This window comes from Lithobates pipiens, unplaced genomic scaffold (genome assembly GCF_037356315.1).
Source record: "Lithobates pipiens isolate NorthernLeopardFrog02 unplaced genomic scaffold, aLitPip1_a1.2 Scaffold_54, whole genome shotgun sequence".
In the NCBI taxonomy this organism is placed as follows: Eukaryota; Metazoa; Chordata; class Amphibia; order Anura; family Ranidae; genus Lithobates; species Lithobates pipiens.
Window position 1 is genome coordinate 238,390 of NW_027507876.1, and position 72,089 is coordinate 310,478.

A 72,089-nucleotide genomic window follows, 5' to 3' on the forward strand; every position below is an offset into this window, starting at 1 on the left:
GTAAAAAAATAGAACATATTTCAGGCATTGGGGGCTGGGGACCTAGAGGGAGGGAGGGCACAAGGACTAATCAGTAGCTTTCAATAACTTGAGATCGCGGTTGCTATGCTTCAGCACAGACAATGTAAATATTGAATGCAGTGGCTCACAGCAAACCATAAGGAAAATATGCAAAGAGGCTAAGCTTTTGGTTAATGTTAGGCTAGCGCTGTTCTGTAGTGGGGGAGCACATCTGCCCTTTAGATTGTTGAGGCCTGGTCAGGTGATCCACATGGCACACTGGAGTCACCTAGTTTGGGCCTCCTAGAGTTCTCAAGGCTCCACCTGGCAAGGGACATACGGTGGGAGCACCACCCAGCCTGGAATGACCAGGACCCCAGTACCTTATTCAATGCCACTACTGAACTTTCCCTCAACAGACCCCACAGAGCCCTAGTGAATAGAGCCGTTTCCAGGAAAGAAAATGAAAATATGACGGGTACATGTCAGGCTCTGTGCTATCACCCTTATGCGAGGCTATCATTCCCAACAGTCCTTAGCAAGATGGTAGCAGAATACCGAGATCAGAGATAACAGAGAGCAGAGACAAAATGAAAGGCCTGTACCTTCATGAGGGGTGTACAGAGTTGGGCATCCCCCTGTGGGCGGGTCCACCAAACCCATGCACATGCGGGGGTACCTCTCCTCATTTCTTGTTGTATGTTGCAATTAGAAGAAACATTGCTAAGCTCATGCCCTCTCCACCAGTCCAGTATACCTCTGCACCCTCACTCGCAGTGACAGAATGGGGTCCTGCCATGCACATAGTGTGGACCTCATGCATGAACTTACTTAACTCCATTCCATTACTTAACTTCCATTCTCCTGTACCATGCAGCCTGGTACATGAGGTTTCCGTACTGCGGGTTTGGTCCCAGATGTTTTGGGGGAACTGACTGCTAGGAAGGTAACCAGAACACTGACCCCTTGCTACTGGAGGACCTTATACCTATGCCAGATACCAAGCTTTTCATACATTCTCACAAATCTATGGTTACCTGTGGCAACTACTCTCCTGCTCCGACTCTTCTGCGTTAACCTTAATTCTTTCTGTACCCCATGAGTATTTTACAGGCCCTGTTCTTCTGTCCTTCTTCCTATGAGCCACCATGCACCCCTTTGAATAACTGCAGACCAGGCCAGTGAACAGTTCAAGAAAATTTACTGTATTCTTCTGAGACATTACAGGTCATAAGGCAGATTCAGTCCTCCTCATTAACTAAGCTATGGCATCCCAGGCATACATGTCCAGGTGTAAGTCACTGACTGGCAACATTAATTGGTAGAGAATCCTCTTAGGATGGAAGACGGGTGAGACTCCAGGCCACATCTTTCCTGTGATTTAGACTTTCGTGTTTCACAAACGGTCCTGCTCGCTCCCTAAGCTTGGTTTTCCACCTATTTATATATAGACCAGAGTGGAGGACAGAACCCAAAAAGTCTGGGAAACCGGCAGACCCAAAGCTTAACCCTTCTCTAGCCTGGGCAACTTAGACTTACTTGCTAATAGCACCCTAGTAGGCACCTACCTACACCCCCTAAGGGAATACAAGTAGTCCCAATACATAAAAGTCTTAAATTTATCTCCACATCCCTTCCATAGGTGAAAGCTAATGATATAGGCTCCCTTCCTACATTCTGCATCTTTGTAAACAGTAATCACTTTCCTTGTGGCAATTAACTAACCTAAAGGCTCCCCACCTTCCTAATATATCATTGGAAAGGATACCTCTTTCTTAGTAGGGCAGGGTTGGAACTTAACCAGGATGGCTCCCAAAACCAAAGCTCATGCTCAAGTTGTAGGGGCATCTAGTGGCCAAACAGTAAACACTACAACAGGCCAAATATGTACTCTATTTTAGAGTTCTTAACCAATGAATCACTTATTGTGCATCCTAGGAGGGTCCTAAGGACAAGAAGTGTGTGCTTTTTTGTTCACTACTCAGTTCAGTTCTATTGAATAATCCCCTTTCCTAACCCACTCTGTTAGTGGCAGCAGTAGATCATGGCTTCATTTTTGCAGAACTGCTACAAGAAGAAGAGATGTCATCGTAATATTAAGGTATAGAATGAATAATCTTGCTTTTCTTCTTCTTCATATCTCCAGGCACCAGGATCTGTACCTGCTTGTACCTACCATTCATGATTTGCATCTCAAGCATTCAGTAGGCAGTTGATAGAAACCTACATCTCTCCCAGATGGGTTTTAAGTAATGCATTGTAGAAAGGCAAGGAATGAGTCACATGCTTCCCCATACTTGGAAATGCTAGTTGCACAGATCAGAGCAGTGGTATGGGCATAGGTGTGCACAGCCTATTGCATTAGAGCGTGCACCCCAAAGCTCAAACACACATGGGTGTGAGTGTGTCTACATACTGTACAGTATATATGGTCCAGGCACATTGATCTCCCTGCAGGCACAGTGAAAGAGAAGATCGTAAGCACTTCTCTTATGGCAGAGCTGTTAAGCCCTTGTACACACGGTCGGACATTCCGATGAAAAATGTCCGATCGGACCACGTTGTCAGATAATCCGACTGTGTGTGGGCTCCATCAGACTGTTTCCATCGGAATATCCGACGGACAAAGTTTTAGAGCTGGGCTATAAAACTTTCCGACAAAATGATCCGATTGGACTTTGTCCGATTGTGTGTAGGGAATTCCAATCGGACATAGCGGCACGCATGCTCAGATCAAATTCCTAGAGCAAAGCTATTGGCTACTAGCCTGAACGTAGTCCCGTCGTAACGAAATCACTTTATCACGTTCAGAACGATCGGATTTTCTGACAACTTTGTCCAACCGTGTGTATGCAACACCGGTTTCGGACAAAATCCAATGGATTTTGTTGTCGGTATGTCTGACCGTGTGTACAAGGGCTAAGAGGGAAACTGTTCCCATCCCCACTGCTAAAAAAGAGCTATAATGCTAATGCACACTGATTAGGGTGTGCCCAGGCACACCTGTCACACCATGTGCGCACGCCTATGGATAAGGATAATTATAGTCAACGAAGGGTGCCCAGCACAGAATGGAGGGGTAGGATTAATATGTTTATCCCAACAAATGCGGCTCCTGGCTTGTTTACTTGGGTATTGTTATCAAAAGCTGTCTTTTGCATTTGAATGCAATACACCTTAAAAGCAAAAGCCTGCGTTTACCTGCTTTGCTCAGGGCACACACAAATCTCAATTTGGAAATACCGTATCCAGGGAAAGAAATCACAATGAAATAAATGGGATTCTGTTGAACTGAATTTGATGTGCGATTCAGACATATATCATTGCAAGTAAACAATGCCCATGCACACAAACTTAAAGTATAACTAAAGGCAAAACTTTTTTTTTTAGTTTTGGAGAGGGATTAGAACACCTATCGCTGTCTGTACCTCCATTAGGGAGATTCACCCTTTCTTTTTGTCCTGTTTACCATTATCATTGAAAGTAAAAGAAAATCTAAAATTTTGGGTGGTCCCTAGAAAAGTAATAGAGGTGACATCTTCCAATGAGGACACTAGTTCTGTTGACCTGGGGGTCCCCAAGGAATTCACTTAATTTGCAGACAATTCCTCTACACTTTCTTTTTTGCTATTTGTAGGGAAGTGAAGGGAAATCTCCGAAATGGGACACAGATGACAAAAAAAACAAAAAATCTGACAGGGGTTATAACCTCCCTCCCCCCACCCCCACTCTATACAAAATGGAAAAACAAAGTTTTGCCCATAGTTCTACTTTAACCACTTGCCGACCATTGCACGCAGATATACGTCGGCACAATGGCAGCAGTGGGCAAATGAGCGTACCTCTAAGTCCCCTTTAATTGGCGGGGCTAGCAGGTACAGTGTGACTGTGCCTGCGGGACCTGCGGACTTGATGTCCACCAGTGTCCCAGCGATCGTGTCACGGAACCGCAGAACGGGGAGATGCCTATGTAAACAAGGCATTTCCCTGTTCTACCTAGTGACATGACAGAGATCGGGAGCAGTGATCACTGTCATGTCAGTGGTAGCCCATCACCCCAAAGTTAGAATCACTCCCTAGGACACACTTGACCCCTTGATCGCTCCCTAGTGTTTAACTCCTTCACTGCCCGTGTTATTTACACAGTATATCAGTACATTGTTATAGCACTGATCGTTGTATAAATGACAATGGTCCCAAAATAGTGTCAAAAGTGTCCAATGTGTCCGCCATAATGTCGCAGTCACAATCAAAATTGCACATCGCTGCCATTACTAATAAAAGAAAAATGAACAAATAAAAATGGCATAAAACTATCCCCTTTTTTGTAAACGCTATAGCTTTTGCACAAACCAATAAATTTACGCTTATTGTGATTTTTTTTTTTTTTTTACCAAAAATATGTAGAAGAATACATATAGGCCTAAACTGAGGAAAAAAATATATATTTTTTTGTATATTTTTTGGGGATATTTATTATAGCAAAAAGTAAAAAATATTGCTTTTTTTTTTTTTCAAAATTGTTGCTCTTTTTTTGTTTATAGCCCAAAAAAATAAAAACCACAGAGGTGATCAAATACCACCAAAAGAAAGCTCTATTTGTGGGGAAAAAAGGACGTAAATTTTGTTTTGGTGTAACGTCGCACAACCGCACAATTGTCAGTTAAATTGACGCAGTGCCGAATCGCAAAAAGTGCTCTGGTCAGGAAGGGGGTAAAATCTTCTGGGGCTGAAGCAGTTACGGTAAAGCATGAAAATAACTCAAAATATGTGCTCTACGAAAATATAGTAAATTATGTAAGGTACGCTTCTAAGCAAGTGTGAAGGAAGGTGACCCCCTCACACATTGCTTTCTGGAATTGATTGTGCTTCCCCACACTCATATGACAGGAAAAGATTAATGCTTAATAAATCCCATTCTGAGCTAATGTCCGATAAGAAACAGATGCTGGGATTTCCAGTCAAGAAGTAATCATATAACATTGCCCCTACGCAGGTTCTGATCAATTCCAGGTAAAATTACAGTCTGGATCCAAACAGCTGTATAGTACAGACCAGCTTTTTTCAACCAGAATTCTGTGGAATCGACTTATGAGCTGAAGGGGTCCTCAAATGTGGCCCCTGACATAGCCAAAGAGCCACACGTACCGCGTCTTGAAAAAGTATTCATACCCCTTGATTTTTTTATTTTTATTGATATTTTGTCATGTTACAACCAAAAACGTAAATATATTTTATTGGGATTTTACGTGATAGACCAACACAGCGTGGCACATAAATGTGACGTGGAAGGAAAATGATAAATGGTTTTCAAAGTATTTTACAAATAAATATCTGAATTTGCATTTGTATTCAGCCTCCTTTACTTTGATATCCCTAACTAAAATCTAGTGGAACCAATTGCCTTCACAAGTCACCTAATTAGTAAATAAAATCCCCCTGTGTATAATTTAATCTCAGTATAAATACAGCTGTTCTGTGAAGCCCTCAGAGGTTTGTGTCAGGGCTGGCTTAGCCCTTCCTTCTCTGGACTGGCTGCTCAGCTGTCAGCTAATTTCCGGCTCTCATGTCTCTCCACAGTTACCAGCTGATCCTGCTTGTCTACCTGCCTACTTAAGGCTGCCCAGCTCACTTCATCTCTGCCTTCGCCTTGGTCACATCACAAGAAACCATCTCCTGCGTTCCTGTTTAAAGACTGGCTTGCTGACATCCCTTCTGGCTTCTTATCCTGCTTGCTGTTTCTCCACTTGGATCCCTGACTTCTGGCCTGGCTGATTACCCAATTTGGTTACTGAACTCTGGCTTGGCTGGACTCTGACTATGCTTTGATTACGCTTACTCTATTTACCTTTTTATTTTTTATTAATAAACAAGTGTGATTTAATTGTACTTCTGTCTCGGTCTGGTTCATGGTTTCTAACAGTTTGTTAGAGAACCTTAGTGAACAACAGCATCATGAAGGCCAAAGAATACACAAGACAGGTCAAAGATAAAGTTGTGGAGAAGTTTAACGCAGGGTTAGGTTAAAAAAAAAAAACCCAGCTTTGAACATGTCACGAATCACTGTTCAATCCATCATCCGAAAATGGAAAGAGTGTGGCACAACCGAAAACCTATCAAGACATGGCCATCCACCTAAACTGACAGGCCGGGCAAGGAGAGCATTAATCAGAGAAGTAGCCAAGAGGTAACTCTGGAGGAGCTGCAGAGATTTTTTTGTTCTAGCATTTCTTATGTAGTTTCTTTTCTGGCTGCCATTATTATTTCTTAAATTTTTTTTTTCATTAAAGCATTTTGGTGTTTGACACTAATAATACTCTAGGACTTGTTTTACTCTAATACTCTAGGTCTATATCTAAATTATTTGCTATGCATATATAATAATCATCCACACAAGCGCCATCATTTTTCACCATAATTTCCATAAAGCTACATTCAGACAGCCAAATACACTATATTACCAAAAGTATTGGGACCCTTGCCTTTACACGCACATGAACTTTAATGGCATCCCAGTCTTAGTCCTTAGGGTTCAATATTGAGTTGGCCCACCCTTTGATAGCAGCTTCAACTTTTCTGGGAAGGTTGTCCACAAAGTTTAGTAGTGTGTCTATGGAAATGTTTGACCATTCTTCCATATGTGCATTTGTGAGGTCAGGCTTTGATGTTGGAGAGAAGGCCTGGCTTGCAGTCTCTGCTCAAGTTCATCCCAAAAGTGTTCCATTGGGTTGAAGTCAGGACTCACCCATGTCTTTATGGACCTTGCTTTGTGCACTGGTCCAAACCAATTGGGTTATGGTGTGGGGTTGTTTTTCAGAGGTTGGGCTTAACCCCTTGGTTCCAGTGAAGGGAACTCTTAAAGCGGGAGTCCGCCGGGAGTCTGCCGTTTTTTTTTTTTTTTTAAAAAGCCAGCAGCTACAAATACTGCAGCTGCTGACTTTTAAAATAGTGACACTTACCCGCCCAGCGCGCCCGCGATGTCGGCACCCGAAGCCGATCCCTCGATCGTCTCTCGGGTGCTGCCGCCGCCATCTTGGGTATGGGAATCAGGAAGTGGAGCCTTTCGGCTTCATTTCCCGGTTCCCTACTGCGCATGCACGAGTCACGCCGCGCAATAAGGATGGTCCCCACTGTCTCTGGGATACGTGTGTTTCCCAGCAGGCAGCGGGGGACTTTCGGAAAGGGGCGTAGATTCTGCGGAAAGGGGCGTACCTTCTGCAGAATCTACGCCGGAAATGGGTGCAGATACCTGTACTGTACAGGTACCTGCACCCCCCTCCCCCCTGAAAGGTGCCAATTGTGGCGCCGGAGGGGGGGAGGATTCCAATGAGCGGAAGGTCCACTTTAGGGTGGACCTCCGCTTTAAGGCATCAGCATACCAAGACATTTTAGACAATTGCATGCTCCCGACTTTGAAGGAACAGTTTAGGGATGGGTCCTTCCTGTTCTAACATGACTGCGCATCAGTGCACAAAGCAAAGTCCATAAAGACTTTGACTGGCCTACACAGAGTCCAGACCTCAACTAGTCCAGGACCTCAACCAGATAGAACACCTTTGGGATGAATTAGAGTGGAGACCTTCATGTCCACATCAGTGCTTGACCTCACAAATGCGCTTCTCGAAGAATGGTCACACATTCCCATAGACACACTCCTAAACCTTGTGGACAGCCTTCTCAGGAGAGTTGAAGCTGTTATAGCTGCAAAGTGTGGGCCAACTCAATATTGAACCCTACAGACTAAGACTGGGATGCCATTTAGTTCATGTGCGTGTAAAAGCAGATGTCCCAATACTTTTAGTAATATCGTGTAGGGGTAACACGCCGGCTGCATCCACGGTCAGTATTCGCATGTAACCATTGGGATGAAGTGGCGTCTACCATCACTTTGCAAATCTGACAGTCACTACCGACAGCTGCTGCTGGTCGCACACAGTGTGTGCAGGCAGTGTTTACAACGTCGGCAAAAATCTACTTAGCATTGATGCTGAGTTTTGGTCACATACAAACTGGATGCAGGTAATTGGCCAGTTTGTATGTGGCAAGATTTTGTTGCATCCAAAGGTAGACTTTAGCTACCTCTGAAAACAGCAAAAATTCCACATAATTGCCACTAGATGGACCTGACAAGCCTAGAAAATACATGTATTAAGCAAATTATATCAAAGATTTGTGACACCTGTGTGAACGATCGACATATTTGCACAGCAAATTTCTTACTGATCCCTAGGTTTGCCATTATTGTTATTCTTTTTATTTGTTTTTAGATATCTAACTTGCTGACACTGATAACATACTGTGAGCTGTAGATCTAATTTTCCTAAGACTTGGAAATTAAGTCAAGGGTTCCTCTGGGGTAAAATGGTTGAAAAGGCTGGTATAGATATATCAGTAATCAGTGAGTAATTCTGGCAGCCCTGGCGCTGACTATAAGATGCACAATGGGTACCTGACGCCAGCTGATGTATGAAATTGAATGCGTAGTTCATTAGATACAATTTTATGGTTTTCCACAGCACACTGATGTGTTATCCATGACTTTAACATCTTGATCAATATTTAATCCTAGATGGGAACACTTTCTACCGTTTCCCTCTAATGAAGTTCCATCTAAACAAGCCTGTATAATAAGATACAGTGCAATCTGCAGAGTGCAGCAGCCAATCGTTTTTCATTGCTCCTGCTTTCTGTACTAAGCACGCCATCGCTGATGTTTTCATTGCCTTGGGCAATATCATAACAACGTCTTTCATGGCAATGATTTTGACAATGACCTTGTAAAACCTAAGAAGATAAGGGCACTCTTATAGTACTTAAGTTAACCACTTGCTTACTGGGCACCTAAACCCCCCTCCTGCCCAGACCAATATTCAGCTTTTAGTGCTGTCACTCTTTGAACGACAATTGTGTGGTCATACAACACTGTACACAAATTACATTTTTATATATTTTTTCCTACAAATAGAGCTTTCGTTTGGTGGTATTTGATCACCTCTGGGTTTTTTATTTTTTGTTAAAAAAATTAAAAAAATATAGATTTTTTTTAAAGAAAAATACAAAACCATTTTATATTTTGTTAATAAATTTTGAAAACAGGTAATTTTTCTCCTTTATTGATGTACGCTGATGAGGCTACACTGATGGGCACTAATAGGCTACACTGATGGGCACTGATAGGCTGCACTGATGGGCACTAATAGGCAGCACTGGTGGTATTGTTGGGCACTGATGGGTGGCACTGGTGGGCGGCACTGAAGGGCATTGATAGGTGGTACTGAATGTCACTAATAGGTGGCACTGATAGCAGGCACTGATGGGTGGCAGTGATGGGCACTGATCGGCACTAGTAGGTAACACTGATAGGCAGCACTGTTAGGTGGCACTGATGAGGTACCAATTGGCACCACTGGTGGGCATTGATAGCACTTGTGGGCACTGATAGGTGGCACTGATTGCTGGCACTTTCTACTATGGGCACTGATTTGTGGCACTGGCAGGTGGCACTGGAAGGCGGTATTGGTGGGCACATATGAGGCAGCTTTGCCTGTTTGAATTGCCGATTGCCAATCGGCTTCTCAGCGTGAGAAAAAAAAGATTACCGATCTTCTGTTTATATCACTTGATCAGCTGATCACGTGGTAAGGGGCCGGGACTCGGATCTGTGATCACCCCAGTCTCATTGACTCTGGTGATCACGGCTCAGGCCACGTGCCCCCTAAGGGGAGGCCATCTATTGCCGGCCTCTTGGCAAAGCAGATCCACGCTGTAGCTGTTACTCGGCTATAGCGCGGATCTGAAGAAGTTAAAGGAGTTGTAAAGGCAGAAGGTTTTTTTTTTCCTTATGCATTAGAATTAAAAACCTGTGTGTAGCAGCCCCAGCACCCCCCTAATTACTACCTGAGCCCCTTCTCCCTCCAGCAATGTCCATGATCCCCACAGTCATCCAGGACACTTACTTTGGGGAACAGTTAGAAGAATGCTTCTTACACTGGTGGTCAGTAATGTCCCTTACATTGGTGGTCAGTGGGAAGGAGGAAGAGGACACACCTAAGGAGCTCTCTGAGAACTAGCCTTTTTTCAAGCCTGGGCCTTGCCTGCTACCTTGGCCCAGGAATAATGCCTAATCCTGGGGGAGGCCCTAGGAGGTATCCCCCTGATGACACGGGCATAGTTGGCAACATTGTAAAAAAAAAATTCGGGACACTTTTTTGGCAGTAGGCAGTGTTGTGTTATAATTAGAGGGCGGGGCATGCAGTTATCGGTGTGGCATAGGAAAGGGATAAAATGCGGCGTGCGGGTGTGGTTAGTGTCTGAGATGAATGCGGGATGGAGAGGGAAAGGGAAAGGGGGGGGGATGGAGGGACAGCAGCCCCCCAATCCTACACCACAATAGCAATATGTGTTTTCCAGAGTTTGACAATCAGCAGATAAAGATACTCCAAATACCTGGTGTTAGCGCTTCAATCATCCCGGCGCCATGATTGTTATGGTGTCAGGATGATTGAAGCGCATTATTTCTATTATTACATTGTAATATTAAATTAAATCATTCAACTCACCATAATGCAGAATCAGTGGGAGCCCTGAGCGCGTCACTAGCCGCGTTGCCTGCCACCAGATGCCATCAGATGCCCTCAGCAGAGTCCCTCCTTACATCAGGTGCCCCATCAGAGCAGCCTTCCTTACATCTGGTGTCCATCAGAACAGCCTTCCTCACATCTGGTGTCCATCAGAGCAGCCTTCCTCACATCTGGTGTTCATCAGCGGAGCCCCTCCTAACATCTGGTGCCCCTCTGACATCCAGACTCTGACTGTGCCCCCTCTGACATCCACAGACTGGCTCCCTCTGTCATCCACAGACTGGCTCCCTCTGACATCCACAGACTGGCTCCCTCTGACATCCACAGACTGGCTCCCTCTGACATCCACAGACTGGCTCCCTCTGACATCCACAGACTGGCTCCCTCTGACATCCACAGACTGGCTCCCTCTGAAATCCCATCCACAGACTGGCCCCCTCTGACATCCCATCCACAGACTGGCCCCCTCTGACATCCCATCCACAGACTGGCCCCCTCTGACATGACATCCTATCCACAGACTGGCTCCCTCTGACATGACATCCTATCCACAGACTGGCCCCCTCTGACATGACATCCCATCCACAGACTGCCCCCCTCTGACAGATCCCATCCACAGACTGCCCCCCTCTGACAGATCCCATCCACAGACTGCCCCCCTCTGACAGATCCCATCCACAGACTGGCCCCCTCTGACATGACATCCTATCCACAGACTGGCCCCCTCTGACATGACATCCTATCCACAGACTGGCTCCCTCTGACATGACATCCCCTCCACAGACTGGCTCCCTCTGACATGACATCCCATCCACAGACTGGCCCCCTCTGACATGACATCCCATCCACAGACTGCCCCCCTCTGACAGATCCCATCCACAGACTGCCCCCCTCTGACAGATCCCATCCACAGACTGGCCCCCTCTGACAGATCCCATCCACAGACTGGCCCCCTCTGACAGATCCCATCCACAGACTGCCCCCCTCTGACAGATCCCATCCACAGACTGCCCCCCTCTGACAGATCCCATCCACAGACTGGCCCCCTCTGACAGATCCCATCCACAGACTGGCCCCCTCTGACAGATCCCATCCACAGACTGGCCCCCTCTGACAGATCCCATCCACAGACTGGCCCCCTCTGACAGATCCCATCCACAGACTGGCCCCCTCTGACAGATCCCATCCACAGACTGGCCCCTGACATACCGTTGTTGCCGCGCGGCAGTGGGGGTGGGCGGCACCACAGGTTCTCTATTGAAGACCAGCTTCTGGTCTTCTTAAAAATGGTGGCCGGCGGAGACATTGTCTCTAGCGGCTGGCGGCGAAAAACAGGAAATTTGAATTTCCTGGGACAAACCGAATTTCTTGGGACATTTCCCGGGACAAAATTAATTTGGGACAAATGTCCTAATCCCGGGAATGTCCTGGGAAATTCGGGACCATTGGCAACTATGCACGGGGCCTAGTGAGGAGGAGGTGGAGGATCTGACTGTAGGTCCAGGCCCTGGTGAGGATGTGAATATCTTCAATCAGAAGATTATCGATCGTTTTAGGGCGATTGGAAGCGCTGAAGAGGAACTTAACCACTTCAAGACCAGGCACTTAAACACCTTCCTGCCCAGACCAATTTTGAGCTTTCAGCACTGTCGCACTTTGAATGACAATTGCGCGGTCATGCTACACTGTACCCAAATGAAATTTTTATAATTTTTTCCCCACAAATAGAGTTTTCTTTTGGTGGTATTTGATCACCTCTACAGTTTTTATTTTTTGCGCTACAAATAAAAAAATACCGAAAATTTTGAAAAAAAAAATGTTTTTTTTGTTTCAGTTTCAAAACTTTGTAAATAAGTACGTTTTCTCCTTCACTGATGGGCACTGATGGGGCTACACTGATGGGCACTGATAAGGCGGCACTGATGGGCACCAATGATGTGGCACCAGTGAAGTGGTACTGATGAGGTGGCATTGATGGACACTGACAGGCGGCACTGACAGGCGGCACTGATACGACACGGATGGGCGACACGGATGGACACTGATAGGTGGCACAAATTGGCACTGATAGCTGGCACGGATTGGCATGGATGGGCGGCACAGATGGGCATGGATAGGCGGCACAGATGGGCATGGGTGGGCACTGATAGGCGGCACAGGTGGGCACTGATAGGCGGCACAGGTGGGCACTGATAGGCAGCACAGGTGGGCACTGATAGGCGGCACAGGTGGGCACTCATAGGCAGCATTGGTGTTATACTGTACTAATGGATGCCAATCAGTGCCAAACAATAATGCATGCCAATCAGTGATGCCCATTGTGGGCACTGATTGGCATCAATTATGGGCACTGATTGGCATCCATTGTGCTGACTGGCATCCCTGGTGGTCTAGGGAGGATTACCTTTTGCTTGGCATCCCTGGTGGTCTGGTGGTGTCCCTGGTGGTCCAGTGTGGGCATCCTCGGGGGGGCTGTGCTGATAATCGATCAGCACAGACCCCCGCCTGTCAGAGGAGCAGCCGATCGGCTCTCCTCTACTTGCGTCTGACAGACGCGAGTGAGGAAAAGCCGATCACCGGCTCTTCCTATTTGCACTGTGATCAGCCATGATTGGACACGGCTGATCACGTGGTAAAGAGTCTCCGTCTGAGACTCTTTACCGAGATCGTAGTTGCGGGGTGTCAGACTGACACCCCGCAACAACGATCGTCGCGATGCGCGCCCCCGGGGGCACGCAGCGGCTCATAATCCTGAGGACGTCATATGACATCCGATCAGGATTATGAAACCACTTTGCCACCGTCAATTTGTAATAGGGCGGGCGGCAAGTGGTTAAAGTTTTGAAGGCTGAACATAAAAACTTCAGAGCCAAACACTTCCAGGCCTGGAGTAAAAATCGCACAGCCATGAAGCCTGAGTTACAAGAATTGGATGAAAAAGTAAAGCAGCAAACTTTATTGTTGGAGAAGTTGAAAGCCAGATTAGCCAGATTTGCCAGCTAGTCATCAGCGAGTTCCATGGTTCAGCAGCCTCAGCTAATGGATGACCTAGGTCCATCTGCCTCTGCACCTCTCCCACCATGTAAGGCCTTGGAATCGCCAGTGGAAACCAGCCAGGGGGTTGAGAGTGAGCATGGCAACCTGACCTTCATCCAGCAGATGGAGTCACCCCTGAGAGCAGACAGTTTTGCCATTTCTGATGATCCATCAGAAGTCCCTGAGGATGAGCAGAAAAATAAACCAGGGAATGAAGATGGACCTGCACCAAACACTCTGAACATGGATGTTTCTGCTCCTGCATTTACCAAGTTTGCTGCATGTGTTTTACATAGTATGGCTGACACCAGCAAAGAGATTGCCTCACCTGAGCCTCCCTGTGTTCCAGCAGAGCTGATTGATGCTGGTGGGGGAGGGGATCAGCATATTGCACCTTGTGTAATGGAAGCCATGGAGGTTTCACCTGTTGCAGTATCAGACCATTCCTCTCCCTGCTCAGCAGAGGAAAGACTCATCGATTGTGCAGACCAAATCTGTACAATCGATTTCTGCTAGAAATGTGTCAGATGGTCCAAAACACACAAATGTTTTTTTCTGTTGGGAGGAATGTGGGGCGTTACGTGTCAGTTTTGGGTAGTCGCACCAAGGATGGAGGAGGGAATTTTGTAAATACTAGTAGTCACAATTTGGGGTTTGGTGGTGAGATGGTTGGTGAGTACAGGAGGAATGTGGTTCAGTTGAAGTGGGAGGGGGAGGGGACCCCACCAGTAATGGGGAGGGTAGCTGAGTTGGTTTTGGAAATGGGGTTTAAAGCCTTGGATATATTTGCTTTGATTTGCCCAGTGGGGAGTTATGAATTTGATTTGTCCTTTGTAAAGCCCGAGGGTTTGGATTTATTTTGGGAGCGATATAGGAGGTGCAGGGGCCTTCCGCAGTGGAGTGGTTTGGTGCCAAAGGTGATTTCGAGGCAGCCTCTGATAAAATCAATGAGGATCCTGGTGCGTAACGAATCCACACCAGAGGCTGATTTGATAGTATGGCTACGCCCATATGGTGAGGTCCTTGCTCCACTGCGGAAGGTCCTGGATGAACATGGGATATGGACAGGGGCCTGGACAGTATCACTAAAATTGGGGTTGCTGGGCAATGTAGTTCAACACCTTCCCTGTTCAGCTTTTCTGGGGAGGGATAGGCTGACCATTTTTTTACCAGGATCAGCCTAAAGTTAGTAATAAATGTGGTCACAAAGGCCATTTTGCATCTACCTGTACCTGTAACAAATGCTCACTATGCCAGGATCTGCACCATATGGCTAAGGATTGTACTGAGGCATTACATAACTTGCCAGAATTGGAGGCTGAGTTGCAGAGGCTTGATAAGGAGGCCGCTAAAACTGTTGATGCCCCTCCTGTTTTTTCAGATTCTGTTTCCCCTATTGATGTGGTCCCCAAGTCTGTCCCTACTTTGTCTGTTACATCTGTTGTTTCGGATTCTGTTTCCCCTAGTGATATGGTCCCTGAGTCTGTCCCTCCTGTGCTAGTCCCTAATCTTTCTGTACATAGATCCTCCAGACTAGCAGTCCCTGTCCCTCAACAGCGCAAACGTGGTCAGGGGAATGTGGGGGTGCTGGATGGGGGTGGGGCTGATGGAAGCGTGTCTATATCCCATGTCTCACCCTCTGTTGGGGTGGATACGGATAATGAGGGGTGGGAGAAGTTTAGGAGGAAGAAAAAGATGGGGAAGACAAGTAAAGTGGTAATTTCTTCCTCACATTCGAACCCAGGAGGGGTTCCTCTTGGCAACACTTTTTCAGTTTTGTCAGGTGATGAGATGTCTGATATATCTTTCTCTTTATCATCCATGGATGAGGGGGAGTCACATAGTTTGAAGAGAACTGTTTCTGGTGATGAGAGTGTGGTAAACAACTACCCCAATCATCCTGATGGCAGTTCTCACTCCGATAAAGGTGATGACCATTAATGTCGCAAGAACTTGTGATATTGCCTTATTTTTGCTCAGCGAGTTTGATGCCAAGATTTTATTCTTGCAAGAGACCTGGCTCAATACTTTGGCCGATGTCCCTCTAGCAAAATGGGACTGGAGATGCGGTCCCTCTTTTTGGTCTCTTGTGGCTAAACTCTGCAGTAGAGTTGAGGTCCTTTTTAAAACCGATATTGTAACGTGCCAGCGAGTAATTGCGGTAGAAATGGAGAGGTGCATGTTCTTGGATGTCTCTGTTAGGGGCAGGGCCTGCGCCTGACCAATATCAATGGACCGCAGTCAAAATGGGGCAGGAAATGCCTCCTCACAGAGATCAAGCCCTTCCTTTTACGCCCCAGCAGGTTGTCTTTGGAGGTGACTTTAACACCATAATTAGGCCTGAGGACAGGAGAGGCTCCATAGACGGGCAGGGTTATGATAGTGTTTTTCTTAGAGATATGGTGGGACAAACAGGCCTGGTAGATGTGCACATTAAGCACTGCCCTGGCAGCACGGGATTCACATTTCGGAGAGGGGATAGTCAGAGTAGTATAGATAGGTTTTTTTTTTTTTTAAAGGAGAACTCTGCTTTCTCAGCTCCTGAGTTGTAGGCGGTGGAGTTCTCTGATCACTGTATGCTGTCTGTGACTCTGAATGTCTCGGACACTCCACCCAGGGGAAGGGGTACCCGGAAACTGAATCCAGCTCTCCTGGAAGGTGTAGAGGTAAGACAACCCTGTGAGGATTTTTTTCAGGTACAGGTTACTATTCTGGACTTTTGCAGCAGTAAGTCAGAGTGGTGGGAGCTTGTGAAACAAAGGGCATAAGTAAGAAGAAGCAGCTTGGTATGTACATTGCCTACCGGCATTTGCGGGGGAAGTTTGATCGTCTTGTCTCGTATAGAGGAGATTCAGGGGAGATCTCTGACGTGAAGTTTCTTCTTAGGAAGTGTCAATACGACCGGCATGCCTCTTTGGTTCTGGAGAGGGGTTATGGAAAATCCTGCAGTGTCCCTTTAACATAGAGGTGTATAAAAGGGTGGGGAGGGCTCCAGGCATCCCCTTTTTCTATCGCATGAGTTATGCGGAGTGGGCATTCCCGACTCGCTGGGATTTTGATTTGGATACACTTTTTCTAGTTAGTATAGTTGTCTGTTACTTCACATGGAATGCACGATGCCAGATTACCCTGCGCAAGAACGTCCTCTCTGTTGAGGTGGTGGTGCATGATATTCTGAGTGAGGTTGGGAAAATTCGGGGTCTTGAGAAGGGCAGGGAGCCTCGTGCGGTCTGGAAAAGGGCGTTGAGGAATATCAGACCTGCCATTGGTGAATTACCCATCTCTGGGTGAGGAGCTCTTTTCTTTTTCTGTTTCATTCACTCCCTTAGCTTTTGTTGTTTAGCATCTTCTTTTTGAAGAAAGGGTGCATGCATAATGGATGCAGGTTTGTTTCTTGACCTCACAGGTTTGTCTGGTGTAGTGGTGTGAGTTGTAGTGAGATTTATCTTCCCCAGTAATGACATGATTATTTGAGATTTTTTTCTTTTGCTGTAAAGTCTTTCTTTGTTTGAAAGTACATTTTCTATATTTATTTTCATGTAAATACTTATGTATATTTTATTGTTTTTATGCTTATTGATTGCAAAACTTTTAATAAAGAAAAATTGGGAAGACTGCTGCTTACATTTTAGTATTTTTGGTCATTGAGTCATTTTGGTCATTTGGTCTTTGGAAGGACCCGCCCCTTACAAATACACGTTGTAGCTAAAAATACTGATGTCATTGTTTGCCTATTTGAGAACCTCAGATAGGCAAAGAACCTTTAGCAACCTCTGGAGGAACTTGAGGGTTCCATGGAATTCTGCTTAAGAAAGACTGGGCTAACTAAGCACCGGACACGTGTCAATACCTGGAGCCTTATCAACCAGGCATTAGCTCTGGTCTTCTTATCCTTTGCTTGCCCTAAAGCCGCGTACACACGGGCGGACTGTCTGGCCAACTTAGTCCGTCAGACAATCCGACGGACAGTCCGTCCTACTTTCGAATGAACGGACTTGACCACACACGGATGCACAAACAGTCCGTCGAAAGCTTGCGCGATGACGTGTACAGCACGTACGACGGGACTAGAAATAGGAAGTCCAATACACAGCAATGCAACCTTTCGCCGTGTAAATCCTTTCTGAGCATGCGCCATACTTAGTCCGTCCAACTAGCCTACTCACGAGCGGATTGTCCGCTAAAACCAAAGTCTGACGGACAGTATTACGGAAATTCAGAAATACTTAGTCCGCCAGACTGCACGCTGAAAAAGTCAGCTGAAGCCCACACACGAGCGGACTGTCCGCTGAAATGTGTTTCGACGGACTAAGTTGGCCAGACAGTCCGCCCGTGTGTACGCGGCTTTAGAACACACATTAGAAATGCAAAGAGCTTAAAAAATTTTTAAAAAATGGGAAAAATGAGTTACAACATTTATATAAAAATATTTATTGAGCAATAGATGAAAATCTTTTACATAAGAACATGTTTAAAACGGCAAGCTGATTTCTAAATATTACTGTGTACAGTCAACATAGTATTCAGTATTTGTACATATACAAATTCCACTATTCCAAGTTTTTCACAAAACATAATGATGGGTACATCTTTTATCTCAATGCGTTTTGTGACAATGACCTCACTTCTTCCCTACGTAGATGGCCATTGTAAAATCTGCAAACCCACAAACACATTGGATTGGGGAGGTTGGGTCTGTGACATACTCCACCAGCAGTGGCCTTAAGTGCAGCCCCTAAAATCACCAAAAGGGCTGCACATAGTATTCAGTATCCTCAGTATATTTTGCTGCATGTATGCCTGGTAATACACACAAATAAGTAGACATGTGCAATTAGTTTCGTTCTGAATTGTATTTAATTAATTTTTACAAATTTGTTAATTTTTCAATTTCCGAATATTTCAATTTTCAAAATTCCGAATTTCTGATTTTCGAATTTCTGAAATTTCAGAATTTCGTAAATTTGAAATTCAAAATTCGTAAATTGGAAAATTTCGTAAATTCTAAATTTCGGAAGATTGGAAATTCTAAATTTCAGAAATTCAAAAATTCTAAATTAGGAAATTGTAAAATTCTAAAATTTGGAAATGTGAAAATCCAAAAATAAGAATGAAAATCTGAACATTCAAAAGAATGAAAATCTGCAAATTTGAAAATTCAAAAATCTGAAATAATAACTAACTAATCAATATTAAATTATAGGTATTGGTATATCCTTTAAAATTTGACTGTTAAGGCCCGTACACACGGTCGGACTTTTTGACAACAAACATGCAAATTAGCTGTTTTGGAGCAACATCCGACTGTGTGTACGCTCCATCGGACAAACTTTTTCCGTTTTCATCGGACTTTTGTTGGCTGTGCGAACGGACAAACTTTCTGGCAACAAAAGTCCGATGGAGCAAAGTCCGACCGTGTGTATGCAAAAGCATCGGACTTTTGTACAAGGTACAAACACGCATGCTCAGCACCAATGCAAACGATCGAACTACAATACAGAAGTTGACCAAAGGTGGCGCTGGAGTCATTGAACGTCCTCTTTTGAAGTGGCGTCAGTACGTTGTGATGTCACTACGTTCGTGTTTGTTGTCAAAAAGTCCGATCGTGTGTATGCAATACAAACTTGTGGACCACGCCCTTTGTACAAAAGTCCACGGGAAAGTTTGTACAAAGTCCGATCGTGTGTATGAGGCTTTAGTGAACGTAATGAGAACGAATTGATCTGAAGTCACGAATCATCCAAAAAACGGAATGCCGTATATAAACCAAAGGAATGCAACGCTCTAGTAATAATAAATTACAATAATAATAAGAAGAAGAAAACCTTTTTATTATTATTATTATTCACTTGTTCCATTCCATTTGTTTAGACTTGAGATAAATTTGTATTCGTTGCGTTCACTAACAGTCAAATTTGAAAGGAAGTTCCAATGCCTATAATTAAATAGTTATTATTAGTTAGTTATTATTTAGAATTTTCGGATTTTCGCATTTCTGAATTTCCGAACTTCCGCATTCCGAAAATTCGGAAATTAAGAATTAAAAAATGTGGAAATTCAGAATGCAAAAAATGTGGAAATTTGGAAATTCTAAAATTCAGAAATTTAAAATTTGGGAAATTTCAAAATGTATTTGGAAATTTGGAAATTCAGAAGTTCGGAAAAGTCAGAAATTCGGTAAAGATGCAGAAAATCGGAAATTTGAAAATTTGGGAATTTCCGAATTCTGCATTTTCAAAATTTTTGAATTTCCAAAAAAAAAGCAAAATGAACAATGCACATGTCTACAAATAAGTGTGAATGGGCCCATGTAACTTACCTAACAACAAGTGTTAAACTGCAGTGCAAAGATGTAAACCATATAGGGAAAGAATGGGATTTTACTTAAAATTTAATTCCTGTGCAAAAATGCATATGTTCCAGCGCATGATAATGGACAAGCAGGACTAGGACCTAAGATGCTGTTCACACCTACGCATTGTAACACTCATCAAAACGCTGGATACTTGCTATTGCCATTGTTTTCAATAGATCTGGCTCACATATATGCATTGTGTTGTGGCATACCATGGAAAACAGATAAGAATTTTTTATTTTATTTTTATCCATCAATGGGCTTCAGGGGCGCCCATAGATGTCAATAGGAGCGCATTACATTGCATGCAACAGGCATGAGCTTTTGGCTTAGTTTAGGTGTTTGAAAAATGGCAGGCTCTTCTAACACCTTCCTAGATCCTGAGCACCTAATTTGAGAAACTCATTAAAAACTCATGAAAAAAAGATTCCATGAGGTTTAAAACCAGCTTTGGGGTCTACTGACCAGGGAAAGGATTGAAAATCTTTGGCTCGGGGCACAAACTGAGCCAACCAACCCTTTCATCAGGACACCAGGATCTCCACTAACCACTTGAGCCCTGAAAGATTTGGCTGCTGAATGACCTGGCCATTTTTTGTGATTCGGCACTGCGACGCTTTAACTTACAATTGCGCAGTCGTGCTTATAGAGCTTTCTTTTGGTGGTATTTGATCGCCTATGTGTTGTTGTTTTTTTGCGATATAAACAAAAAAAGAGCGACAATTTAGAAAAAAACACAATATTTTGTACTTTTTGCTATAATAAATATCCCTATTTTTTTTTTAAACCGCCTCACGCCGATATATGTCAGCAGAAGGGCAGGCAGAATCACGTACCTGTACGTTGCCCTTTAAGAGGCGGCGGGGCGCACCCACAGGAAGCTCCGTGAGTCAGGTTGCGGGTTCTGCGGGCTTGATCGCCTCACAGAGAGGAAGAACAGGGAGAGGGTAAAGTAAACAAGTGTTTCCCTGTTCTGCCTAGCAACAGTGACACTGATCTCTGCTCCCTGTGATTGGAGCAAAGATCGGTGATGTGTAAAACACAGCCACGCCCCCCCCACACTTAGCAACATGCCCCTAGGACACACTTAACCCCTACACTGCCACCTAGTGGTTAAGTGTGTCCTAGGGGCGTGTTGCATTTGTATAGCACTGATTGCTTTATAAATGACAATGGTCCCAAAAATGTATCAAAATGTCTGATGTGTCCACCATAATGTCGCAGTCACGATAAAAAAACGATGAACGCCGCCATTTAAAAAAAAAAAAATTCATAAAAATGCCATAAAACTATCCCCTATTTTGTAAACGCTATAACTTTTGCGCAAACCAATCAATAATCGCTTATTGCGATTTTTTTACCAAAAATATGTAGAAAAATAGGTATCCACCTAAACTGAGGAAAAAAAATAGTTTTTTAGGGGTATTTATTACAGCAAAAAGTAAAAAATATTGAATTTTTTTCAAAACTGTCGCTCTTTTTTTGTTTATAGCGCAAAAAATACCGCAGAGGTGATCAAATACCACCAAAAGAAAGCTCTATTTGTGGGAAAAAAAGGAAGTCAGTTTTGTTTGGGAGCAACATCGCACGACCGGGCGATTGTCAATTAAAGCAACGCAGTGCCGAATCGCAAAAAGTGCTATGGTCAGGAAGGGGGTAAATTCTTCTGGGGCTGAAGTGGTTGAAAAAAGCAAATTTTTTTCTCAGTTTAGGCCGATATGTATTCTTCTACATATTTTTGGTAAAAAAAATTGCAATAAGCGTATACTGATTGGTTTGCACAAAAGTTATAGCGTCTACAAAATAGCAGATAGATTTATGTCATTTTTATTATTATTATTTTTTTACTAGTAATGGTGGTGATCAGTGATTTTTATTGGGACTGCGACATTATGGTGGATATATCAGACACTTTTACATATTTTTGGGACCCTTGACATTTATACAGTGATCAGTGCTATAAAAATGCACTGGTTATTGTAAAAATGTCACTGGCAGGGAAGGGGTTAACACTAGGGGGGCGATCAAGAGGTTAACTGTGTTCCCTGTGTGTTTCTAACTGTAGGGGGAGGGGACTGACTAGAGGAAATGACAGATTGTAATTCCTAGCTATTAGGAACTCACAATCTGTCTCTCCTCACAGAACAGAACAGGAATTTGTGTGTTTACACACACGTCCCTGTTCTGCCTCTCGTGCCCGTGATTGCCTGTGGCCGGCGGTCATCACGACAAGCGGGCATGAGTATCTGCACACCCACAGTGCAGCGGGCGCATGCATATAGCTAGGACAGTTCATGGGATCGTGCCGACCTACCGCAATAAAATGACAGCGGCTGGTCGGCAAGTGGCTACACATCAATCTCGGCACTGTTATGTCTCCTGAGGAGAATGTCCCACAGGAGTCCATTTAAGAAGCCCTACTATTGTGCCCAAACCCTGATGAAGGGGGGTTGTCCCCCGAAATGTGTTGGCTTCCGTTTCACTTCTTGTTGTCATATCGTTATCAACAATAAAGGATTATGGACTCTTTAGATGACTATTTTGGAACTTTCATCATAGGGACAGATTTCTGTGGACTAGGGAAGGCGTACCATGGCACCACACTGACCGGGCATGGGGAAATATGTGTGTTTATAAAGTAAAGGACATTCTTTAGTCAGATGCCTATTCACATTCCCAACATCAACTTCCTTTGTCACACTTGGAGGCCAGTCACAAGACATCTCAGGGTCACAAAGAAAGTTTGTGCCTGAAGACACCTGCGATCACAATATCTGACAGATATTGTGATCGCAGGTCTAAGGTTGGCCATACACACTGCAATCTGATTGCACAATCACTGTACAATATCAGTTACATTTATCAAAATGATGTAATATGGGGAAAGACCTTTATATTCCAATCAACTTCTATCCAATTGTACAGGTCCTTACATTACATGTACATTGTTAGTAATATATAATCAATGACAAGTCACTAACTGGAGATTCTGATGTCTAAATGGCCACCAGGCCACCAGCCCAGCATGTGGTATTAATACTGGCCTTGTATTAGTATTGCCCTCCTGCCCAGTCTTCCTTTTATTAACAGCACTTTACTGCATGAAAAGTAGGGATCCCATTGTTTCCTATGTGGGATGGTACATGTCTAAGTATGAGCCCATTCACACCTATGCTGTGTGTTAATGCAGCAATGTACACTGAATAGTTTGACTCCAGCTTAAATATGTACTGCAATACAAATGCATGTAAATACACAAAAAAAAGGTAAACGCACATCTTTTCAATCACAGCCCTGTGACTATACACTAGTACTCAAACCACGCTCTATTTTCTGGTACTATACCATGTCATGCTGCCATCTGCTGGTGGTTCTGGACTAACGTCTCTGGGTCCTGTTTTAAGAAATGATCTGATTTTTTTTTTTTCTCTCTGGTTCCTTCATTTTTTTCAATCAATAAATGTGGGCAAGACGGGTCTGGGTCAGAAACTGGCTGAAATTTGCATAGTGTATTATCAGCTGCTGTCTTCCTGCAGCTGGTGTCATTAGACTGTCTTCCTGCATTCGGTGTCTTTGGGTTGTCTTCCTGCAGCCGGTGTCATTAGACTGTCTTCCTGCAACCGGGGTCTTTGGACTGTCTTCCTGCAGCTGGTGTTGTTGGACTGTCTTCCTGCAGCCGGTGTTGTTGGACTGTCTTCCTGCAGGAGGGGTCTTTGGACTGTCTTCCTGCAGCCGGGGTCTTTGGACTGTCTTCCTGCAGCCGGTGTTGTTGGACTGTCTTCCTGCAGCTGCTGTCTTTGGACTGTCTTCCTGCAGCCGCTGTCTTTGGACTATCTTCCTGCAGCTGGTGTTGTTGGACTGTCTTCCTGCAGCCGGTGTCTTTGGACTGTCTTACTGCAGCCGGTGTCATTGGACTGTCTTCCTGCAGCCAGTGTCATTGGACTGTCTTCCTGCAGCCAGTGTCATTGGACTGTCTTCCTGCAACCAGTGTCATTAGACTGTCTTCCTGCAACCGGTGTCTTTGGGTTGTCTTCCTGTAGCCGGTGTCATTGGACTGTCTTCCTGTAGCCGGTGTCATTGGACTGTCTTCCTGCAGCCGGTGTCATTGGACTGTCTTCCTGCAACTGGTGTCTTTATGCTGTCTTCCTGCAGCCGGTGTCATTGGACTGTCTTCCTGCAGCCGGTGTCATTGGACTGTCTTCCTGCAGCCGGTGTCATTGGACTGTCTTCCTGCAGCCTCTGTCATTGGACTGTCTTCCTGCAGCCTCTGTCATTGGACTGTCTTCTTGCAGCCTCTGTCATTGGACTGTCTTCTGCCAGCCAGTGTCTTTGGGCTGTCTTCCTGCAGCCGTTGTCATTGGACTGTCTTCCTGCAGCCATTGTCATCGGACTTTCTTCCTGCAGCCGGTGTCTTTGGACTGTCTTCCTGCAGCCAGTGTCTTTGGGCTGTCTTCCTGCAGCCGGTGTCTTTGGGCTGTCTTCCTGCAGCCGGTGTCATTGGACTGTCTTCCTGCAGCCAGTGTCTTTGGGCTGTCTTCCTGCAGCCGGTGTCATTGGACTGTCTTCCTGCAGCCGGTGTCTTTGGGCTGTCTTCTTGCAGCCTGTGTCATTGGACTGTCTTCCTGCAGCCGGTGTCTTTGGGCTGTCTTCCTGCAGCCAGTGTCTTTGGGCTGTCTTCCTGCAGCCGGTGTCATTGGGCTTTCTTCCTGCAGCCAGTGTCTTTGGGCTGTCTTCCTATAGCTGGTGTCATTAGGCTATCTTCCTGCAGCCGGTATCTTTTGACTGTCTTCCTGCAGCCGATGTCTTTGGGTTGTCCTTGTGTAGCCTGTGTCATTGGGCTGCCTTCCTGCAGCAGATGTCTTCTGGCTGTCTTCCTGTGGCCGGTGTCTTTGAGGTGCCTTCCTACAGTCAGTATTCCTTACCACTGCGGGTCCCGGCACTGCCATCTTATGGGATGAGGCCATGGCTTCCAGAGGAACCACAGCTGACTCCCCACTGCACTTGCATAGCACTTTGTGAATGGTGATGCAGACTCCTTGGACCTGTGACATGTCCCAGGAGGCTGTGGGAGGGGGGGAGCAGGGCAAGGGACATGCAGAATTAGAGCAGAGAAAAGAAAACATGTATGGCTGCATACCAATGCTGAGATCCAAACGTCTTTATTCATGTAAAATCAAGTGTAGGCCAAAAGGAGCACAACATGTACAAGCAGGGGGGGAGGAGTGATTAACACATGAACTGTGCTTGATTTTACTGTGAAGAACTGTGGGAGAGAGGGTTAAGGCCAGGACACCCTTAAGTAGATGCAATGACAATTGTCAGACTCCGAGACTTCTGTAGGTAGACAGCTATACATTGGAAGGCCTCCAGCCGTACACCACTTCTGTATAGGTAGGACCGCTGTCTCCTATGGCAACAAATCTTGTATCAGTCACTAACGGTAGTTGTATTTAACTATTGGTAACACAATAGTTCTCCTCGCACTCTACAGTCTCTCACTGTAGGTCTTCACTGACCAAGCTCTCAGTCTCTCACTATACTCTAAGACCCAAACTTCCATAACTTGGTATCTTCTTCAAGAGTCACCCCCACTTCCCTGTTGGGTCCCTGGCTTGGCACTTGCTGAAGATTTCACACTACTTCACCGTCCCCATCTGGTGAGAAGACTGCTCTGGTACTGGCTCCAACTTACTCACAGTGGTCTCCAGTAAGAAGGTGGTTGGTTCATTAGTTGAGACAGCTTCCACCCTACATCTGACCACAACTGGTTCCCTGTCCAGCTGAACCGTTACTCTCGGTTGGACTCCAATCCTGCAGTCCCAATCCTGTGCTGCTTCTCCTGCTTTTGGATAGGCCCCCAGACAGCCTAGCAGCCAGATGTCCCCGGGATAGGCATCGGGCTTCCGGCCTAGCAGCCCGGGGCAGCAGAACACACGTCCACCCAGACAGCCATCGAGGTGGCACAGAACCCAGATCACCTGACTCCACCCAAATAAATAGGCTCTCCCAGCAGGCCAAGGGGCTAAAGAAACCCCCGCCAATTGGCTGAGACACCCCATCCATTGATAACCTGACCTTGCTAAGCCCTTGTTTATCTAATGTCACAAGCATAATGCCACCTAGCGACCGAGAAGGTGCAGCAAGTCCAGAACTAGAGAGGAATCAGTGGATCTACTAACAATTAACCAGGGCAACTACCACCAGGCAAACTAAATTTACTAGCAACCCTGCCTATGCACCAGGGTGCTACTGCTACATATATAATTATGGGCACTCTGCAGGGGGGAGGAGCCAGGCCCGCCAGCGGGGGGACCCAAAAAGAAGAGAATAGGAACTGCTCTGTGCAAATCTATTGCATGGAGCCGATAAGTATTAGATGTTTGTTATTGTTTTTTTATTTTTTATTTCAACCTTTGGAAATTAGAGTTTGTTCAATTTAAACACGCCCTCAACCCTTTCCCAAGCAGAATTGTGGGTTTTTAATTTTTGTCTATCTATTTTTTTTTTTTATCGTGCTCCCCACCTCCATTCTGGCCTAGTTCACACTGACGTTTTCCTGCAGCCTTCCGGAGTACTTACATCACATTTTCCCAGAAGCTGCATGGTCAGGCCTGGCACTTCAACGGTAGATGTCTGCCTGTACCCAGAAAGGGCAGCCAGCTGAAAAGGACCAAGATGGCAGCATGGGACCTGTTGTAGGTCACCCAAAGAGCATATTGCTTTGGGACAACACTGGATTCCCTGTGCGGGTGAATATGTATTTTAAAGTGGACGCAACACTACGGGTAAAAGAGGGAAAAAAAACAACAACTTGGGGATAGTTGAGTACCGCTTCAGAAAAGACCTACTGGACTTGGAACCTGTGTAGTATTCTTGTTCTTTCACTTTACTTACTACTGACATTATGCTGTTCCAACCAAGCCTGGTGACATGTTTCCCTGAAAATAAGACCTAGCGTGATTGTCGGGGATGGCTGCAATATAAGCCCTACCCACCAAATAAGCCCTACCCTGAAAATAAGACGTACAAGGACGTTAACTAGGGCTTATTTGGGGGTAGGGCTTATATTGCAGCCATCACCGACAATCACGCTAGGTCTTATTTTTGGGGAAACAGGGTAGTAAATTTTGAAAACTACTCCTCTAGTCTTGAGAGGGACTCCCTCAACTACAGTCCAGAGCTCCACTATCACCTCTATGTTAGTAAGAAACTTCCTGTCCTAAAATGACAATAAACACCCAGAAGCAGTGGTCATCCTAGGGCATGAAATGTGGTAGGACTACAGAACGTCTCCATGAAAAGGTCTTTCATAGAGGAGAGCTGGGCAAGGCTGACGATGCTTGAGTTACCACTGCAGAGTGCACAGGAACTTGTAAGCTCCCTGGTCTTCTGGCAGAATCAACAGTTTTTTGGATCATAACCACTTGCTGACCATATAACCTACTTATACGGTGGCAAAGCGACTCTTCTGTACTGGCTCAAGTACTTAGTACGTGATTCCAGGTAGGAGGCGAGTGTGTCTGCCCACCCGGCTGTGCAGTGATACGTTACAGCACAAGCTGATCAACGGGTCCTGGCCAATTGACTGCTGGGCCCCCCTAATTGGCTCATTGATTCGCGAATAGAGCTCTGTGATGGTAGACATCACAGAGCTCTGTAGAGTGACAGGCCATATTGTTGCTTGCAAACCAGGAAAAAAAACCAACAAGATCCCTTAGTAAAATCAGCACATTACACACATTAACACTTCCTAGGGACATAGTTAACGTTTTAATTGCCCCAGATGTTAACCCCTTCCTACCCAGTGTCATTAGTACAGTGACAGTGTATATTATTAGCACTGATCACTGTATTAGTGTCACTAGTGATGTCAGTGGCAGTTAGTCAGTTTCCACTCGGTGTCTCGCTATAACGTCCAAAGACATGCTGGTAGGTTAATTGGCTTCTGTTCAAAATTGGCCCTAGTATATGAATGTGAGTTGGGGACCTTGGATTGTGGGCTCCTTGGGTGTGGGGACCAATGTGTGTGTGTGTGGTGCATTGCCTGAATTGACAGCGATACATGGGTACCTTAAAAAAATAATATGTAATGGAGGAACATCTTAATGAGACGCAATGTACAGGGATAGGGAGAATTGTGGACACTCACTCAGGTTGAACTGGATGGATTGGTGTCTTTATTTAACCTTAATAACTATGTATCTATGTTCACGCAAACCAATTACTATACACTTATTGTGTTTTTTTTGACAAAGACATGGAGCAGAATACAATTTGGCCCAAATTTATAGACATTTTTTTTTTTTTCAATTTTTTTATTGGATATGTTTTCTCCAAAATATTCAGTCTTTATTCATTTTTATAATAATAAAAAAAAAAAAAAAAAAAACAGGGGTGATCAAATACTACCAAAAGAAAGCTCTATTTGCGTGGGAAAAAATTGTATATAAATTTAAATTGGGTAGTGTTGCATGATCACGCAATTGTCAATTAAATTAGTGCAATGCCGCATAGCAAAAAATGGCCTGGTCATGAAGTGGGGGTAAATCCTCTGGAGGGCAAATGGTTAATATTTATAACAAAACAAATTTGATTATATTTTTACCAGACCAATAGAGAGAAAATAAAAGAACACCATTGTTAAGGTTTACTTATACTTTATTGATGTTGGAGACGGGGTTTATCGTGACCTTTGAAAAATACATTATATCCTTTAAACTGACAAACCAAGGATAATGTCTACTTTATTCCTTCTTGCTTTAGAGCAGGAGTCTCTAAATTACATGCCATAGTTCGCATTCGGCCCTCTACGAGATTTAATCTGGCCCACAGTTAGGGTCAATGGCATGTACTCAGACTCTGAGCACAGATTGAGGGCTCAAATCAGTTGGGCTCCACTTCTGATGGGGACGCTGATGTAAGGGGGAGGACTCTGAATGGCAACCTGACAGAGTCCAATATATATGGTTGGTCAGGGGCGCTATCTCAAGGACATAGGAACATGTACAATCCAAATAGTCTATGTTTCCAATGGCCTGCAGCTTCCAATTCAGATCCCAGGTAGATCCATTAGAGGCTCAAAAGATACAAAGACAGGAGCACGATCCCAATAACCCCATAACCACTTGCTGACCACATAACTTATACGGTAAGTATCAAAGGCTTCCGAAAGACAGCCGAGACCAGGAGAGTAGACAGCAGCGACTGTACAGGATCTTTCAGCAGCCCCACTTTGGAAACAGATGACATTTATGGATCAGAACGGGAGGAGATTAGCAGTCTTTGTCAAGCAAGACGTGGGGCAGACGTGGGGCAGGTTTGACAAAGTTGTTTTTTTCCTTCAAAACGACCCTGCCCCACGTTACACGTTACCGCCCCCTTACTCTTGCGTAGACAATGGCACTAGACTTCACAGTGGTGGGGTATGCTGCGGTCATTGGCGGACATTACTTGTCACTGTGCCAGCTGAAGGATCCTGTACAGCCACCACTGTGTACTCTTCTGTCATCCGGAAGTCTTTGATGTAGATGGGCTTTGTTTTTATTGCATCAATAAAGTCTACAGTGTTTCTTATTGGGATCACGCTCTTGTCTTTTTATCTTTTGGTATTATGGTGTGAAGGGAAGACTTCTGATGTGATGGGTGGACTCCTGAAGTTTTTTCTTGGAGAGAGTTTTTTCATTCACTATAATGTTATTTAATATGTTTTTTTTTTTAAATTGGCCCTTAAATATTTGCAAAAATATACAATGTGGCCCTCATACTGAAAGGTTTGGAGAAGCCTGCTTTATAGCATGTTGGAGGTTTACTATAGAGTTTGGGCTAAGAAATATTAAGATTTTGTGGCTGGATCAAGTGCTATATGTGGCCAAGCTATTGGTGGCATTGAACTTTACATTTAAATTTGCCCACAGTAAAGTCACCATCAGATCTCTTATAACTTAAAGCTCTCCAATTAAGGACATTTCCAGCTATCCCTTTCTTATCATGAAAGTCTACAATTTCTTGCGAGGTCAGCACTCTATCCCAAACATGGACATCTGTCACTTCCCCCACCTCTAACTTTGGTTTACCACCTAAGAAAATCTGACCAGGGCCTAAAAAAATATTTGGATTCCTATAGGATATGACTAATTGTGGGAATTTTCTTCTCTCTGAGATCTTTCCGTTGACCCACAGACTCATCTCGCCATTCTGGGAGTCCCAACTCAAGCAGATGTTTCGTTGTTTTCTTTTGTCATCGGTAGGGAAGTAGACATCCATCTTTTGTCCTTGAACCCAGACCAGACCGGCGTTGGAGTCAGGACCGCTTCCAAGAATGAAGAATAGAAAGTTAAACTGGAAACCACTGATAAGGCTTAACATAACGCTCTCCGTCAGGTTTGAGCAGGATCTCAGGCAAACGGTGAGCTGGAAGCTAGGCCCATCTCCATCATATAAGAGTTGTACAGGCAAGCTGTAATTCTTTGCAAATATGAAAGACTTGCGAGCCATATCTGTAAAGGAAAAATTGATTATGGTGAGTTGTATGTGAGATATTACTCGTGGGTTAAAGGTGGTAAAGCTCTGTGACCATATGAAGGTAGGTAGCTACATATACTATATGGGAGCTGTTTTAGTTACCAACCTCTGCACCCTCTCTTGCTCACTCCTGAGATGGACTATTGGATTTGTAGTGGGCATAAATCAGCGCACATGACCACAACTAACACGCACTGCTTGTTCCAAACAAATGGATGTGGGGGGGGGGGGGGTCGTTAGCTCATGGAGGATATTACAGAGATGCAGAAAAACACTGGAAGAAACGATTTAATGAAGAATAGATTACAGAGACATTAAAGTGGTTGTAAACCTCAGAAATGAAATATGAACAAAGCATACCCCGCTATAGTGTGTCCTTGTCTCAATCCAGAGCACTAAATTGCATTTCTGTCCGCTGCTTCGTTCCTCTGCTATCAGCATGAATCACTTCTGACAAGTTTTCCTGACACCAAGAGAAAAATGGTGACAGGGAAGGGAGCTCCAGAATATTGACAGCCTCAGCTCTGTTCCTGTGTGAAAAGGGGTTCCATTCTCTCCAATCAGCTCTCAGTGCTCTTCTCACTGAGATCTGCAGAGTGTAACTTCAGCTCCCCGCCCCCTTTTTTTCTGTATGCTCAGACAAGCTTTATATATTATGGACTTTGAATGACTGTAGAAAAGAGAGTAATGCAGATAACCAGGTACAGCTTAAGTAGGATGATTTGTTTCATCTCTGTGTATCACCTGAGGCCAGTCACTTGACTGGCTATATGTAAGGGTTTACAACCACTTTAAGTAGTAGATGTGTATGGATTATTGTTGGAGAATACGACTATTGTTTGTTTGCCACTTTAAAAACACATTGTTTATCATTTTTAATGGATACACAGTGAAATGGATCTACAGTGCCTTGAAAAAGTATTTGTACCCCTTGAAATATTCCACATCTTCTCATGTTACAATCACAAACATAAACATATTTTATAGGAATTTTATGTGATAGACCAACACAAAGTGGCACATAATTGTAAAGTGGAAAATGATAAATGGTTTTAATTTTTTTTTACAAATAAATATGTGAAAAGTGTGGTGTACATTTGTATGGCGCCCCCCGGAGTCAATACTTTGTAGAACCACCTTTTACTCCAATTACAGCTGCAAGTCTTTTTGGGGATGTCTCTACCAGCTTTGCACATCTAGAGAGTGACATTCTTGCCCATTCTTCTTTGCAAAATTGCTCAAGCTCTGTCAGATTGGATGGAGAGTGTCTGTCTGTGAAGCAATTTTCAATTCTTGCCACAGATTCTAAATGGGAGTTAGGTCTGGACTTTGACTGGGCCGATCTAACACATGAATATGCTTTGCTATAAACCACTCCATTGTAGCTCTAGCTGTATGTTTAGGGTCGTTGTCCCGCTGGAAGGTGAACCTCCGCCCCAGTCTTTAGTCTTTTGCAGACTCTAAAAGGTTTTCTTCTACGATTGCCCTGTATTTGGCTCCATCCATCTTCCCATCAACTCTGACCAGCTTCCCTGTCCCTGCTGAAGAAAAGCATCCCCACAACATGATGCTGTCACCACCATGTTTCACAGTGGGGATGGTGTGATGTGCAGTGTTCATTTTCTGCCACACACACAGCATTTTGTTTTTAGGCCAAAAAATGTTGGTCCTATCTGACCAGAGTAACTTCTTCCACATGTTTGCAGTTTGTGGGAAGCCATGTGGGGGACACAGCAAACAGGACTTCTTATGGCTTTCGTCAATGGCTTTCTTCTTGCCACTCTTCCATAAAGGCCAGATTTGTGGAGTGCACAACTAATGCCCCATAGATACGGTTAGAAATTCCATCGGAAAAAGTCCAATCGGATTATGATGTCGGAAAATCAGATCGTGTGTGAGCTCTATCGGACTTTTTCTGTCAGAATTTCAGACGGAAAAAGTTTGAGAGTTGGAAATAAAATTTTCCGACAACAAAATCTGATCGGACTTTTTTCGATCGTGTATAGAGAATTCTGACGCACAAAGTGCCACGCATGAAAAAATTTGGATATTTATTTGGATATTTTGATATTTATTTGTAAAAGAAATTGAAAACTATTCATTAGAAAAAACTATTCATTAGAAAAATGTTCGACCGTGTGTATGCGGCATAATTGTTTTGGGACAGATTCTCCCACCTGAGCTGTAGATCTCTGCAGCTCCTCCAGAGTTACCATGGGCCTCTTGGCTGCTTCTCTGATTAATGCTCTCCTTGTCCGTCCTGTCATTTTAGGTGGATGACCATGCCTTGTTAGGCTTGCAGTTGTGCCATACTCTTTCCATTTTCGGATGATGGATTTAACAGTGCTCTGTGAGATGTTCAAAGCTTGGGATATTTTATTATAACCTAACGCTGCTTTAGACTTCTCTACAACTTTATCACTGACCTGTCTGGTGTGTTCCTTGGCCTTCATAATGCTGTTTGTTCACTAAGGTGCTTTAACAAACCTCTTAGGACTTCACAGAACAGCTGTATTTATATTGAGGTTATAATTACACATAAGTGGACTCTATTTACTAATTAGGTGACTTTTTAAGGCAATTGGTTCCACTAGATTTTAGTTAGGGCTATCAGAGTAAAGGAGACTGGATACAAATGCACGCAACACTTTTCAGATATTTATTTGTAAAAGAAATTGAAAACTATTCATAATTTTCCTTCCACTTTATGTTGGTCTATCGCATAAAATCCTAATAAAATACATTTATGTTTTTGGTTGGAACATGACAAAATTTGGAAAATGTCAAGGGGTATGAATACTTTTTCAAGGCACTGTATGTATTTTGTATCTCTCTGAAGTTCAAATTTAGGTAAGCTGTGTATTTTTTGGAAAAAAATCAAAAATAATAAAAGTGGAACTCAAGCTACAGAGATCTAAAGGGGTTAGACAAAAAAAATGGAAACACTAAATGATTTGCAGGTGTGAAAGTGATGTAACATTATTTTGCTTTTGCTGTGTGATGAGACACCTAGCTAACAGGTGGGAAGCCCCACTTTCGTCATTCATTGCATGTCCTTCTAGTAATAGACTCATGTCAGAGCTTACCGAGCTTCAAAGAGGGCAAATTGTTGGTGCCCACTTAGCTGGTGACCACTTCAATCTCTGACCTGTATCATGCCAATAATCTTTGACTATATTCTGTTGTGTGTCTGCTGTCTCTGGCACTGAATGTTCACGGAATTTCATGTGTGGCCCCTTTGATGTTGGGGTCACTTGAGGTCCCCAATATCAACGAAGTTGACCAAAACTGTCTTAAAGACTTTTTTAGTGCTCTCTTGGAAGGTGGGAGTCTGTTTGGAGTCCCCGTGAAAGTTGAGTCAGCCATCTTAACATGAAAGCCTTTAAATAGGGGATCCCACATCATTTGGGCTTGCTTCAAGCAAGCAGGGCCATCTTTAAGGCAGGGCAAAAGGGGCAGCTGCCCTGGGCCCTGTCATTGTTTTGGGGCCCAAAGCAGCTGCCTCATACTTGCCAACTATCCCAGTTTAAATTCCCTTGTCCCTTGAAGTTTTAGTCCCGTGCTGTGTCCTGATATCTCAGTGTGAAGTGCTGCTACTAATGCTGCCCAGCTCTGCCCTATTGTTGTGTACAGATAACTTACCTACAGACCCTGTGTTTACATGTAAATACACAGCATTCCTATGCAAATAGCAGCATTCATATGTAAATAGCTTCATCCGAAGGCATAGATATGTAAATAAAGGCAGCATTCATATGGATATCATGCCCCCTGCAGTGAGCAGTATTATTGTACAGTAATCTCTAGCAACCAACCAACAAGCAGAAATCATGTAGTGTAACATCTAGCAACTAATCAGTGAGCTGTAATGTGTGCTGTAACCTCTAGCAACCAGTCAGTAAGGGGTAATGATACACTGAAACCTCTGGCAACCAATTTCAATCACTGCCTGATCTGATACAGTAAACCGATTTTTAGTCTAGCTGCTATTTATTGTATGTCTCAGAGCAGGTGGAGAGCAAAATTGTATTGGGGGGCCCCCAAGATAAAGTTTGCCCAGGGTCCAATCATTATTAAAGACGGCCCTGCAAGCGAGTGGTAGGTTAGGGAGAGGAACCCACTGGATAGGGAAAGTGCTTAGCATAGGGAAAGGTCCCTGACAAGTAGGGACATTGTACCGTGATAAGAGTCTTCTGAGATTCTTTCCATGGTGAACGCAGTGGGAGTTATCTTGTTCTACCACCTGTCCAGCAGAAGCTGTCCTCCCATAGTGTCCATCTCAGTTCTACTCCATGGGGTCTGGTAAACAGTACTATCTCAAGTGTCTTGAATTGTATGTAACTACTTCATTACCATACTATGCCTATAGAGATCCAGTTGGCAAGAACTCCCAAGCGGGTACCTATACCAAGGCCCTGCCTTTAAGCATTGTCATGCTTTTGCAGCTGCTGTAGCTACTTGGACAGCAGTGATGCATAAAGATGTACAAATTATGAACTCTGGCAACAGCGTTTACCTAAAAATAGTGCACTTAAAGCAGAACTTCACCCAAAAGGAGAAGTTCCACTTGTTTGCTTCTCCCCCCCCCCTTCCACTGTGACATTTGGCACTTTTTTGAGGGGGTGAAGGAGAGCAGGTACCTGCCTTTGACAGGTACCCGCTCGCACTTCCGGGTCAGATTGCCGCAACGATCTTCAAGAGTGTTCGGCCCCTCCTCCTTCCCCCTATAGTTTTCCGGGACACACACGGGTCCCAGAACAATTCAGGACCATTCACAAAACGCAGCGCGGCTCATGCATGCACAGTAGGAAACCAGCTGTGAAGCTGGAAGGCTTCACTGCCGGTTTCCTTTACCTAAGATGCCGGCGCCTGCACCCAAAGCCGATTGACATCGCCATATCCCTGAACAGGTCAGTGTCCTTCTATTAAAAGTCAGAAGCTACAGTATTACAGACTTTTACTTTTTTTGGGGAGATCAATTGCTTACTGGGCACCTAAACCCCTCTCTTGCCCAGATCAATTTTCAGCTTTTAGCGCTGTCACTCCTTGAACGACAATTGTATGGTCATACAACACTGTACCCAAATACATTTTTTATCATTTTTTTCCACAAATAGAGGTTTCTTTTGGTGGTATTTGATCACCTCTGGGTTTTTCATTTTTTTGTTAAAAAAAAAAAAAAAAAACACCAATACAAAACCCTCTTATATTTTGTTAATGAATTTTGCAAACCGGTAAAATTTCTCCGTCATTGATGTACCCTGATAAGGCTACACTGATTGGCACTGATAAATTGCACTGATAGGCTGCACTCATGGGCACCGATAGGCTGTATTGATCGGCACTAATAAGGCAACTGCTAATAGGCAGCACTGGTGGGCACTGAGAGGTGGCACTGAGGGGTGGCACTGATGATCGGCACTGAAGGGCATTGATAGGTGGCACTGAAGGGAACTAATAGGTGGCACTGATAGGTGACTCTGATGGGTGACAGTGAAGGGCACTGATCGGCACTGGTAGGTGACACTGGTAGGCAGCACTGCTAGGTGGCACTGACGAGGTACTGATTGGCACCACTGGTGGGCATTGATAGGTGGCACTCGTGAGCATTGATAGGTGGCACTGATTGCTGGCACTTATGTACTTAAAAAATACACTCAAAAGAACACTGCGCTGCCTAAAAGCTCTTAAATAAGCAAAATCAAGCAGCTAACACAACAAACAGATTAATTTGTTTCCAAAAGTAAATAGGTATAATAAGTGTTCTGGTGGGAACTGATTCATGGAACTGATTGGTGGGCACTGTGGGCACTGATTTGTGGCATTGGCAGGCAGTACTGGTGGGCACATATGAGGCGGCTTAGCCTCTTCTTGGGGACAGATGTCCCTTCAACAGAAGCCGGTGATCAGCTTTTTTTCTTCTCCCGCTGTCAGCGGGAGAAGAAAAAAAAATGATTACCGATCTTCTGTTTACACCACGTGATCAGCTGTCATTGGCTGACAGTTGATCAGATGGTAAGGGGCTGGGATCAACCCCTTACTCTGATCCATGATCACCCTAGTCTCAGTGACTCGGGTATTCACAGCGCGCGACACGTGTGCCCTTCAGGGGAGTGTGGCAAGCCTGCAAAGGGGAGGACGTCTATCGCCGGCCTCCCAGCAAAGCAGATCCGCACTGTAGCCGTCATTTGGCTATAGCGCAAATCTGAAGCAGTTAATCATGTTGCAGCCAATGTTCAGCAAAGATAATGACTGCATTGTTGCACTGGGAAAAGAACTTGCAAACCTGTATATAAAAAATGTGATCTTCAAAATACGACACAGCAAGCCAGTAAAATGCGTAGTTGTGTGAATTATATTCTGGCTAACTTTACAATGCAGGGTAAATACAAGAACTTCACATGATAGTCCAGTTTATTGAACAACAGAAAGGAGAAGGAAATGGGGCTGTGGGAGATGGAGGCTTGCCATTGCTACCACCAGGTTGTGTTAGGATTATATTAGTATAAATCCAGTTTATTGATTGTTCTCATGTCTCCATTCTAATGAGTGTAAATACATTGTTCAATCTAAACGTCCCCGTGTCATATGTGCACAGTAATATTTCATTTCCATATCTAATCAAAACAGTGTAAGATAAGATTTGTTAGTTTTCTTTCTATATCAGTTTATAGCAGTTGAAAGGGATTGCAATGAGAAGCAGGCTTTTAGGAAGAAAGCCATCTGTTTTCTATTATGAATATTGCTGGCACTCAAATTCCTAGAGTGCTCCAAGATCCAAAAAGATCATTAAAGTATTAAACGGGATGATTTTTTTGGCAGATCAATTAAAATGCGACCTGTACCGGTTTCCTCCAGTGGTGCATTAGTTCTAAAGTGGGGCTTTCCATGCAAAAACATGTAACAAATCAACTTTCCTAAAAAAGTTACTGGCCTCTAAGCCAGCCTTTCTCAACCTTTTCAACACAGAGGAACCCTTGAAACTTTCCGGTCTCAGGGAACCCCTGCTAAAACTTACTATATATACAACTCATGATACATTAGTGTGATGGTCAGTGAGAAGAATGCTCCTTACACACAGGGGAGTACCTCCTGCGAGGCAAACAAAGCACTGCGCTATAGCCGCGCTATAATTCTGGTAGGGGGTCTACTGACATCCTCCCAGAAACGCACCCGCTATGGCATGCACTCGGGCGAGTGTAAAGAGCCAATCAAAGCTGAGCTGATCACGATGTAAACACACTTGCTGGTTATCGGCATTCCTTTCCTTATGCTTACAGTTTGAGGAGAGAGCCAGTAACCAGCCAATGTGAAGAGGGAAATCTACACTGACAATCAATGCCCTGATCATAAGTGCTAACCAATGCTGCCAATCAGTGCCCCCTAACAGTTCCCATCAGTGCCATCTATCAGTGCCAATCAGTTCTGCTTATCAGTGCCGCCTATTAGTGCCCATCAGTGCCGCCTATCAGTGCCCATTCGTGCAGCTTCATCAGTGCCTGCCTCCTCCTCAGTGCCCACCAGTGCCGCCTCATCCTCTGCCCTGCTGACTCCATCCACTGTCCCATTGACCACATATGTGGCACTTGGACGAATCGCGTCTCAGGGTATGATGAGGAAGCCACAGCTGTTCACTGTAAATGGCTGCAGCTTCCTCATCAAACCTTAAGACAAGAACGTTATAACGTTTCTTGGGCTGGACAAATTTAGATGGGGGGGTACCTGACTTTAGTCTTGCCAAGGGCAGCACAAAGGGACCAGAATGTCGCTTCCCTAGTCTGGGGATTTGGAATACAACTGGCTTTCTCTCCTCTCCTTGCAATGCTGACAGAATGGGCTAAATTCTTTCTGATTTGTCAACGTCATCCATGTGATAGCGCTGTCCAATTAGAATGTCACCTGTACCTACACTCTGAGATGTACGAAAAGGAGATTGAGATGCAGGGATTTCAAATTAAAATCTTGTTCATGTCCCTGACAGAGTAGGATAGCGGGACTACAGTACAGCAGAACCTGGGGGGATGGAGAGGGGTCCAGTGTAAGGTCACCTTACAGATCTTCTGTAAAAGTGAACTTACGCTTTAAAGCCAACTTCAAGGCACTGTTTAATTGGGCGACTGTGGCAGATGAGGTTTAATGTTGATAAATGTAAAGTTCTGCACTTGGAGCTAAGACTATGCATTCATCATACATACTAGGGGGAGTATAACTGAGAGAATCCATATTGGAGAAAGATCTGGGGGTTTTGGTAGATCATAAGCTTAATAATAACATGCAATGCCAAGCTGCGGTTTCCAAAGTGAGCAAAGTCCTTTCCTGTATTAAGAGAGGTATGGACTCCAGAGAGAGAGATATCATTTTGCCTTTGTTCAAATCATCAGTAAGACCTCATCTGGAAAGTGCAATTCAGTTTTGGGCACCAGTTCTCAAACAGGATATCGGGGAACTGGAGAAAGTGCAGAGAAGGGCAACCAAACTGATAAGAGGCATGGAGGAGCTCAGCTATGAGGAAAGATTAGAGGACCTGAATTTATTCTTTCTTGAGAAGAGGAGATATGAGCAACATGTACAAATATATAAGTGATCCATATAGTGAACTTGGTGTTGAGTTATTTAAAGGAGTTGTAAAGGCAGTGTAGCAGCCACCCCAGCACCCCCTAATACTTACCTGAGCCCCATCTCTGTCAAGCGATGTCCACGAGTACCTTAACTGTCTAAGACTCTCCTTCCTAATTGGCTGAGACACAGCAGCAACGCCATTGGCTCCCACGGCTGTCAATTAAAGTCAGTTAGCCAATCGGGAGAGAGAGAGGGTGGGCCGAATGGCAGCTCCGTGTCTGAATAAAAGGTTTCTTCACAGTAAGAGCTGTGAAAATGTGGAATAGACTCCCTCCAGAGGTGGTTCCGGCCAGCTCAGTAGATTGCCTTAATTTTCTAAATGTACATAATATAACTGGATACTGACATTTATAGGTAAAGTTGATACAGGGAAAATCAGAATGCCCCTCAGGGATCAGGAAGGGAGTTTATTTCCCTTGCTGGAGCAAATTGGATCAAATTGGATCATGCTTTGCTGGGGTTTATCGCCTTCCTAGAGCCGTCAGGTTACGACCTTAACGGCTAGTTTATACATATTAGATAAAATACAAATACATTCCAATAACAATAACAATGATATAAATATAATTTTTTTAGGAGTTGTCTTTACTTGCCAGCACTACCACCGTAATATCTGCTACTTTTCAGGTATGACATTTTCTAATCAACTCTATACATTTCTTGTTGATAAAAAATCTTTCTATTTATTTTTCTATTTTTATTTTTTATGAAGAAAGGGATAACTTATCCTTTACAGGACCGACTGCTTTACCCCAATGCTCTCCTGCTTCTTCGGCCATCCCTGCTGGGGCGACCACACTAGGAGTTCCTGGAGGGGAAAATAGCCATCGGCAATATCCATCCTGTCTTCCTGTCATATTTTTTAATTACAAACTTCTTGGAATGCCTATTTAACACACTATTTTGAATATGTAAGTGTATACTAAAATACTGGTATATATACAATGTATGTATGTATGTTTTTTTAAAATAATCTTCTCTAATAAATATTCTATATTTTTCCAATAGACTCTTTCTATACTTATACATACCCCTGAAGAAGGAGATTCAGTCTCTCTGAAACGCGTAGGGTATTCTAAGTAATTAATGTGTATACAGATTATTAGTGTATTTATGCATTCCTTGTTTTATATGCCTTTTTTATAATATTATTTCAATAAAAAAATCTTTTTGTACTCTATATACTTGATACTTATTGTATGTGCCTAAAAAGTCCACTATTAGGGGTGTTCTAATTTCTGGATCAACTGTGTGTATAGGATTGTGTATATGCGATTGTATGATTTTTTTTTTTTTTTTTTTTTTTCTTGAACTGGATGGACTTTTTTTTTTACCTAACTATGAAATTTGGGGTATAGAAAAAAACGATCATGCTCTGCTGGGGTTGTTCTCCTTCCTCTGGATCAACTGTGGGTATAGAATTGGGTATATGGGATTGTATGATATTATTATTATTTTTTTGTGGCTGAACTGGATGGACTTTTCTTTTTCTAACCTGACTATGTAACTATACTCACCTCTATGCTACAGAATCAATGTGATGCTGCAGCTGTCCCAGAAACTGAGCAATCACATGGCCAATGAGCGCTCAGCTCTCGGTCTGCGGAGAGCGGTGACTATCAGTCACTGCTTTCTGCTCTGCCCCTCTGGCGCTCACTGGAGTGCCGGGCAGGAGTGGACACGAGTGCAGCTAGTTTTGGTCCTCAGCTGCACACTGATAGCTGGAGCCAGCTGTCAATCAGGCAGCTGGGTGGATCCTAACAATAAGCTTGGGATTCTTTCAGAGCCTGAAGCGGCTGATACCAGGTAATATCTTGTTATAATCATAAAATAAAGTTGCGCTAAAAATCGCGACAGATAAATGTTACAGCGATACTGCAAACAGAAAGTCCATACAGTGATGTAAAAAACAACGCCATGATGCACTGCCAATCTCCAAAGTGAAGTGTGAGTTCCAAAGGAAAAACCTCCACCAAATAAATTTGCCGCTTACCAGCTCCTTAGACCTCCTATTACAGAAGGTCTACCTCGCTTGTGGCTATTTTACCCAGCCAAGACCTTTAATCCTCCAATGAAATCAAGTTGTTGATCACCCGCCACTCATGGAAGGACTCCATCAGATGAAATTCCCAAGAAAGAGATAAGGCTTCCATAGTGTAAAATCTCCAAGATACAGTTTATTTTAAAATAATAGCACTTACAGAAAAGAAGTTAAAACATGTGAATAAGCCAGCCGGCTCAAGAATGGAGCACGACGCTCCTATCCATGTATGCACAGCGTGACCCCTACGCGTTTCGTCACAAAATTACGTCATCCTGGGGCAGCTGCGTGGATTTAACAAAAAGGTTTGGGATCCTTTCAGAGCCTGAAGCGGCTGATACCAGGTCTGTGATAAGCTGACTCTGGGTCACAGGAGTTGCAAGTTATGAACTAGCTGAATCTGCTGAACGTTTCAGTAAAGCTACTGAAACTGGTGGCAGTGCTTTTTGAATCTGACATGGAGCCTTTTAAGGGACTGTACTGCCAGAAAAGTTGCACTAATGCTATGTTGCATTCCCTCATAGCATTTTCCTTCCAAATATATCAGTGAATGTTTTTTTCCCATGTATTATGTTTGTGTTGTCTTATAGAGTTGTCCTTTAGGGTGGAGGCATTGAGGTTTATACTTACCAGTCTGACTCAAAACTCCAGCGACACTTGCAAGGATCAGCAGAATGATCTTCTCCATTTTCTGTGAATTATATTTATTTAAAAAAAATGTCATTAGAATATATAATGGACACACACACCTCAATAGACTTTTGGGTATTACAGTTGATAGCTCCCCACTGTGATAACCATTCAGTCCATTCACCGTCCAGTGATCACACTCTGTTATTTAAAACCCCATCCAATAGATCTTTATGGGAACTGGGTGATATGTGTATAATAATGAAGTTGATTGTACAATCAGCCTCACAGATACCTATGGAGTCAGCAATGGGGATTTAATGAATGTACACCAACATTAAATTGATTGTAAACGATCACTGTGTAAAACAACCCAATCAGTTTAAAAAAGAAATTAAATGCACAGCATTTTTGTATAGATATAAAAAAATGAATACCTTTTTTTCCTATGATCATACCAGACCTGAAGGGCCTGGTATGGAATTTGGGGGGACCCCCACCCAATTTTTTATTTTTAATTTTGGTTCGGGGTTCCCCTTGATATTCATACCAGACCCAAAGGGCCTGGTAATGGACTGCAGGGATCCCATGCTGTTTTTTTCAATGACTTTTATGTGTATTACCGGGACCGACAATTCATTATAGCCGCGAGTACTTTTAAATGACTTTATTTACTTTAGAAATGTCATTTTGAGGGGGGGGCAGCACATATGTATATGGGGCTGAGGGTTATGTGGTAAATTGAATAACTGTCGTCACTTAAATAATACATACAATATATGTGTAAGGGGTGAGGTGTGTTATAATGTTGATGTATAAGTTGTGTAAATGGGGAAAAGGGGGGAGGGACGGGAGGGGGGTAAGTGGGGAGGGGGGGGTGGGGAGTGGGGGGGGGTATGATTGCACAGGATGGTATGTAACGGTCACGGGAAAAGCCCCTAGGGGTAACCTAGAATGGTATAAGGGGGGGTGGGGTAAGGGGTTGAGTATAGAAAAAGGATATAAGATTAAGGAAAATAGGGTTGAGTACACAAGAGTAATTTATAAACTAAAATTAATACAAAAATACGGATTGAAATCACTAGTAAAGGGGAAACCTATTGGTCTTAGGCTATGGAACAAGTTTAGCACAAAATACCATAGTGTTATGCAACAAGATGTATATGTTTACGGGGTGGGGTTTTTTTTTTTTTTTTTTTTTTTTTTTTTTTTTTTTTTTTTTGTGTTTTGGTCCTCTCTCTCTCTCGCTCTCTCCTTCCCATGCCTCCTTCTTCCTTTGGAAGAATTCTTCTGTTTTTTTTTTTTTTTTTTTTTTTTTTTTTTTGTGTGTCCTTCCTGCTTGGTAGTTCTTGGTATATATGAATATATCCCTCTCCGTCTTTCTCTTTATTTTTCAAAACAATGCAGACTAGAGTTTTGAAAATTGGATCGTGGAATGTCCGGGGGATGGGTACACCTGTCAAACGAGCAGCAGTGTTTGATATTCTTGAAAGTTGTGATGTCCAGCTGATCTGCCTACAGGAGACGCACCTAACTGAAGAAACTAAGTTACAACTTCGAAGTAAGAAGTTTCCATTTCAATTCCACTCAGTCCACACCTCTTATTCAAGGGGGGGTGGCCGTATTAATAAGGAAAGAAGTTGCGTTTCTGTGTCGACAGATCAGCATAGACAAAGAGGGGAGATATGTTTTCTTGCATTGCGTAATAGAGAACCGGGAGTATATCCTGGCAAACATATATATCCCCCCTCCATTTGGGTTGGAGGTCCTTTACCGCTTATTGGAGTTCATAGTGGATAAATCCGGGACCCCGGTTATAGCGGTGGGGGACTTCAATGAGGTTGTTAGTAAAAACCAGGACAGGTTTCCACCAGGAAGATACACCCAGAAGGCAGATGAGACTTGGCTATTTCGGTTCCTGCAGGAGGGAGGGTTGTTTGATATGTGGAGGGTTCGTAATCCAACCTTGTTACAATATTCATGTTTTTCAAGTTCTTTTTCCTCACTCTCCAGGATAGATTTGGTTCTGGGGAATGAGGAAGCAAATAAAGTAGTGAGGGATATAGTATATCATCCTAGGGGGGTATCTGATCACTCTTTGTTGACAGTATTAATAAATATAGAAGGAAAAAGAACCCCTAGGGTATGGAAGTTGAATCCAGTATGGTTGGAAGTAATTGGTGATCCAGAAGAGATATTAACCCGGCTAGAAGAATTTTTGGAGTTTAATAAAGATACTGCAGCAAGAGGGGTGATATGGGACGCATTAAAAGCTTATCTTCGGGGAATCCTTATCCAACAAGTTGCGAAAATTAAGGGGAAGTCAAAGAAGTGGGAGAATAGAGTAAGAGAGGAGGTAATGGAAGCCGAAAGAGCATATGTGGAAAGCCCTACCCCAGAGAAACAAAACATATGGTTAGAAAAACAACAAGAATATAAAATGGTGATTATGAGGAAAATGGAGAATAAAAGGTTATTTCAGAGCCAGATTGCTTATGGGGAGGGGGAAAGAGTCGGGAGAATGTTGGCGCATTTGGTAAACACCAATTCCTTGTCCTCCTCTGTCCCTGCGATCAGGACAGAAGAAGGAGAAATTATATCACAGGGCGTAAAGATCATAGATACTTTTAGAACATACTATGAAAAGTTGTACAGGTCTCGGGGGGCTGCGAAGGACAGGGAAATGGATGTATTTTTTGATGGTATTACAACTCCGTTCCTCACTGAGGAGGAGAGGGGGGTAATGGAAGCCCAATTAACATTAGAGGAAATTCAATTAGCGGTGGCAGAAATGGCCAACCAGAAATCCCCAGGTCCAGACGGTTTACCAGTAGAAATATACAAACATTATGGGAAAGTAATGCTGCCAGAGCTTCTTAAAGTTTTTAACTGGGCAAAAGAAGAAGGGAAGCTTCCAAAATCAATGACCGAAGCAACGATAGTTGTTTTGCATAAGGAGGGGAAAGATCCATTGGATACGAAATCCTATCGACCTATATCCCTCCTTTGTTCTGACGCCAAAATATTAGCCAAAGTGTTGGCACTCAGACTGAATAAAATTATCTCGAGACTCGTGCATCCCGACCAAACGGGATTTATCCCCGGTAGGTCCACTGGCATGAATGTTAGGAGGCTTTACCTAAATCTACAGTTACCAACGGAAAATGAGGGTAAAAGAGCAATTATGGCGCTAGATGTGGGTAAAGCCTTCGATAGCCTGGAATGGGGATATATATGGCGAACACTGGGCACATTTGGGTTTGGCCCCAAGTTTATTGCTTGGGTACAGACCCTATATAGTGGTCCTAGTGCGCGAATAAGGATTAATGATGAGTACTCAGATAGGTTTTCTTTGGAGAGGGGAACAAGACAGGGGTGCCCGTTGTCACCCCTGATTTTTGCTCTTGCTATGGAGCCATTAGCCATCGCAATACGATCAAATATAAATATGGCAGGCTTCCAGAGAAAGAGGAGGGAGGAGAAAATAGCTCTGTACGCAGACGATATCCTCCTCTTCTTGGGGGACACGGAACAGACCCTTAGACAGGGGATGACTATACTTGCTGATTTTGGTAATTTTACTGGATTGGTTATAAATTGGGAAAAGTCTGCCCTAATGCCAGTAGATTCAATAGTGAATCGAAACATGCTGGCAGCCCCGCAGATAGAAGTGGTCGATCAAATAAAATACTTAGGGATACTTATTAAAAGAGACCCTGGAAAATATATTGGGGATAATATACTCCCACTAATAACTAAATTTAGAACTAAGATTGAAATATGGAAGAAGCTCCCACTATCAGTTGCGGGAAGATGTAATTTGATCAAAATGGTGTGGCTGCCCCAGATGCTGTATTTATTGCATAACTCCCCGGTATGGGTTGATAAAAAGTGGTTCAAAAAAATAGAAGAATTATTTAGAGAACTCATATGGAAAGGTCGAGTGTCAAGGATTAGCCTCCAGACCTTACAGTTACCAACTAGGAAAGGAGGAATGGCAGTACCCCATCCACGGAGCTATTTTTTAGCAGCTCAATTACAGCATCTGGGGATAAGTAAAGGTAGGATCGGAGGAACAAATAAGGCATTGATGATAGCAGAGTCCCCTCATAATACAATTATGGAAGCCCTGGAGGCAAACTCATTTCAATATAGGATACCGACGATAAAAATGGTTTTAAAAGTCTGGAAGGCAGTTAAAACAATGAAAGGCCTGGGAGGCCTGACTAAATATACCCCATTATGGAATAATTTAAATTTGCCAGAAATGGAAATGATTGGTAGATATAGACCATGGGAGATAAAGGGGATTGATAAACTGGCCCAATTATATGAAGGAAGGATATTGAAAACATTTAATGCATTGAGGGCGGAGTTTGATATACCAAAGCATTCATTCTATAAATATTTGCAGATCCGACATGCGTTGGATAAACAATTTAATAAACAAGGCCCAGTGTGGAATAATTCCCCTTTTTATGATAGATTGAACGCGCAAGAAAAGGCAGGGGGAACCATAGCAGAAATATACCCATACATAACTGAAGGGAATATAGAAAACCCAGAGAAGCTTAAATGTAGAGGGAAATGGGAGGAGGAATTTGGGGTATTCTCAGATGAGCAATGGAGGAAGTTATTGGAGGCAGGACACTCTATCTCAATCTCGCCTGCACAGAAGGTTTCTCACTTGATGCTATTGCATAGATCATACTATACCCCCAAGAGACTGTTTGGCTTCGGGAAAAGAGAGGATGATAAGTGTCCAAGATGTCAAGATACTGGGGACCTAGCGCACATGTTCTGGAGATGTCCCAGACTATTTCGATACTGGTCAGAAATTATCCACACTCTGAATGAAACGTTTGGAGTGGGAGTAGGGAGAGATCCCAGACTATGTGTGCTGGGACTGGCCGAGGGAATAGGGGGCTCATCCTGTACAACTAAAGCAATACTGAGGTGTATGTTTCAGGCAAGAAAGCTTATAGCACAGAGGTGGCAGGCAGAGAGCCCCCCCTCGGCAAGAGATTGGACAAGGATAATAACAGAAACAATATGGAAGGAGAGGACAGTGTATATCAAAAGAGGAAACTTGAAGGAATTTGAAAAAATATGGAAGCCTTGGATGGACAGGATAGGATATCCAACGTAGAGGGAGGGAGGTGGAGAGAGAAGGGGACGGGGGGAGGGAACATTTTGGTTAGTCTCTTTTTTTTTTTGTTTTGTTTTGTTTTTTTTTTTTTTTGTTTTTTTTGGTTTGTTTTGCTTTGTTTTGTTTTTGTTTTCTGGTTTTTGTTTTGTTTTGATCTGTTTCTTGATCTTGCCGGAAGGGAAATAATGCTGTGAAATCAGATAATTGTTAAATTATGAAGGAATGACTGTACCCTTGACGATCTAATGGTTTCCTTTTTTTTTATATATATATATACTTATGTTTAAAATTTTGTTATAATATGATATAAAGAATGTATTTATGAAGAAAATGAATAAAGAATATCTTAAATAAAAAAAAGAAATGTCATTTTGCTGTGGTACTGTTCTGAACACAGGAAACATGCGCCACTTTACAGGCATACTATAGACACCCCCCAGGTCCGAAATTTAAAGGAATATTTCACTTATATTGTTTCACTTTAAGCATTATTAAAATCACGGCTCCCGAAAAAACATTGGTTTTTAAAACTTTTTTTTGCATTGATACATGTCCCCTGGGGCAGGACCCGGGTCCCCAAACACTTTTTATGACAATAACTTGCATATAAGCCTTTAAAATGAAGACTTTAGATTTTTCATGTTAATGTCCCATAGACTTATATAACGGTGTTCCGGCGGCTTTCGAATTTGCCCCGAACACCGCATATTCTACAGAACATCCGAAAAACCAAAGTCGGCTCGAACTTATGCTTGGCCAAACCATTCGCCCATCCCTATTAACCGCTTGCAACCGCCTCGCGTGATATACGTCGGCAGAAGGGCTCATACAGGCAAACTAACGTGCAAACACCTGTGGCAAGCTCCATGAGTTGGGTCACGGGTCCCGCGGACTCTATTGTCATGGGGATACCCGCGATTAGCTCACGGGGAGGAAGAACGGGAAGATGCTAATGTAAACAAGCATCTCCCCGTTCTGCCTAGTGACAGTGTCACTGATCTCTGCTCCCTGTAATCAGGAGCAGAGATCAGTGACGTGTCACATTTGGCCATGCCCCCCCCCCCCCACAGTTAGAAACACTCCCCAGGGCACACTTAACCCCTACACTGCCCCCTAGTGGTTAACCCCTTCACTGCCAGTGTAATTTACACAGGAATCAGTGCACTTATATAGCACTGATTGCTGTTTAAATGACAATGGTCCCGAAAAGGTGTCAAAAATGTCCGATGTGTCCACCATAATGTCGGAGTCATGATAAAAATCGCTGCCATTACTAATAAAAAAAAAAATTATAAATTTAATAAAAATGCCAATAACTATCCCCTATTTTGTAAACACTATAACTTTTTTGCAAACCAATCAATAAACGCTTATTGCAATTTTTTTTTTTTTTTTTTTACCAAAAATATGTAGAAGAATACATATCGGCCTAAACTGCAGAAAAAAATGTTTTTTTTTATATATATTTTTAGGGGATATTTATTATAGCAAAATGTAAAAAATATTTTTTTTTTCCAGGATATTTTTTTGTTTAGAGCGCAGAAAATAAAAAACGCAGAGGTGATCAAACACCACCAAAAGAAAGCTCTATTTGTGGGGAAAAAAAGGACGTCAATTTGGTTTGGGAGCCACGTCGCACGACCGCACAATTGTCCGTGAAAGAGACGCAGTGCCGAATCGCAAAAAGTGCTCTGGTCAGGAAGGGGGTAAATTCTTCCGGGGCTGAAGTGATTAATTAGGTTGTATCTGGTAGTACATAAGTGGTTCATTGTCACTGAGCTGGTGTAGTTGCAGCTGGGGGTCTTTGATTGGGTGGCAGAAACAACTGGTTATTCGTGAGTATATAGGCCTCCAAAGACCGGGCATAAGGTGAGGTTGGTTTATTTGTTATGCATTGACTGTATTATATGCATTGAACTTGTTTTCTTGTGAATGTTGTATTTAATGGTTTGAAATAAAAGGCTGCTATGAATGGCCATTCGACTCCAAATAAAATGTGTCGTCTGGTCATTTCGGAAGGGGGGATTGGTCAAGTGTTTAATGTTTTATAGATAATCGGAGCCTCCACATTCTGCAGGTCCCTCAGTCATGCCATTCCCTGAATTCCATCAGTAAAGTTTGGCAATTCTACTTGTTTGTGGACATTCCTTTCTTGGGATATAAAGCTCAATGGCTGGGATTGTCATACGGCATGGAGTGTGGCACAATATGCTGGAGGCTTTTGGCAAGAGAGGGGGTAGCGACTTCCTGGCATTATTAATAGCAACTTGCAGAGCCCCTTTTGCAAACAGGTAAGCTGCATTATATTACATTTTCATTCTTGGGTTTAGATGTACTTTAAGGGGTCCATTTATAAAACATTCATTGCACGAATGTCAGAAATCTTTGTGCAAGCTGAATAAAATTGTATGTTTTCTAAACAGATTAGTTCCTGTATCATCAGCTCCATCTAGTGGCCAAAATGCGGTATCATTTTCTGAATTACCTCAATGAGAAAATGCTAGATGGCGCTATTGAAACAGGAATTATACTATTAGAAAACATACAGTGAAGTTTCATTCAGTTTGTAATATTTCTGAAATTCATGCAACAAATGATTTAGAAAATGACCCATTAGTCTAATAAAGACTTTTAATAAGGTAACGTGCCCTGTCCACTTCCAATACACAGATATTTTGTATACACATGGCAGCCCTACTGTATAGAAGAAATTTAGTAACAAGGGTATAGAATTTAGCAGCCTCTACCAATTGCATAATCATTGTTCCCTTTAAGCCCAAAAACTTTGTTCCGGTTCCGGGACAAGGTCATCCAGTACCCAGGGCAAAGATGCCAAATTGTAGCGCGCATTTGAACCCTGCATCCTGTATGTAGAACACTCCTGAACCTTGCACTCTGTATACAGCACATCCCTTGAGCTAATTATTACTTAATATAATAATTAAATTACATTTTTTTTGCTAGAAAATTACTTAGAACTCCCAAACATTATAAATTGTTTGTCTAACACCCTAGTGAATAAAATGGCAGTCGTTGCAATACTTTCTGTCACACCGTATTTGCTCAGCGGTCTTACAAGCAAACTTTTTTTGGAAAATATACACATTTTTAAATAAAAAAATAAGACAGCAGTATGATAGCCCAATTTTTTTTTATATTGTGAAAGATAATGTTACACCAAGTAAATTGATACCCAACATGTCACTCTTCAAACTTGCGCCCACTTGTGGAATGGCGACAAACTTTTACCCTTAAAAATCTCCATAGGCGATGATTAAAAAATTCGACAGGTTGCATTTTTTTAGTTAAATAGGAGGTTTAGTGCTAGAATTATTGCTCTCACTCTACCAATCACGGCGATACCTCACATGTGTGGTTTGAACAACGTTTTCATATGCGAGCATTGCTCATGCATGCGTTCACTTCTGCACGGGAGCTCGGCGGGACGGGGCGTGTTTACAATTTTTTTTTCTTATTTATTTTTCCTAAAACATCCCTTGTAATAGAAAAAAGCATGACAAGACCTCTTAAATATGAGATATGGGGTCAAAAAGACCTCAGATCTCATATTTACACTGGCAGGACACTGTACACTGTATCATTGTAGGGCGGAAGCGACGTCAAAACGTCACTTCCGCCCACAGCTCTTACAGGGCCATTTAAAAAAAAAAAAAATAATTTAAATGACTATTTTTTTTTTTTAAGCAGATTTGCTGGCTGCACATCCCTTATGAGAATCTCCTCTTTTACCACATCGCAAAGGTGCTCTATTGGATGAGATCTGGTGAGTGTGGAGGCCATTGGAGTACAGTGACATCATTGTCATGTTCAAGAAACCAGTGGTGAGATGATTGGAGCTTTGTGACATTGTGCATTATCCTGCTGGAAGGAGTCATCAGAAGATGGGTACACTGTAGCCATAAGGGGATGGACATGGACAGCAACAATTCTCAGGTAGGCTGCAGCTCTTAAAGCGGAGCTCCACCCGAATTATAAACACTATCTCCCTATACTTATTTCTCTCTGTGAAATATAAAGAGGACCTGTACCTTTCTGGTGACTTGCTCAGTCTTTTGTTACAGGCCATTTCCGGGTTCTGGTTGCTGCGGATATGGGCGGGGTTGCAGCGGATAGGTCTACGCTTCCTCTGTGCCGCACTGTCTCCTGGGATCCTCTTGTTCCCAGGAGTCTGTGCGGCGGCCAGGCGCAAGCTATCGCGTGATTATCTCAGTTGCCATCACAACGGGGCGGGACTTCCTACGACGCTGCCCGTTGTGATGGCAACCTGAGTTTTTGTTGGTGCTCCAATTTGAATAAACTGCGCATGCGCGAGATCGGCGCTTGAACGGGCGGTGCATGCTGGTCCATCAGCAGCACAGTGCCCCGGAAGAGGATGCCTGTGGGCTTCACATGCCCAGAGGCAAGATGACAACCATCAGCACAACGTTTTCTAAGTTTTTATATGTGCTGAAAAACAGCAGCAGGAGAGTCTAAAAATGGAACAAGTGATACATTTTAATAGAATAAGCGATGACATTTTCCAAAAAAAAAAAAAAAGCTAGTAGACAGTGGAACCCGCTTTAAACAATGCTAATTTGGTACTATGGGGCCAAAAGTGTGCCAAGAAAATATTCCCCACACCATTACACAAGCCCACCACAACCAGCCTGAACCATTGATAGAAGGCAGGATGGATCCAGGATTTCATGTTGTTCACACCAAAATTCTGACCCTACCATTTAAATGTCACAGCTGAAATTGAGACTTATCAGACCAGGCAACGTTTTCCAATCTTCTATTGTCCAATTTTGGTGAGCCTGTACGAATTGTAGCCTCATTATTCAGTTCTTAGCCATCAGTAGTGGCACCCGGTGTTGTCTTCTGCTGCTGTAGCCCCTCTGCTTCAAAGTTCAATGTGTTGTGAGTTCAGAGATGGTATTCTGCATACCTTGGTTGTAACGAGTGGTTATTTGAGTTACTGTTGCCTTTCTATCATCTCAAACCAGTCTGCCCATTCTTCTCTGACATCAACAAGGCATTTTTTGTCCACACAACTGCCGCTCACTGGATATTTTCTCTTTTTCAAACCATTCTATGTAAACCCTAGAGATTGTTGTGTGTGGAAACCCCAGTAGATCAGCAATTTTTAAAATACTCAGACCATTTGGTCTAGCATCAATAACCATGCCACATTCAAAGTCACTTAAATCCCCTTTCTTCCCCATTCTGATGCTCGGTTTGATCTTCAGCAAATCATCTTCACCACATCTAGATGCCTAAATACAAAGAATTACCGCTCTAAGGTAATGACTTCTCCCAAAACAGCTGTCTCCACAATCCCACAGGGTGCTGGCTCTGTTTGCAACAGGAACTGAAGTAGAAAAGATGTAGCTGGATAGCCGCACTCCAAATTATTCAACTTTATTTCAAAAATGTAATTAAAATCATAGCATCTAGGCTGGCAAACAGACTAACTGCACAGCCGCTGACATGTTTCACACCGAACACAGTGCTTAGTCATAGCTCAGATGCCTAAATACATTGAGCTGCTGCCATGTGATTGCCTGATTAGCAATTTGTGTTACAAAGCAATTGAACCTAATAAATGGACGGGTGAGTGTATGTCCTAGGTAACCAACCTGCAGCCCAGGGATCCTTGGGCACTTATTGTGTGGCTCTTGGGGCACCAATAGTCTATGCCAGTGATGGCGAACCTTGGCACTCCAGATGTTTTGAAACTACATTTCCCATGATGCTCCACTACACTGCAGTGTGCATGAGCATCATGGGAAATGTAGTTCCAAAACATCTGGGGTGCCAAGGTTCGCCATCACTGGTCTATGCTTTTGTGCTTACTTGTAGCTTGTGAAAGAAAAAGATATTCTTTGGACTGGCTTCTCGTTCCCTTTCACAGTATTTTACTTTTTTCAGATTTTTTTTTTTGATCTTTTATATTTTAAGGGGCTATTTGGAGAACAAATGTGAAAGCTTTTGTAAAGAGGCTGAAATACCAGTGATCTCTAGCAGTCTCATGTAACGTAACTGCAGTTAATGAATGTTTTCTAAAGGTAATCCCCAGTCTCTAAAAACCCCCGTGGCATGTTTGCAATCTCTACCCCTCTCCTGTAGCATGTCCGTAATCTTTGATCATTCCCTGTTACATGTTTGCACTCTCTGACAACTTTCAGTAGCAATACATTTACTACATATGGCTCTTTGGTAACGTCAATGGACCCTCTTGAAGTACAGTGGGGAAGGAAAGTATTCAGACCCCCTTCAATTTTTCACTCTTTGTTATATTGCAGCCATTTGCTAAAATCATTTAAAGAGGGATTCCACCTAACAAAAAAATATTAAAAGCCAGCAGCTATAAATACTACAGCTGCTGACTTTTAATAAATGGACACTCACCTGTTCCGGGTTCCAGCGATGCCGGCAGCCGAGACCGATCGAACGCTCGGCTCTCGGCTGCTGCCGTCACCATTCTAGGTGAGGGAATCAGGAAGTGAAGCGAATCGGCTTCACTTCCCGGTTCCCTACTGCGCATGCGCGAGTCGCGCAGCGCAATAGAAATTCTCCGCGCTGTCTCTGGGACCCGTGTGTGTCCCAGCAGACAGCGCGGCAGGACATGATATGACATAGACTCCCACGGGAGTCTATGCCCGGAAGTGGGTGTAAATACCTGTCTTTGACAGGTATCTCCACCCCCTCCCCCCTGTAAGGTGCCAATTGTGACACCGGAGGGGGGGAGGGTTCCGATTAGCGGAGGTTCCACTTTAGGGTGGAACCCCACTTTAAGTTCATTTTTTTCCTCATATTGACAGAAAAACACAGAATTATTGACATTTTTGCAAATTTATTAAAAAAGAAAAAATGAAATATCACATGTCCATTTCTTCTGATTATCCTTGAGATGGTTCTACACCTTCATTTGAGTCCAACTGTGTTTTGATTATACTGATTGGACTTGATTAGGAAAGCCACACACCTGTCTATATAAGACTTTACAGCTCACAGTGCATGTCAGAGCAAATGAGAATCATGAGTTCAACGGAACTGCCTGAAGAGCTCAGAAAATAAATTGTGGCAAGGCACAGATCTGGCCAAGGTTACAAAAAAATTTCTACTGCACTTAAGGTTCCTAAGAGCACAGTGGCCTTCATAATCCTTAAATGGAAGACATTTGGGACGACCAGAACCCTTCCTAGAGCTGGCCGTCCGGCCAAACTGAGCTATAGATGGAGAAGAGCCTTGGTGAGAGAGGTAAAGAAGAACCCAAAGATTACTGTGGCTGAGCTCTAGAGATGCAGTCGGGAGATGGTAGAAAGTTGTAGAAAGTCAACCATCACTGCAGCCCTCCACCAGTCAAGGCTATATGGCAGAGTGGCCCGACGGAAGCCTCTCCTCAGTGCAAGACACATGAAAACCCACATGGAGTATGCTAAAAAAAACACCTGAAGGACTCCAAGATGGTGAGAAATAAGCTTCTCTGGTCTGATGAGACCATGACAGAACTTTTTGGCCTTAATTCTAAGCGTTATGTGTAGAGAAAACCACGCACTGCTCATCACCTGTCCAATACAGTCCCAAAAGTGTGGTGGCAGCATCATGCTGTGGGGGCGTTTTTCAGCTGCAGGGACAGGACGACTGGTTGCAATCGAGGGAAAGATGAATGCGGCCAAGTACAAGGATATCCTGGACAAAAACCTTCTCCAGACTGCTCAGGACCTCAGACTGGGCCAAAGGTTTACCTTCCAACAGGACAATGACCCTAAGCACACAGCTAAAATACCGAAGGTGTGGCTTCACAACAACTCCGTGACTGTTCTTGAATGGCCCAGCCAGAGCCCTGACTTAAACCCAATCCAGCATCTCTGGAGAGACCTAAAAATGGCTGTCCACCATCGTTTACCATCCAACCTGACAGAACTGGAGAGGATCTGCAAGGAGGAATGGCAGAGGATCCCCAAATCCAGGTGTGAAAAAACTTGTTGCATCTTTCCCAAAAAGACTCATGGCTGTATTAGATCAAAAGGGGGCTTCTACTAAATACTGAGCAAAGGGTCTGAATACTTAGGACAATGTGATATTTCAGTTTTTCTTTTTTAATAAATCTTTTCTAATGAAAAATTTCAACAATTCTGTGTTTTTCTGTCAGTATGGGGTGCTGTGTGTACATTAATGAGGAAAATTGAATGAACTTAAATCATTTTAGCAAATGGCTGCAATATAACAAAGTGAAAAATGTAAGGGGGCCTGAAGACTTTCCGTCCCCACTGTATATCAAATAAGTTGACCACCACTGATCTCTGATATTCCAGAAGAGCCAACAAGTTGGTGACCAGTGATGTAAGTAACTGAGTTAAAATAAACGGAGTTACGCAGTTACTTTAGAGGGTAACGAGTAACCTAACTGATTACTCTTCCCCTCATGGTAACTCAGTTCCCATTACTTGGGCAGAGTTACCTCAATTACATCTACTGCCCAGGAGGCCCCGCCGTGGCCGCGCTGCCTGGCCATTCTTTCCGCCGCGGGGAGGGGGGCTTTCGCCCGCTGAGCTGAGACTGAGACTCAGAGAGACTGTCTGGACCGCCCCATCCTGCCCCGCCTATCCAGAGAGAGAATGTAGGGAGATGGGGCGGACACTGAAAAATTAAGTCAGCTGATACCAATCGAGTGAAGGGGAGGGTCTCTCTCCCCCATGAGGAAAGGCATCCCTGGAGGCATTCAAGTAAGTGATTGATTATTCAAATTGCAGTGCAATCGATCCATACCAAGTTCTCCACCACCTCTGCTTCTTACTGATCCCATCTCTACCCACCCACCATCACTTCTACAACAGAGGTGATGGGGGGAATAGGGTAGGGATGAGATCAGTAGTGGTGGGGGATTGGATCAGTAAGAGGCAGAGGTGGTGGTGGGAGAGGATGGCACCACCACTGCTGCCACCCCCCCAAGTACCACGCTGCCTGCCACCACCCCACTACACCACTGCTGTCACCCCCCAAAGTACCACCGCTGCCACCCCCCCAAGTACACCACCACCACTGCCACCTCCCCAAGTACCACCGCTGCCACCCCGTCAAGTACCACTGCTGCCACCCCTCATTTACCACCGCTGCCAGCCCCCTCAACATTTGTGTTCAAATAAATACCAAATGTTCTAAAATACTGTATATAGTGTTTTTAGTTTTCAGTTAATATAAACATCTTTGATATTAAATATGTTATAGAACGTAATTGCATTATAGAATATTTAAAAAAAAAGTCAGTTACTTTGCTGGGTAACTAATTACTTTTCCAATGTAGTAATTGAGTTACTAATGCAATTACTTTTTGGGAGAAGTAATTTGTAACTTAACTAATTACTTTTTTAAAGTAAGATGACCAACACTGTTGGTGAGTGTACCTGAATGGTTCTTATCTACTCTGGCTGAGATCATGTGACTAGTGCTCCCCAACTATAAGCCAATCAGGGAAGACACAGGACAGGCACTGGATCAACTCAAAAGAATGGTCCCTTCAGGAAAGGTAATTATTAAATATCTGGAGTAGGCTACAAATAATTTTAGATTATAAATCTACACTTAATATTGAAATGTCACTGAGACATCCCAGTGTGTAGTGAGCCAGAACGTACCTTTTCTTGTAGGAGAGCTTTCAAGCAGATGCTTACTCCAGTCACTCAGAAAAGTGCAGATGTGAAAGATAATAAGTGCAGTAAAACATCTCAGAACATTATTTTTTTTTTATTATTTAAATAGTGTGTGGACAAAGATTTGGTGATTATTTAGCTTAGCTTCCCTGTGTATTGTAGAATGGAAGTTCACTCCCTCTGTAAAGAAACTAGGGATCTCCTCCTGTCCTCCTTTGGTCTACAGCAAACAGACAGAAATGTTTGCTTTTTATACAAAAACATGTCATAATAAAGAGACCTATAGACATTGGAATAAAGTGGCCCAACGATAAGGTCACTTAGTAAATATTGTCAGTTTACGGTAATTTTTTTACTTTAGGAGAGATCCCTTCATTTAACATTAACCACTTACAGACCGGACCATTTTGCTGATCAAAGACCAGACCACTTTTTGCGATTTGGCACTGCATCGTTTTAACTTACAATTGCGCGGTCATGCGATGTGGCTCCCAAACAAAATTGACGTCCTTTTTTTCCCACTAATAGAGCTTTCTTTTGGTGGTATTTGATCACCCCTGCGGTTTTTTTTGCGCTATAAACAAAAATAGAGCAACAAATTTGAAAAAAAAACGCATTATTTTTTACTTTTTGTTATAATAAATATCCCCCAAAAATATATAAAAAAACATTTTTTCCCTCAGTTTAGGCCGATACGTATTCTTCTACATATTTTTGGTTAAAAAAATCGCAATATTTGATTGGTTTGCGCAAAAGTTATAGCGTTTACAAAATAGGGGATAGTTTTATGGCATTTTTATTAATAATTTTTTTACTAGTAATGGCGGTGATCAGCGATTTTTATTGTGACTGCGACATTATGGCGGACACATCGGACATTTTTGACACATTTTTGGGACCATTGTCATTTATACAGCTATCACTGCTATATAAATGCAGTGATTCCTGTGTAAATGACTCTGGCAGTGAAGGGGTTAACCAGTGGGTGGCAGTGTAGGGGTTAAGTGTGTCCTAGGGGTGTGTTACTAACTGTGGGGGGCTGAGCTTTCATTTAGTGAACACTGATCTCTGCTCCAATCACATGGAGCAGAGATCAGCGTCACTAGTTGCTAGGCAGAATGGAGAAATGCTGTTTACAACGGCATTTCTCCATTCAGCCGCCCCGTGAGACGATATGCCCACGGCGACCTGACTCACGGGGGTCCCGACCAGCACGCGAGCGCGCCGGCGGCGCGTACGTGATGGCAGGGCCGCATTGAAGATTGGACGTACCTGTACGCCAATATGCCTGCCCGTACATCGGCGTGCGCTGGTCGGGAACTGGTTAAGTGACTTCCAGGGTTGTTGAAACTGTTCAGAAAGGAGAGTTGAGTTTTTGTTTTTAATTGAACTATGCATTGGGAAAGATTTACTAAAACTGGAGCACTCAGAATCTGGTGCATGGTAGCTAATCGGCTTTTAACTTCACCTTGTTCAGATAATCTTTGGCAATAAAACCTGGAAGGTGATTGGTTTCTATGCAGAGCTTCATCAGGCATTGCACTCTCCAGTTTTAGTAGATAACCCCTATTGCCACAATAGTAATTTGCATTTGTAGGGCCCTTTGGGCTCCTGCCCAGATGGCTGCTGAACAGTGTTTCCTGTCAGCCTTCCCGATTTCTGGAGTCCGGCTGTTTGGTGTAGAAAAGAAAATGAGGAGGAGCTCCACTTACACAAAGTGCATATAGAAAGCCAATTTGTGAATACCATGGGTACTGGGCTGTGCACTTCAAATTCTGGGGAGTGTTGGGAATGCTCCCTGGTGGACATGGGTGAAAGAGATACCATTAGCTCTTTCATTGGGATAAGAAGGCTTTGTTGGTGGAAGATACAAAAAGGGGACCACTGCCCCCACCTATAGCTGGCCATTACAGTAAGCAGCATTGGAGGGCACATAGGATACAAAAAAGGGCCAGTAAAAAAGCAATCTTACTTATCAACCAGCCCACAGACAACCAAATCAACTTGTCTAACAGTATGCGTTCCAAAAAGGGGTTTTAGTCATTTACAAATGCATGCATTAGCTACAGAGCCTCGCCAAGGCACCCTGGTATCTGTAGTCCCTATCACTAACTAATGAGTAACCCTACAGTGGATGCATTCTGATGGATAGGTGGAAACCCTACTGCCTCACACGTGGCCACTGCGAGTAGCGGGTCTACCCTCAGACTTCCCAGGTTCCAGGGCCCATTTGATGCTCCGGCCCATCTGTACCTGCTTGGGACTAAACCTTTCCATCCACCTGACTGAGCTGGTCTAATTCCCTTACTTCCAGGAATGATCACATACTGAGCCCAGCACCTGTTTACAGGCCTCTGCAGCCAGGTCTGCACAGATAACACTCTTCCTGACACACTTCTCAGGTATTGGCACTGAAAGCACTTCATGCTCATACAATGCCTTGAAAAGGTATTCACATCCCTTGAAATTTTCAATATTTTGTCATGTTACAACCAAAAACATAAATGTATTTTATGTGATAGACCAACACAAAGTAGCACATAATTGTGAAGTGGAAGGAAAATGATAAATGGTTTTCAAAATCTGAACAGTGTGGCGTGCATTTTTATTCGGCCCTTCTGAGTCAATACTTTGTAGAACCTCCTTTCACTGCAATTACAGCTGCAAGTCTTTTGGGGATGTCTCTACCAGCTTTGCACATCTAGAGAGTGACATTTTTGCCCGTTCTTTGCAAAATAGCTCAAGCTCTGTCAGATTGGATGGAGAGCGTCTGTGAAAAGCAATTTTCAATTCTTGCCACAGATTCTAAATGGGAGTTAGGTCTGGACTTTGACTGGGCTGATCTAACACATGAATATGCTTTGCTATAAACCACTCCATTGTAGCTCTGGTTGTATGTTTAGGGTTGATGTCCTGCTGGAAGGTGAACCTCCGCCCCAGTCTCAAGTCTTTTGCAGACTCTAAGCCCTTGTACACACGGTCGGAGAATCCGTCGGAATGTGTCCTATCGGACCGTGTCGTCGGATAATCCGACTGTGTGTGGTATGCATCGGACTGATTCCGTCGGAATATCCGTTGGACCCAATTTTCCAACATGTTGGAAATATTTCCCGACCAACTGGGTCGGTCGGACATACTCCGATCATGTGTAGTGAATTTTAATCGGACCAAGTGCCACGCATGCTCAGATCAAATTCCTACATCAAAGCTATTGGCTACTAGCCTGAATGTAGTCCCATCGTAACGAAATTACGTCATCACGTTCTGAAAGATCTTGTTTTTGGACAACTTAGTCCGACCGTGTGTATGCAACAGTTTTGGACAAGATCCGACTGAGAAAATCCGACAGATTTGGTTGTCAAAATCTCCGACCGCGTGTACAGGGGCTAACAGGTTTTCTTCTAAGATTGCCCTGTATTTGGCTCCATCCATCTTCCCATCAACTCTGACCAGCTTCCCTGTCCCTGGAACAGGCCGCAGCCTGAAGCAGAGTTAGGTCCTAAAAAGGCCTACAGATAAAAAACAGATAAAAAATATCTTTTTTATCTGTAGGCCTTTTTAGGACCTAACTCTACTTCGGGCTGCGGTCTGTTCCAAGAATTATTAAACTTTTTTCTCCATATGGTTGTTAAAATTGATGGATATGTAGCGTTTTTCCACGTGGTGCAGTCCAGTCTCCAACATTCCCTATACGAAAGCAGCTCTTTGAGTAAGTTTTAATAATTTTTCAAACATTTTAGTACCCCTGGCATTATGTTATACACGTCCCCATGGTGACCATATTGCTCCTTACCCCCTGTTCTTGGTCGGTGAGCCTTTGGCGCCTTGTTTAATCCTTGACACCACATAAGCATGTTCGTACCTTGGATATTTGTTTTTGCTTAATATGCTTAATATGAGTGATATCTATGTGTATAATTAATTGTTGTTTATGTGTATTTCTTATTGCTTTACCAGTCACATTAATATAAGCTCCAGAAGAAGCGTGTAATCCACGCGAAACATGTTGAGCCTTTCCTCCAAACAGCATATTTTATACCGCGAGTACTAATTTTATTTATGAGATTATCAAAAGTAAATGTATATTGTCTATTACCAACTTTTTGAAAATGTATAAAGTGTAGTCGCGGTTATTATTGTATGTTACATAAGAAATTACGAGTATTGTTGTGATATATGGTTTTAAAGCTATGTTGTATTCAATATGATACAATGAGATTTTTTTAAACAAATAAAGTTTATGATCTTACGTTATGGTTATTGTTTTGTCTATGGTGCCTAAAAAGTACAGAAGCCCCTTGTCGTTCTTTTTTTCATGTTAGATTGGGACGTGGCACAGATCATACCCATATGTATCTGCAGTACCACTCTGTGTGTGATACATCTACTCAAATTGTTTGACCAACAGGCCAAGGCACTATGCAGGTCTTAGTTAGGTTGCTCTCAGGTATCGGGGAGGGCTCTGATTACAAGTTGGAAGGCTGGTCGCAGGCCAGCCTGTATTTGTGGAAGGAGCCGGGCACTATTTAGGCCTCCCTCCCTGTCAGGGGCAGCGTCTGTGACTATTTCCGGGTACCCACCCTCCCGGTTCCCTCTATATCGGCAATCATACTCAGGTCATTCTTACAGGGTATGCCCTCTTTTCAGGTATACTGACCAACAGGCCAAGGCACTATGCAGGTCTTAGTTAGGTTGCTCTCAGGTATCGGGGAGGGCTCTAATTACAAATATATATATATATATATATATATATATATATATATATATATATATATATATATATATATATATATATATATACACTCTGCATTTAGCGTAGACTAGATATTCAGTATAGACTCTATACTCAGTCAGTGCAGGCAGTGTATTTGATATATACTTTGCATTTGTAGTCTATATATTCAGTTCTATTTTCAGTCAATGCAGGCAGTGTAGTTTATATAACACAGTGTATTGAAGTGGTTAAAGGGCTAAAGGGAACCCTGCACCAAGATTAAAAAAAAAGATGTCCAAAATCCATACCAGGCCCTGGTATGGATTTAAAGGGGAACCTCGTGCCAAAATGTAAAAAAAAAATGGTACGGAGGTCCCCCCCAAAATCCATACCAGGCCCTTCAGATTTGGTATGGATTTTAATTAGAACCCCATGCCAAAAAAAAAAAAAATGGCGTGGGGGGTCCCCTCCATAACCCATACCAGTCCCTTATCTGAGCATGCAACCAGGCAGGCCACAGGAAAAGGGGGAGAAAGAGCGCCCCCTCGAACCACACCAGGCTGAAGGGCTTATCGGAATCTGGAAGCCCCCTTTAACAAGGGGGCCCCCAGATCCTGGCCTCCCTCCTATATGAATGGGTATCATATACATTGTACTACCCATTCACCAAACAAGTGTCAAAAAAATAAAAACCACAGGAGACAGTTTTTGACAATTCCTGTATTAAAAAAAAGTGTCCATCCATCTTCAATCATGGCGACGACGGTCACGAGAAGAGAAAAAAAAATGGAAAACTTTGCATCTGTTTTAATTTTTGTTCTTGGGACCGCCGGAGACGGTGACGTGATTAAAGATGGATGGACATTGCAGGTCACTTTTGACAATTCCTTTATTTAAAAAAAAAAAGTCTCCTGACATACTTTTTTGACACTTTTTTGGTGAATGGGTAGGAGTACAATGTACCCGATACCCATTCAAATAGGAGGGGGGCCGGGATGTGGGGGCCCCGATAAAATCCCCACCTGCAGACCCCCACAACCACCGGTCAATGGTTGTGGGGCCAAGGTGCTTTGGGGGGACCCCAAAGCACCCTCCCCATGTTGAGGGCATGTGGCCTGGCACGGTTCAGGAGGGGGGGTGCTTTCTCGACCCCCTCCTTTTTTATGTATATTGCCGGGATCTGGCAATACATTACAGCCGCGAGCCATTTTAAATTACATTTTTCCTTTATAAATGTAATTTTTCTGCGGTAATGTTATAAACATGGGAAAGATTTACTTTACAAGCAGACTAAGGGGACCCCCCCCCCCCCCCCCCAGGCACGATATTTAAAGGAATATTACATTTTTATTGTTTCACTTCAAGCATTAAAATCACTGCTCCTGAAAAAACTGCTGTTTTAAAACCTTTTTTTTTTGCATTGATACATGTCCCGTGGGGCAGTAACCGGGTCCCCATACACTTTTTATGGCAATAACTTGCACATAAGCCTTTAAAATGAACACTTTTGATTTTTCACATTCGTGTCCCATAGATTTTAACAGTATTCACACAACTTTTTTGTCTGTTTGCATATTCTAGTGCGAGCCGAAACAGGGGGCGTTTGGCTCATCCCTAGTGGCCTGTAAAACTCTATGAGAAGCTGAAAGCTGTTACAGCTGGATGGTGTACTGCATACTCCAAAAGACAGTTGCCCCAGAATGTAGATTGCTTGCATTCCAGGCATTTGTCCCTGGGGGCATACTGCCCCAAATGTAAGTACCGCTCGATGCACTGTCAATGCACAGCTACTTTCAGTGTCTCAGCTCTGGCAGCGGGGTTGGACCGTGCACCTGTGTCTTATTCCTACATCAAAGTGCTGTGATTTCTTGCACCAGGGATAAACGCCCACAGTGTATGAAGCTTTAAGCCTCGTACACACTAGACAAAACCTCTGACTTGTGTTGATTCACTCTTTTCATTCCGTGCTTTTCAGTTTGCGCTTTTCATTTTGTGCTTTTCAGTTCTATTTGAACGGCCGTTCGTCAACCAGACATGTTGCAGAATCGAAGGAGATAACGTGTTCTTTATTACTGGCCTTGGAGTTATTGCTTTGACCCAAGTCCATTTCAGGAACGGGAAGAGGAGGATTTCTTGGACCAAAAATTGGTTGTTTTATTAATCGTGGCCAATTATGTCATATGCCTTTGCTGCGGGAGCTCCGGTAGAATAATCTGGATGTTTTTCGGAATTATCTCTGGATGACGGACCCCTGCTTTCACCAACTCTTGGTATTGTTGACCCTCCATATTAAGAAGCAGGACACATGCATGAGGCTTTTATTAAATTTTTTGGTTGAATAATAATTATTTGATTTGTTATATTTTTGGATGCATAGAATGCACTTTTCACACAAATTCTATTGGCAGATAGCATGTCTGATTGTATTTGTTTTCTTTTTTTAATGCACAATAAAGAAATTGTGCAGAATAATACTTGGCTATGTGTTTTACTTCAAATGACAGTTTGGGAGTAGGCAGTTACATTTAAAAAAATACAATGTAAAATCGACAAGGGACACAAACATAGTTGGATCTTAACCACTTCCCACCCGCCCTATGGCCGAATGACGGCCTTAGAGCGGGCGGCTTCCTTCGCCTGGCCGTCCCTGGACGGCCTGGTGTTTACTTCCGCAATGCGCGCCGCCGGGGGTGCGCATCGCGGAAGTATTGTATTTGCCGTGTCTCCCGGAGACAGGCAAATACAGATCGCCGTGAACGGCCAATCAAAGCGGCCATTCACAGCGCGATCGCAGCTGCAAATGGGAGATGATCTCATATGTAAACATATGAGATCATCTCCCATTGCCGTGTCTCTCCCTCCTCACACAGAGACAGCGTGTGAGGAGGGAGAGCGATCTAAGTGTCAGCCCCAGTGCAGCCCCAGTGCCAGTCTCAGCCCCAGTGCCAGTCTCAGCCCCAGTGCCAGTCTCAGCCCCAGTGCCTGTGTCAGCCCAGTGCCTGTGTCAGCCCCAGTGCCAGTGTCAGCCCCAGTGCCATCTGTCAGCCCCAGTGCCAGTGCCATCTGTCAGACCAGTGCCATCTGTCAGACCAGTGCCATCTGCCAGTAGTGCCAGTGCCGCCAGTGCCACCTGCCAGCGCCTGCCGTCAGCCCCAGTGCCGTCAGCCCGTGCCGCCAGCGCCAGTGCCGCCCGTCAGCCCCAGTGCCGCCCGTCAGCCCCAGTGCCGTCCGTCAGCCCCAGTGCCGTCCGTCAGCCCCAGTGCCGTCCGTCAGCCCCAGTGCCGTCCGTCAGCCCCAGTGCCGTCCGTCAGCCCCAGTGCCGCCAGTGCCGTCAGCCCCAGTGCCACCTGCCAGCACCAGTGCCACCTGCCAGTGCCACCTGCCAGTGCCACCTGCCAGCGCCTGCCGTCAGCCCCAGTGCCGTCAGCCCGTGCCGCCAGCGCCAGTGCCGCCTGCCAGCCCCAGTGCCGCCCGTCAGCCCCAGTGCCGCCCGTCAGCCCCAGTGCCGTCCGTCAGCCCCAGTGCCGTCCGTCAGCCCCAGTGCCGTCAGCCCCAGTGCCATCAGTGCCGTCAGCCCCAGTGCCGCCAGTGCCGTCAGCCCCAGTGCCACCTGCCAGCACCAGTGCCACCTGCCAGTGCCACCTGCCAGTGCCATCCGTCAGCCCCAGTGCCGTCAGCCCCAGTGCCGTCAGTGCCGCCAGTGCCACCTGCCAGTGCCACCTGCCAGCGCCAGTGCCACCTGCCAGCGCCAGTGCCACCTGCCAGCGCCATCCGTCAGCCCCAGTGCCAGTGCCGCCAGTGCCACCTGCCAGTGCCACCACCAGTGCCGCCAGTGCCAGTGCCGCCAGTGCCACTTGCTAGTGCCCCCTGCCAGTGCCACCTGCCAGCGCCAGTGCCACCTGCCAGCGCCAGTGCCATCCGTCAGCCCCAGTGCCGTCAGCCCCAGTGCCGCCAGCCCCAGTGCCGCCAGCCCCAGTGCCACGTGCCAGTGCCACCTGCCAGTGCCACCTGCCAGTGCCACCTGCCAGCGCCACCTGCCAGTGCCACCTGCCAGCGCCAGTGCCACCTGCCAGTGCCACCTGCCAGTGCCACCTGCCAGCGCCAGTGCCATCCGTCAGCCCCAGTGCCATCCGTCAGCCCCAGTGCCGCCAGCCCCAGTGCCACCTGCCAGTGCCACCTGCCAGCGCCACCTGCCAGCACCAGTGCCATCTGCCAGCCGCAGTGCCATCTGCCAGCCCCATTTGCCAGAGCAATTAGCCAGAGCAAATAGCCAGCACCATCTGCCAGTGCCATCTGCCAGTGCCAGCCCCAGTGCCAGCCCCAGCTCCATCTGCCAGCGACATCTGCCAGCCCCATCTGTCAGCCCCATCTGTCAGCCCCATCTGTCAGCCCCATCTGCCTCCAGTGCCATCTGCCTCCAGTGCCATCTGCCTCCAGTGCCATCTGTCAGTGCCACGTGTCGTCAGTGCCACGTGGGGTCACTTTGTGGGCATTTCCATTGTCCTGGTGCTCCAGGGCCTTCAAAACTGTAATAGGTGGTTGAGAAATAAGATGTGTAATTTATGCTCCTAGAACGCCTGATGGTGCTATTTCAATATTGGGCCTCTGTATGTGGTCAGGCTGTGTAAAAGTCTCACACATTTGGTATCGTTATACTCAGGAGGAGTAGTAGAACGTATTTTGGGGTGTCATTTTTGCTATGTACATGCTATGTGTTGGAAATATCTTATAAATGGACAACTTTGCGTAAAAAAAATGCGTTTTCATTTTTTTCCACATTTTCCCAAAACTTCTGGAAAAAAAATGAACCATTCAAACGACTCATTATGCCTCATAGATTATACGTTGGGGTGTTAGCTTTCCAAAATGGGGTCACTTTGTGGGCATTTCCATTGTTCTGGTGCTCCAGGGCCTTCAAAAATGTAATAGGTGGTTGAGAAATTAAATGTGTAATTTATGCTCCTAGAACGCCTGATGGTGCTATTTCAATATTGGGCCTCTGTATGTGGCCAGGCTGTGTAAAAGTCTCACACATTTGGTATCGTAATACTCAGAAGGAGTAGCAGAACGTATTTTGGGGTGTCATTTGTGGTATACACATGCCATGTGAGAGAAATAACCTATTACATTGAAAATTTTGTGAGAAAAAAAAAATAAAAAAAATCTTAATTTTGCAAAGAATTGTGGGAAAAAGATGACAACATCAAAAACCTCACCATGCATCTTAGTAAATACCTTGGAATGTCTACTTTCAAAAAAGGGGTCATTTGGGGGGTATTTGTACTTTCCTGACTTGTTCGGGTCGCAAGAAATGAGATAGGCCACCAGTACATCAGGTGTGATCAATTTTGTGCGATTCGCACCACAGCTTGTAGACTCTCTAACTTTCACAAAGACCAAATAATATCCACTAATTTGGGTTATTTTTACCAAAGATATGTAGCAGTATAAATTGTGGCCAAAATTTATGAAAAAAAATTATAATTTGCAAAATTTTATCACAGAAACAAAGAAATATGTGTTTTTTTTCAAAATTTTCGGTCTTTTTTCATTTATAGCGCAAAAAATAAAAACCCCAGAGGTGATCAAATACCACCAAAAGAAAGCTCTATTTGTGGGAAAAAAAGGACACAAAATTCATTTGGGTACAGTGTTGCATGACTGAGTAATTGTCATTCAAAGTGTGAGAGCACCGAAAGCTGAAAATTGGTCTGGTCAGGAAGGGTGTTTAAGTGCCCAGTAAGCAAGTGGTTAAAAACGACGGGTGTTGTGGTAACTTGCCCAAAAAAAAGAAAGCATAATATTATTATTCTTGATATCACCAGAAAAAAAAGCCTTTGAAAATTAGTTTGCAATAACTCCATCAGTATCACCAGCAAAGCAGCTTCATTATTATCCCATTATAGAAGAAGAGAATTGTGCGCTGCATTTGGAGATTTCATAATTTGCCACCTCACAAATGTTAATTCTCCATTACAAACGCTAGTTTACAAGAACAACTGCTTCTGGCTTGTCCTTGCTTCCGAGCATGGGTGTTTGTACTTTGGACTTTTGTTTGATGGCCTTGTGTACACACACTCAGAAAATCCGACAACAGACATTTGTCCGTGGAAAATTTTAAAGTCTGCCATCCAACATTTGTCCGCGGAAAATCCGACAACAATTGTCCGATGGAGCGTACAAACGGCCTGTCATCACACATTTTGCGTCGGAAAATCCGACTGTTTGTACGAGGCTTTAGGCTCTATGCACACTGGCTAAAAAACATTGCTTCTATAGGAGTTTGTGTTCTGCCTGTAGAAGCAGCTCAATGTTATCCTATGTGCCCATGCATATTAGGACAACTACTGGCACATTTTGAGCTCAACGTTTAGAGGCAGGAAAAAAAAAACTGGTTTCTGATTGGAGCTTTCTGGCAGAAAAAAAAAAATCGTAAAACTCTCCTAAACTCATGTAGACTTTGTACAGATGAGAGTCCTTTACTCCCAAGAGAACAGATATTTTTAAGCCCAGTGTGCATGGAATAGAATATACCAATTTTGTGTTAATTACTTTCTGCTGAGCTGTCCAAAAGATTGTATTGGCGTCTATAAACAGTTTCAACCTGAACATGTAACAAAGTGTTTGTTGACTCTTATTAAGAACAGTTCATTCTAAAAGCAAATATTGTATGATTGATTTGGAACTGTAACCCTTTATTACTGAACATGACATTCGCCCTCATACACGGACTATGGGTATGAAAGTAGCTACAATATACTGTATACCAAATTGCCAAAATGTTGCATAAACTTTAATATGCCAATGGAAAAAAAAATAGTAGTTTTAAATCCACAGCTTTCCTTGGTGATCCTGCCAAGGTTCAAGGTAACAATGCTCTGCTTGCCTTTCATTTGTGGTTCTGCATTGTCACCCTATCACATGGGTTTGCAATGGACATTACAAATGTCTATTTTTCACACATATTACACTGCATGGTCCAATAATGTCACCATCAGGCAACCACTGCGTGGTCCAGTGATGTCACCATCAGGCAACCACTGCATGGTCCAGTAATGTCACCATCAGGCAACCACTGCGTGGTCCAGTGATGTCACCATCAGGCAACCACTGCATGGTCCAGTGGTGTCACCATCAGGCAACCACTGCATGGTCCAATAATGTCACCATCAGGCAACCACTGCGTGGTCCAGTGATGTCACCATCAGGCAACCACTGCGTGGTCCAGTGATGTCACCATCAGGCAACCACTGCATGGTCCAGTAATGTCACCATCAGGCAACCACTGCATGGTCCAGTAATGTCACCATCAGGCAACCACTGCATGGTCCAGTGGTGTCACCATCAGGCAATCACTGCATGGTCCAGTGATGTCACCATCAGGCAACCACTGCATGGTCCAGTGATGTCACCATCAGGCAACCACTGCATGGTCCAGTGGTGTCACCATCAGGCAACCACTGCATGGTCCAGTGATGTCACCATCAGGCAACCACTGCATGGTCCAGTGATGTCACCATCAGGCAACCACTGCATGGTCCAGTGATGTCACCATCAGGCAACCACTGCATGGTCCAGTGATGTCACCATCAGGCAACCACTGCATGGTCCAGTGATGTCACCATCAGGCAACCACTGAATGGTCCAGTGATGTCACCATCAGGCAACCACTGCATGGTCCAGTAATGTCACCATCAGGCAACCACTGCATGGTCCAGTGATGTCACCATCAGGCAACCACTGCATGGTCCAGTGATGTCACCATCAGGCAACCACTGCATGGTCCAGTGATGTCACCATCAGGCAACCACTGCATGGTCCAATAATGTCACCATCAGGTAAACAATGCATGGTCCAGTAATGTCACCATCAGGCAACCACTGCATGATCCAGTGATTCAGTGATGTCACCATCAGGCAACCACTGCATGGTCCAGTGATGTCACCATCAGGCAACCACTGCATGGTCCAGTAATTTCACCATCAGGCAAATACTGCATGGTCCAGTAATGTCACCATCAGGCAAATACTGCATGGTCCAGTAATGTCACCATCAGGCAAATACTGCATGGTCCAGTAATGTCACCATCAGGCAAATACTGCATGGTCCAGTAACATCACCATCAGGCAACCACTGCATGGTCCAGTAATGTCACCATTAGGCAACCCGCTCTGAGATATGTCATACAGTCAGGCCTGAATCACATGCAATGGCTGCAAAGAGACAGCAGGAGATCAGTAGCCCTGAGATGCAAGGAAGGATAAAAAAAGGTAAAGACAAGTACAGTAAAACCTTGGTTTGAGAGTGTTTTGCAAGACAAGCAAAAATTTTAAATACATTTTGACTTGATATACAAGCGATGTCTTGATATACAAGTAGCCTCATGTCACAACTGAGTATAAAAGAGAAGAGAGGCGCCTCTAAGTGTAGCAATATGGTTACATTAAATTAACATACAACATTTAGCAACTCACATGGTTGATGATTAAAAGAGGCACATTTAAGTATGCAGGCATCCTGGCTAAAGCTGTCCACATAGACCGTCCTCCACACCGCCATCAACGTCAGCTCTTTCACGCTGTGCCCCATAAGCGGTTCAAGCCTTTCTTTCAGATCGCTCTACTGCAGGGTAGTCTTCCCGGTCACGATTGCAGACTGACAGCAGTGAGAGCCGATGGTGTGGAGGACGGTCTATGTGGACAGCTTTACCCTGGATGTCTACATACTTAGATGTGCCTCTTTTAATCATCAACCATGTGAGTTGCTATACTTAGAGGAGCCTCTCTTCTCTTTTATACTCTGTAGCTCCTGCTGGATTTTGCTTCTAACCCACTTGTGAAGGATTCCATTTGTAGATGGACATTTTATGGTTGCACAACCTATCACATTGTTATAATCTTTTTATATGGACTATAAACTGAAGAATTTATGAAGAAATGGTTGTGGAGCGAATCATTTGAGTTTCCATTATTTCTTATGGGGAAATTTTCTTTGATATGAGTGCTTTGGATTACAAGCATGTTTCTGGAACAAATTATGTTCGCAATCCAAGGTTTTACTGTATTATATTTGAAAAACTGTGTTTGATATAAAGTGCTTTAACAAATTAAATGTCATCATGCTGGGGTCACGGGTCAGTTTCAGAGACCAGTATCTATAGCAGTAGAGAGGCTGCCACCAACCAGCTGGCTATGTATACAAGCAGATCACCCTGGAGGATTATGCGGGCTCACCCAAGGTGCGGGGTCTACGTACTTACCAGTATTCACCAGAGCGCCTGATGGTGGAGATGGGTTTTTCTGCATATTAGAACAAGCCAAAGGTCGGTACAACGTGGTTGCAGTTTGGGGATCAAGCGGAAACGTAGTCAAGGAACAAGCCAATGGTTGGTAGAAAGTGGTTGCAGGTTGGGATCGAGTGGAAGCGTAGTCAAGGATCATACCTGAGCTCATACTGTAGGTCATATTAGGGCCTGCAAATTGGTTAAATACTTTGCATATTCCTTTGTAGCCTAATATCAGAGTTTACTATAGGTAACTACCTATTTCAAGTTATTATTGTCTTGTTCAGTGGTGACCTGTCCATACGGGGCGCAAGGGCGCCATCCCCTAATCCATGCGCCCGGCCCCTAATCTACATGCAGGGTGCTGGACACATGGATTTCAATGGGGTTTATTTTTTTGAAGCACATGATTAGAGCCTGAGGCTCTAATTGGCTTAAATAAAGGGTGGCGAACCCACCCAGTTGTGTGACACTAGCATATTAACCACTTGAGGCCAGGGCCATAGCCAAATGATGGCTACAGCGTGGACCTCAATTTCCGGGAGGCCGTCATAGGACGTCCTTCCCTGTGCACAGAACGTGGGGAGCGCACTGTGATCACTGCGTCACAGAGACTTGTCTGATCACCGATCCTAGTAAGGGGCCGGTCCCGGCCAATGACAGCTGATCACATGATGTAAACAAAAGCTTGTGAATGTTTTCTGACAGCGCGAGGAGAAAAAAAAGCCGATCACTGGCTTATGTTAAAGGGATATCAGTCCTGAAGAGGAAGGAGGCACATCTGCCTCCTTTATGACATTTAGTAACCCCTGCCAGTGCCACCTGTCATTGTGCCCATAGTGCCCACAGTTCCCACCAGTGCCACCTATCAATGCCCATGAGTGCCACCTATCAATGCCCACCAGTGGTGCCAATCAGTGCCACCTAGCAGTGCTGCCTATCAGTGTAAGCAATCAGTGCCCATCACTGCCATCCATCAGTGCCCATCACTGCCATCCATCAGTGCCCATCACTGTCGCCTCATCAGTGTACATCAAGGAAGGAGAAAAATTACCTGTTTATTTTTTTTATATTTTGTTATAAAATTTTGTATTTTTTTATTTTTTTTAAAGTTCGGTCTTTTTCAATTTTTTTTAACAAAAAATAAAAACCGCAGAGGTGATCAAATACCACCAAAAGAAAGCTCTATTTGGGTGTTGTATGTCATTCAAAGTACGACAGCGCTGAAAGGTGAAAATTGGTCTGAACAGGAGGGGGGTTTAAGTGCCCAGTAAGCAAGTGGTTAATATTCGCTAATGTCTTCCTGCTTCTCCTCCGAGCCAATCAGGAAGCAGGCTGGGGGGGGGGGGGAAAGCAATGCCTGTTCATGCAGCCCTGTCGGTGGCGGTGCGAGTAAGCAGGGGATGGGGGGGAGGCTGGCAGTGTCGGGTGGTGGTACGAGTGAGGGGGGCAGGTTTGTTTGCCCCCCCGCCCCCAAAATATTGAGCACCAATATTTGTTTATTG

At 44.0% G+C, this 72,089-nt stretch overlaps 1 protein-coding gene across 1 annotated transcript; it reads right to left on the bottom strand.

Annotated features, from left to right (window-relative positions):
• Nucleotides 1-28,483: 28,483 nt before the first annotated feature.
• On the bottom strand, nt 28,484-56,653 carry LOC143957673 (C-reactive protein-like). Its single transcript, XM_077467369.1, has 3 exons — nt 56,573-56,653; nt 41,783-41,843; nt 28,484-30,467 (listed from the first exon to the last, which is right to left on the bottom strand). The coding sequence occupies exons 2-3, from the start codon at nt 41,838-41,840 to the stop codon at nt 29,845-29,847; spliced, it is 681 nt and encodes a 226-aa protein (XP_077323495.1). The 5' UTR covers nt 41,841-41,843; nt 56,573-56,653; the 3' UTR covers nt 28,484-29,844.
• Nucleotides 56,654-72,089: the final 15,436 nt, after the last annotated feature.

Excerpts from the sequence above, each read along its gene's own strand:
- LOC143957673 (XM_077467369.1), bottom strand. The coding sequence starts at position 41,840 with ATGGAGAAGATCATTCTGCTGATCCTTGCAAGTGTCGCTGGAGTTTTG. Across the intron at positions 30,468-41,782 it reads TGGAGTTTTGAGTCAGACTG|ATATGGCTCGCAAGTCTTTC; the intron begins GTAAGTATAAAC and ends TTTCCTTTACAG.